Raw genomic sequence first — 72089 nt, 5'->3', positions numbered from 1 at the left:
AACATTTAGGGGACAGCAATCATTGTATCATAAGGTTTAGAATAGCTATGGAAAAGGACATGGACCACTCTAAAGTAAAAATACTTAACTGGAGGAGGGCTAGTTTCAGTGGGATCAGAACTGATCTGGCCCGGGTAAATTGGAATCAAAGATTGACAGGCAAAACTGTAATTGAACAATGGGTGACCTTTAAGGAGGAGATGGTTCGGGTACAGTCTAGGTACATTCCCACGAGGGAGAAAGGTGGGGCCATTAAAGCCAGAGCTCTCTGGATGACAAAAGAGATAAGAGTAAGATGAAGCAGAAAAAAGGGGCACATGACAGATATCAGGTTGATAACATAAGTGAGAGTCAGGTTGAATATAGAAAGTTCAGAGGGGAAGTAAAAAAGGAAATAAGAGGAGCAAAGAGAGAGTATGAGAATAGACTGGCGGCAAACATAAAAGGGAATCCAAATGTCTTCTATAGGCATATAAACAGTAAAATGGTAGTAAAAGGAGGGGTGGGGCTGATCAGGGACCAAAAAGGAGATCTACTCATGGAGGCAGAGGGCATAACTGAGGTACTAAATGAGTACTTTGCATCTGTCTTTATCATAGAAGTTGCTGCCAGAGTCTACAAAAAAATGTAGTTGAGATACTGGATGGGCTAATAATTGAGAAAGAGGAGGTACTAGAAGGGCTAGCTGTACTTAAAGTAGATAAGTCACCCAGTCTGGATGGGATGCATCCTAGGTTGCTGAGGGAAGTAAGGGTGGAAATTGCAGAGGTACTGGCCATAATCTTCCAAACATCCTTAGATATGGGGGTGGTGCCAGAGGACTGGAGAATTGCAAATGTTACAGTCTTATTCAAAAAAGGGTGTAAGGATAAACCCAGCAACTACAGGCCAGAAAGTTTAACCTCGGTGGTGGGGAAACTTCTAGAAACAATAATCCGGGACAGAATTAACAGTCACTTGGACAAGTGTGGATTGATTAGGGAAAGCCAGCACGGATTTGTTAAAGGCAAATTGCATTTAACTAACTTGATAGAGTTTTTTGATGAGGTAACAGAGAGGTTCGATGAGAACTATACAGTTGATGTGGTGTATATGGACTTTCAAAAGGCTTTTGATAAAGTGCCGCATAATAGTCTTGTCATCAAGATTGACGCCCATGGAATAAAGAGGGCAGTGGCAGCATGGATACAAAATTGGCTAAGTAACAAGAAGCAGAGAGTAGCGGTGAACGGTTGTTTTTCTGATTGGAAGGTAGTGTACAGTGGTGTTCCCCAGGGGTCAGTGCTGGGACCACTGCTTTTCTTGATATATGTTAATGACTTGGACTTGGGTGTACAGGGCACGATTTCCAAATTTGCAAATGACACAAAACTTGGAAGTGTAGTGAATAGTGAGGAGGATAGTGATAGATGTCAAGAGGCTGGTGGAATGGGCGGACACATGGCAGATGAAATTTAATGCAGAAAAATGTGAAGTGATACATCTCAGTAGGAAGAACGAGCAGAGGCAATATAAACTAGAAGGCACAATTCTAAAAGGGGTACAGGAACAGAGAGATCTGGGGGTATATGTGCACAAATCATTGAAAGTGGCAGGGCAGGTTGAGAAAGCAGTTAAAAAAGCATACGGGATCTGAGTTTTATAGAGGCACAGAGTACAAAAGCAAGGCAGTCATGATGAACCTTTATAAAACACTGGTTCGACCACAGTTGGAGTATTGTGTCCAGTTCTGGGCACCACACTTTAGGAAAGATGTAAAGGCCTTAGAGAGGGTGCAGAAAAGATTTACTAGAATGATTCCAGGGATGAGGGACTTTAGTTATGTGGATAGACAGGAGAAGCTTGGCCTGTATTCACTTGAGTTTAGAAGAATGAGAGGGGATCTCATTGAAACATATAAAATTCTGACAGGGCTAGACAGACTGGATGCAGGGAGGATGTTTCACCTGGCTGGGGGGTTCAGAACCAGGGGTCACAGTCTCAGGATATGGGGTAGGACATTTAGAACTGAGATGAGGAGAAATTTCTTCACTTCACAGTGTGGTGAACCTGTGGAATTCTCTACCACAGAAGGCTGTGGAGGCCAAGTCACTGAATATATTTAAGATAGAGATAGATAGATTTCTAGACACAAAAGGCATCACAGGGTATGGGGAGAGAGCAGGAATATGGTATTGAGATAGAGGATCAGCCATGATCATATTGAATGGCGGAGCAGGCTCAAAGGGCCAAATGGCCTACTCCTGCTCCTATTTTCTATGTTTCTAAGCTGGGATTGTTCTCCTTGGAAAAGGCAAGATTGAGAGCAGATTTGATAGAGGTATTCAAAATGATGAATGGTCTAGACAGAATAGATAGAGACAAACTGTTCCCATTGGCAGAAGGGTCAAAAATCAGGGGACATAGATTTGGCAAAACAACCAAAGGTGACATGAGGAAAAACTTTTTTATGCAGCGAGTGGTTAGGATCCGGAATGCACTGCCGAGGTGTGGGGGGGGGGGGGGGGGATGGCGGTGAAGGCTGATTTAATCCTGGCTTTCAAAAGGGAACTGGATAAGTACTTGAATGGAAAAAGATTGCAGGGCTACTGGTGGGGGAGTGGGACTAGCTGGATTGCTCTTGCACTCTGTAAAGAGAACATAGAGTGCAAAGTGGTTGAATACAATGTTTATTGCACTTGTTGCTGTCGATAGCTCGGGATTAAAAAATCTTTATACATATAGTGTGGACCAATAATGAGAATTAATTATCCGCAGCTGCACTACAGCAACACAGGGTGTCGCCTCCAGGTATTTTGGAGTTGATTCTGAATCGTCTGATTGGTATCCAGGGACTGGTACACTAATGTTAGCAACACGCACAAAGGCGGAGTCCGCTTTACGGAAATGTACAACGATGAGAGCAGGACAGCGAAACCTCTGCCGGAATCGACATCAGGCCGGCCAAAGAGAACCATAGGTCGCTGTTTGCTGGAATGGATACGCTGAATTTAAAGGTAAGGCGCTACTGGGCATTAACTCGCGTTAATGAAAACAGACTCCAGTCTGTCCATTGGGAAATCTGACACCGACTACCTTGTACCAAGTTTCGGTGATACAATTTTTTTAAGGAAACAAAAAAAAAAGGACAGCTAATGTTAGGTGAATTTTAAAGAATGTGAGGCAGCCACAAAAAGAAAAGGAGAAAAAGAAAATATTTTTTTTTCTTCCTCGCATTTTTTCTAATTCACCCAACATTTTTCAGGAGCTGTCTTTTCATATCATTGTATTTTGAAAACCATTACATAATCCCACGTAGAAATCATAACGCTCATGTCCAGAGTGTATTTAGGAATCCAAACTGTTTAGAATTATGCCAAAATATATTAAAATAGGGAAAGTCTATTTTTTGCACAGTTTCGATGGACTTTACCAAGGATTCTTTGAGAAGTGGTATTGTATGCTGTCTACTCTTAATTCAAAGTTGCTTAATTCAAATAATTCACTTCATTCTTAGCACTAAATTCCGACTTTACTGTCATTTATCTTGTTTATTTCAAATTATTGGATAACTCACAAATGACTTTGAATTATCAGGGGTAGATCGTTGTCACAGTTAATTTTTAAAAATAAATGTTAATCTTTTTGTACTCCTGCAATGTCATATTTGCAACAATGCAGCGAAAGAGATTTGTGTTTCTGCCAACTACAGCGGGAAACGAGAGTAAGTTTTCTTAGTTCAAAAAAAGTGTTTGGCTGAAACCTGTTTTCCTGGGACAGCAGATTCAACCTTTTTCATAACACTGCCACCTGCTGTCAGACCCCCCTGAACTGTGCTGTGGAGCTTCCTATGGTATGTGGCAATCCTTTCATCTTCACAGTGAAGTGTTGTTCACCCAGCGTGATGCTGTAAAGCAGCTTTTACACTTTGGATTGTAATTTTTATTATTATTTGCCACAAAGTGGAGCTGAGCAATAACTTACAGAAGCAACACCAAAATTGGCACATTGCTTTTATGCAAGGAGCCAATCAGGGTTAACTAATCAGAGATTAGTTGGAAGTGAGGGAAGAGAAGGAAAACTACAGTACTAATAAAGTCTTGATGTGGAGATGCCGGTGATGGACTGGGGTTGACAAATGTAAACAATCTTACAACACCAGGTTATATCCAACAATTTTATTTAAAAATCACAAGCTTTCAGAGATTATCTCCTTCGTCAGGTGAATGTCAGGAAATCCTTGAACGTTTCGCATTTATATTCAGAGAACAATACCTGGTGATTAATAAATACTAATAAAGTCTGTCTCACACACTTTATACCCTATTGGAGCCCTTGAGTGAGCAAGTTGTACATGCCTTGTTGGAAAGAATGGACTGGCGGAGCTGGATGATTGTTTCTTGTTCTTTTCTTATGGTCGTATAAAGACAAAAGGGTTTGCATTTATATAGCGCCTTTCATGATCTCAGGACGTCCCAAAGCTCTTTACAGCCAATGAAGTATGCTCTTATCATCTGAACATTTCACACTCTTGTTAATTCCACATATAGATTGTTGGGGTGTATTAGAATTCCTTTCGTTAAAAAAATTCCTCTGAATAGGGGAGCTCCAGAATACAAGTACTGGCCCCTGGTAACATACTAACACCACTACCTCTAACAGTTATAAAGTCCTTCTCAGTTCAGGCACAAAGCAGAGGTGACATTTGCAGTACTTTTTCTAGTTTTGTTTTCATTAATAAAATTAGTTACAGACAACTGGTAGCGCAGAATTAATAAATCACTGCTTGAATCCTAGTCTGGACTGACTTTACACTTGGACTTTTCTTGAGGGTAATTTTGCCAGTTGTGACTGGGTCTTCTGACAGGGAAGAAAGAAGTCATAGACAGATCATCTCTGACTTCCTGCAAGTGAACCTCAACAATTTGTTTGGAGGTCCCTATGGGATGGTCCAATTTACCCTATTAATTGAAAATTATAGCACAGATGTGGGGTTGAATTGAAGAGGGATAATAAAGTAGCATTTGACTTAGGACATGGTCAAAGGTAATCGAGGAGTAAAAATAAATTCTAATGTAAATTCTAGGGTGTCAGCCTTGGCTCAGTGATAGCAATCTCACCTCTGAGTTAGAAGGCTGTGGGTTCAAGCCCCACTTTTGAGACTTGAGCACATAATATAGACTGACATTTTAGTGCAGTACTGAGGGAGTGCTGCACTGTTGGAGGTGCCATCTTTTGGATGAGACGTTAAACTAAGCAGTGATCTGCCCTGTCAGATGGACATAAAAGATATCATGGAAGGGTGGGGGAGTTCTCCTGGTGTCCCCGCCAATATTTCTTCCTCAACCAACATCATTAAAACAGATTATCTGGCTATTTAGCTCATTGATGTTTGTGAGACCTTGCTGAGTGTAAATTAGTTGCTGCATTTCCCCACATTACACTTCAAAAGTACATAATTGGCTGTGATGTGCTTTGTGATGTCCTGAGGTCATGAAATGCGCTATATAAACGCAAGTTCTTTCTTTAAATTGTATGATGTTTTATGGACTGTATTTTTCACATTTTACTGCATGGTATTTCACTTAACTAGTGTCAAATTTCTCTCACTTTATAAAAACAGACCTAGCAAAATAGTATAACCTGAATAAGATGAACTGCAATTTTTTCATCTCAAAGGACAGCCTACTGTGAGCTTTGAGGAGGGAATGATAGTCTTATCATGGGATGTCATCATATGCAATGTGACACTTCTTCTGGATCTGAGAGCTCCTGAATGTTGCATGCCAGCATTGAAATGCTTGTTCCTGTTTATCACTTCACACAATCTAGGCAACAAATAGTTACTTATTTTCAAACCTGTGTCAGATGCCTGTGTGTGTACCTGTTGTCAGAGTGAAATTCTGGTGTGATAGCCCCTTGATAGTGATGTTGCTAAGGGAAGAGATTAAAAAAGCAGCAGTTATCTGATAACCTGAGAACTTGAGTAATACACTTCATGTCGTCAAATATCGTGAAACACTGTGCTGTACGTTACATTGTGTACAGCAGGATCTTCCACATTTTGCTCGATGGGGTGCACTCAAGACCTTTTTCCACTTGAGTTTTATGGTAGATACATAAATATTAATAGAGAAGGTGGAGGGAAGATTTAATAGAGGCATTCAAAATTACGTTACGGTTTTGATGGAGTAAATAAGGAGAACCTGTTTCCACAGGCAGGTGGGTTGATAACCAGAGGACACAGATTTAACGTAATTGGAAAAAGAACCAGAGGGAAGATGAGGAGAATTTTTTTATGCAGCGCGTTGAAATGCACTGCCTGAAAGGGTGGTGGAAGCAGATTCAATAGTAACTTGCAAAAGGGAATTGGATATATACTTATAGAGGTAACATTTGCAGGGCTATGGAGGAAGAGTAGGGGAGTGAGACTAATTGGATAGCTCTTTCAAACAGCCGGCATAGGCATGATGGGCTGAATGGCCTTCTTCTGTGCCGTATGATCCTATGAAATGTAGAAGTGTCAAATTTTAAAATTTATCAAACCTTTTTAGTTTGAGTATATAACGTAAGAAAGAAAAAAATACTTGAGTTCATACCAGCGGAGAATTCAACAAAGCAAATCAGTGATTCAAGTTGCTGGTGGTATTGAAAGTGTGAACACTTAGAATGCACAGAAAATAATTTTTTTCAGACATTTCATGTTTTAAAACTACAAAGGCCATGCAGAGCTCAAATGGTTAAAAACAATGCTAATAAGGTTTCCGTTTCACTGAATCAGTTTTACTGACCCTTTTCAAAAAGTCATTTGGTTTAATAAAGCCATTTTGTTAAGTTTAGTAAACAATCTAATAAATTGAGGCATGGCAGGGCAGCTCACATCCGTCGAATGCATGGCCTGTACCATGTGGGAACTCCAGGACGCTTCCCGTGTCCTCGACGGCCACAGGTGCAGGAAGTGTCGTCATTTGGAGGAGCTCGATCTCCGGATTTCGGAGCTTGAGCAGCAGCTGGCGTCACTACAGTGCATCCGTGAGGTTGAGAGCTACGTGCATAGCACGTTTCAGGAGGTGGTCACCCTGCAGCTTGAGAGAGTGTAGCCAGAGAGGGACTGGGTGACTGCCAGACAGACAAAGAGGACCAGGCAGCTAGTGCAGGAGTCCCCTGTGGGCATCTCACTCTCTAACCAGTATTCAGTTCTGAATAGTGGTGAGGGAGAGGGTTCCTCCTGTGGAGTACAGCCAGAGCCAAGTCCACAGCACCATTGGTGGCTCAGCAGTACAAGGTGGGAGGAAAAAAGTCAGGAGAGCCATAGTGACAGGGGATTCTATAGTTAGGGAAACAGACAGACGTTTCTGCGGCCGCAGACCTGATTCCAGGATGGTATGTTGCCAGGGTCAAAGATGTCATTGAGCGGCTGCAGAACATTTTGCGGGGGGGGAGGGTGAGCAGCCAGAGGTCGTGGTTCATATCGGTACCAATGACATAAGGAGAAAGAGGGATGAGGTCTTCCAGGCAGATTTTAAGGATTTAGGAAAGAGGTTAAGAAGCAGGACCTCAAAGGTGGTAATCTCCGGATTACTCCCGGTGCCACGCGCTAGTGAATATAGAAATAGGAGGATAGAGCAGATGAAAGCATGGCTGGAGAGATGGTGCAGGAGGGAGGGCTTTAGATTCCTGCGGTATTGGGACCAGTGCTGGGGAAGGTGGGACCTGTACAGACTGGAGGGATTGCACCTCATAGGAGCTGGGACCAATGTCCTTGCGGGGAGGTTCGCTAATGCTGTGGGGAGGGGTTTAAACTAATTTGACAGAAGGTGGGCACCAGGATGTGGCATTGCAAAGGAGAAACAAGGGGAGCAAAGGACTGGGAGGGAAAGATAGAACTAGAGCAAGTAATAGTACAGTATTAGGTGGGATCAGACTAAGAGAGAGTACAAGAAAGTCTAAGATTGGTTTACATTGCATGTGTGTAAACCCACAAAGCGTGGTAAACAAGGTTGGTGAGCTGCAGGTGCAAATAGCCACATGGGAATCCAATGTTGTGGCAATAACGGAGACCTGGCTCAAAAAAGGGCAGGATTGGGCACTAAATATTCCTGGATGCAAGGTGTTCAGGAAAGATAGGGAAGGAAAGAAAGGAGGGCGGGTGGCATTATTGATTAAGGAGAATATTGCAGTACCGGAGAGAGAGGATGTCTTGGAGGGGTCAACGACAGAATCTATTTGGTTAAGGTTAAGAAATAAACGAGGTACCATTACACCACTAGGTGTATTCTATAGGCTACCAACTGGTGGGAAGGATATAGAGGAGCAAATTTGCAGGGAGATTACAGAAAGGTGCAAAAGCTATAGAGTAGTGATAACTGGGGACTTCAACTATCCTAATATTGATAGGGATAGTAATAACATAGAGGGCAAAGAGGGGGAAGAATGTTTGAAATGTGTTCAGGATAACATTCTTGTCCAATACGTTTCGGGCCTAATGAGGAAGGAGGCATTGCTGGACTTGGTTCCAGGGAATGAGGTGGGCCAAGTGGAGCAAGTGTCAGTGGGGAACATTTAGGGAGCAGCGATCATAGTATCATAAGGTTTAGAATAGCTGCGGAAAAGGACATGGACCACTCTAAAGTAACAATACTCAATTGGAGCAGGGGCAATTTCAATGGGATGAGAACAGATCTGGCCCGGGTAAACTGGAATCAAAGATTGCCAGGCAAAACTGTAATTGAACAGTGGGTGACCTTTAAGGAGGAGATGGTTCGGGTACAGACTAGGCACATTCCTATGAGGCAGAAAGTTAGTGCAACTAAAGCCAGAGCTCCCTGGATGACAAAAGTGATAGAGAGTAAAATGAAACCGAAGAAAAGGACGTATGACAGATGTCAGGCTGATAACACAAGTGAGAACCAGGCAGAATATAGAAAGTTCAGAGGGGAAGTGAAAAAGGGAATAAGAGGGCCAAACAGAGAGTATGAGAATGGACTGGCGGCTAACATAAAAGGGAATCCAAAAGTCTTCGACAGGCATGTAAACAGTAAACGGGTAGTAAGAGGAGGTGTGGGGCCAATTAGGGATCATAAAGGAGATCTACTCATGAAGGCAGAGGGGATGGCTGAGGTACTAAATGAGTACTTTGCATCTGTCTTTATCAAGGAAGAAGATGCTGCCAGAGTCTCAGTAAAGGAAGGTATAGTTGAGATACTGGATGGGCTAAAAAAATTGATAAAGAGGTACTAGAAAGGCTAGCTGTACTTAAAGTAGATAAGTCACCCGGTCCGGATGGGATGCATCCTCAGTTACTGAGGGAAGTAAGGGTGGAAATAGCAGAGGTACTGGCCATAATCTTCCAAACATCCGTAGATAAGGGGGTGGTGCCAGAGACTGGTGAATTGCAAATGTTACATCCTTGTTCAAAAAATGGTGAAAGGATAAATCCAGCAACTGTAGGCTGGATATAACCTCAGTGGTGCGGAAACTTTTAGAAACGATAATCTGGGACAGAATTAACCGTCACTTGGACGAGGGTGGATTGATTAGAGAAAGCCAGCATGGATTTGTTAAAGGCAAATTGTGTTTAACTAATCTGATAGAGTTTTTTGATAAGGTAACAGAGAGGGTAGATGAGGGCAATGCAGTTGATGTGGAGCATATGGATTTTCAAAAGGCGTTTGATAAAGTGTCGCACGGTAGGCTTATCATCAATATTGCGGCCCATGGAATAAAGGAGGCAGTAGCAACACGGATACAGAATTGGCTAAGTGATAGGAAACAGACAGTAGTGGTGAACAGTTGTTTTTCAGACTGGAGGGATGTGTACAGTGGTGTTCCCCAAGGGTCGGTGCTGGGACCACTGCTTTTCTAGATTTTTGTTTATGACTTGGACTTGGGTGTACAGGGCACAATTTCAAAATTTGCAGATGACACAAAACTTGGAAGGGTAGTAAACAGTGAGGAGGATAGTGATAGACTTCAAGAGGGTATAGACTGGCTGGTGGCATGGGCGGACACATGGCAAATGAAATTTAATGCAGAAAAATGCGAAGGGCTATATCTTGGTAGGAAGAACGAGGAGAGGCAATACAAACTAGAGGGCACAACTCTAAAAGGGGTACAGGAACAGAGAGATCTGGGGGTATGTGTGCACAAATCGTTGAAGGTGGCAGGGCAGGTTGAGAAAGCGGTTATAAAAGCATACAAGATCCTGAGCTTTATAAATAGAAGCATAGAGTACAAAAGTATGGAATTCATGATGAACCTTTATAAAACACTGGTTTGACCACAACTGGAGTATTGTATCCAGTTCTGGGCACCGCACTTTAGGAAAGATGTGAAGGCCTTCGAGAGGGTGCAGAAGAGATTTACTAGAATGATTCCAGGGATGAGGGACTTTAGTTACCTGGATACACTGAAGAAGCTGGGGTTGATCTCCTTGAAACAGAGACGGTTGCGAGAAGATTTGATAGAGGTATTCAAAATCATGAAGAGTCTAGACAGATTAGATAGAGAGAACCTTTTCCCATTGGTGGAAGGGTCAAGAACCAGAGGACATAGATTTAAAGTGATTGGCAAAAGAACCAAAGATGACGTGAGGAAAAACTTTTTTACACAGCGAGTGGTTAGGATCTGGAATGCACTGCTCAAGGGGGTGGTGGAGGCAGATTCAATCATGGCCTTCAAAATGGAACTGGATAAGTACGTGAAAGGAAAAAGTTTGCAGGGCTATGGAGATGGGCAGGGGAGTGGGACTAGCTGGATTGCTCTTGCATAGAGCCGGCGCGGACTCGATGGGCCGAATGGCCTCCTTCCGTGCTATAACCTTTCTATGATTCTAAGATAGATTAATTATTGGAGCTTGGTTCAACTTGTAGCCAAATTGTCTACTGACTGGATACAAACTGCCATCCCAAAATGGGCAGCTCAAAAGCAACTTCCTTTGGTTGAACACCATGATGTATTATTGAATAGAAGAAGTAACAGAGAGAGAAATAGAGAGAGCATAACAGAGAAAGAGAGAGAGTGGAGAAACCAAGAGAAAATGGAAGAGATGTGGGAAGGGAAAGAACAATAAAGGCATGTGAAGGATCGGGGGGTGGTTAGACCCTGAAATTTCCTGTCTTTTCTGAAGAGAACATTGCTTTACACTCACATTTTTTGGCTGAGTTAGTGAACACAGGAATTTCAGTCCCACAGAGAAAAGAAAGACTGTGATGCAGATGAGCTGTGTGGTGATGCGTAACAGAGAAAAACACAGAGTAAGAGACAGAAAAAGAGAGGCACATGGATCAAGTAAATGAAGAAAGATGCTTCTGTTTACCCCAAGAATACAAGTGCCAACCTAAAAAAAACTATCAATAGTTGGCCAACAGCTTAAAAAAAAAACCCGACACAGCCCCAAAAAGCTGACGATACCGAAACAGCCCAAATATAACCTTACGATATGTGAAATCAAGGAGTTAGACTGAAAGTGCTGTGGGATGTGGGCTTTTCATAACCTACCCTGTAGGTATATGCAACATGCTATCACTTTTATTGCAGGGGAAAAACCTAAAATAACAGCACAGAGTGCAGTAGTGGTGGAAGTAGAATTTACCGAAGGGAGATTTACCGAGGGTTATGGGGAGCGGGCAGGAAATTGGACATGAATTTAGATTTGAGGTTAGGATCAGATCAGTCATGATCTTATTAAATGGCGGAGCAGGCTCGAAGGGCCGATTGGCCTACTCCTGCTCCTATTTCTTATGTTCTTATGAGATGTAAATGCTGAAAGCATGAGATTTGTCTTTGGGAGGGGAATTGGAGGGCATAAACCCCATAATAGTTTGATTGTTGATGCTTATTTGGTGTAATTTGTGGCATTTTAGAGCCTATTGTAATTCTGTCTTTCAGACCAAAAAGGGTCTGCTTGGGCTACAGATATTGTATATATGAAAATAAAATAGTTGTACAGTAGCATTGCCAACCCTCCAGGATTAATTCCTGGAGACCCCAGGACAAAGATTAATCTCCAGGACATTGCTGCGAGCAACCCGGGAGAAAAATCACAGGGGCATTAAAAAAATAGTGTGTTAGAATCATAGAATGGTTACAGTGCAGAAGGAAGCCATTCGGCCCATCGAGCCTATGCCAGCTCTTTGTAAGAGCAATCCTGTTAGTCCCAATCCCCCGTTCTTTCCTGGTAGCCCTGCAAATTTTTTCCCTTCAAGTATTTATTCAATTCCTTTTTGAAAGCCATGATCGAATCTGCTTCCGCCACCCTTTCAGGTGACTCATTCCAGACCATAACTACTTGCTGCGTAAAAAAGTTTTTCCTCATGTCATCTTTGGTTCTTTTGCCAATCACCTAAATCTGTATCCTCTGGTTTTCGACACTCGCGCCATTGGGAACAGTTTCTCTTTATTTACTTTATCTAAACCCCTCATGACGTTGAACACTTCTATCAAATCTCCTCTTAACCTTCTCTGCTTTAAGTAATACAACCCCAGCTTCACCAGTCTATCCACATAACTGAAGTCCCTCATCCCTGGAACCATTGAAGTAAATCGTTTCTGCATCCTCTCAAAGGCCTTCACATCTTTCCTAAAGTGCCGTGCCCAGAATTGGACACAATACTCCAGTTGTGGCCGAACCAGTATTTTATAAAGATTCAACATATCTTCCTTGCTTTTATAGTCTATGCCTCTATTTATAAAGCCCAGGATGCCGTATGCTTTTGTAACCACTTTCTCAACCTATCCTGCCACCTTCAAAGAGTTGTGCACATATACCCCCATGTTTCTCTGTTCCTGCACCCCCTTTACAATTGTTCCACTTGGTTTATATTGCCTCTCCTCATTCTTCCAATCAAATGTATCACTTTGCACTTCTCTGCGTTAAATTTCATTTGCCATGTCTCTGCCCATTCCACCAGCCTGTCTATGTCCTCTTGAAGTCTATCACTATCCTCTTCACTGTTTACTACACTTCCAAGTTTTGTGTCAGCTGCAAATTTTGAAATTGTGCCATGTGCACCCAAGTCCAAGTCATTAATATATATCAAAAAAGCAGTGGTCCTAGTATCGACCCCTGGGGAACACCACTGTATACCTTCATCCAGTCTGAAAAACAACCGTTCACCACTACTCTCTGTTTCCTGTCACTTAGCCAATTTCGTATCCATGCTGCCACTGCCCCTTTTTATTCCATCAGCTTCAATTTTGCTGACAAGCCTATTATGTGGCACTTTATCAAAAGCCTTTTGAAAGTCCATATGCACAACATTGCCCTCATCAACCCTCTCTGTTACCTCATCAAAAAACTCAATCAAGTTAATTAAATATGATTTGCCTTTAACAAATCTGTGCTGGCTTTCCTTTATTAATCTACAATTGTCGAAGTGACTATTAATTTTGTCCCGGATTATCATTTCTAAAAACTTCCCCACCACCAATGTTAAACTGACTGGCCTGTAGTTGCTGGGTTTATCCTTATGGCCTTTTTTGAACGAGGGTGTAACATTTGCAATTCTCCAGTCCTCTGGCACCTCCCCCATATCTAAGGAGGATTGAAAGATTATGGCCAGCACCTCTGCAATTTGCACCCTTACTTCCCTCAGCAACCTAGGATGCATCCCATCCAGACAAGGTGGCAGCAGTGGTAAAATTTAATGTCACTTTAACAAAAACTAAATATAAATGAAAAACATGACGGTCTGTCAAACACTCTTGTGCATACCCTTTGTGCTCACAAAACCTTTGCCTTTCTCTTACGACTACTTCTATGTGGTGCATCCCCTGTGGCTGCAGCAGATGTAGTGACAGGTTGCTCATGTTCATGCCCTGACTGCTTAGATGCTTTGGGCCCACGCCCTCTGGGTTCTGGAGCCCGTGAGGGCCACTCCAAAATCGGCTCCACCTGCACTTGTGCAGGGGCAGACTCGGCCACCTAAAGAGGAGGCAGCATTGCGGGTAAAGGTTGAGAGGGGGGCAACGGGTGAGACGTGAGAGCGCTTTGAGTGGCGTCCACACTTCCATGTCTCCTTTCGCCATCATCCCTCCCCTGGGCCAGGCCCACACCACTCCTACCACTCTGCTGGACAACAGTTTGGAGGACGTGTGTGAAGCCTTGTAAGGCCAGTGCAAGTGTATCTGCCTGCCTGTGTAAGGCGGCAGAATGTTGTTCAGCCTGAGTCCGAACAGCCGTTGTTAGGGCCTGAATGGACTCATTTGTGAGCCATGTTTGAAGCTCAATGGAGGCTAGCCTTCTCTCCATCGCAGACATTCCTGCATTTATCTGTGACAGTATCTCAGAGAGTTGCTCACGTCCCCGTGACAGTATGTCAGAGATTCCCTCCCATACCTGTGTCACCATTCCACTCATGCAGGATGGACTCCTCCATCCTCTGTGCGATTGTGGAGAGTGCGCGTGGCATCTGTTCCAGTACCTCGCAAATGTGCTGCTGTCCCTCGATCATTCTCCTTTTAAAGGATGGCCCCCAGGGTTCCGCATCTGCGTCCAGCTGAGCAGAGCCTGGACAGGATGGCTCCCACCGATGCGAACTCTCTGCAGCTGCCCCTGCCACCAGTGCCTGCTTGTGCTCACGTGTATGTGGTAACTCACCAGGTGCCAACCCAAACTGCAGACTGGGACCCACCGAGGTGTGAGTATCTGCGTTGGTGGATGGCTCGCTAAGATGTGATGGTGCACCCTCAGAGGCTGGCAGGTCGTCTGAGGAATCGCCGTCTGTCGTCACAGCGGTCGCTGAAGGCCGTGTAAGAGAACAGAAGGCAATATTAAGCATCATCACAGATGTGTCATGTTGCGATGAGCATACTGGGGTGCTGAAGATGGCAAGGCATGTTAACATCAATTCATATTGTGTGTGATGAATGTTAAAGTTATGTCACCAGACATTTGTGGGGTGCCAGTCTCGGCGTCCCCGACGGATAGGCACTCGAGGGTTCAGCTGAGCTTCAGCGCTCTTGCTCCGCGTCTGTGAGGACGACGATTTGTTGTGGCCTCCCTCCTCCTCGCGTGCATTTTGCGCTTTCTTCTCCTAGAAGGGGAGAAAGAACAGACGTGTGAGTGATTGATGGTGAAGTGGCCAACCAATGAATGCATTGATTTGGGTGAGGCTGACCATGAAAGAGATGCATCAGAGGGTGAGTATGAGACAGAGCCATGAAATTGTATGAGGATTGGGTTGAATGGTAGTGGTGGGGTGACTAATGGGGAGGTGAGGAAGTGCAGTTAAGTTGAAGATGAGCCTTAAGTGGGTGTGAGGAGTGATGTGATGGAGTAGTGTTGGCAGTGCAGAATGAGTTGGGGGGTGGGGGGCGGTGATGTGGAAGACAGAATGTAGGAGAATCAGTAAGTATACTCACTTTGGCTGACCTAGTTAGGTCATTGAAGTGTTTCCTGCACTGGACCCAAGTGCGCGAGATGTTGCTGCTGCTGGTGACCTCCTCTGCCACCCCAAGCCAATCCTTCTTAGTGGCAGAGACAGGCCACTTCCTCCCGTCCGCCAGGTAAAACAGATCCCTCCTCCTTCTCACCCCATCCAGTAGCACCTGGAGTGAGGCATCATTGAATCTTGGAGCAGCCTTGCCCCTGTGCTGCTCCATTGAGGTGTGTGTTTGTTTGTTTCAGGAAAAGCCATTGGAGGACTGCCCCTTTAAATAGAGCTCCTCCAGCTGACAGCCTGTGATGCGGGTGCGCAGTCCATCCGTAGCACAGCTTTCGGACGGCAAACCCGGAAGCCACGTTAAGTGGCATCAATTGAATCGCAATCGCGTGGGGCCGGACGTTTTTTATTGGGTAGGTTATCCTCTTGCCCATTCACCCCCCCCCACCCCCCGCTGCCATCCCGCCTCCACTCTAATATCGGGGCCCATGTCTTTAGCCACGCATTAACCTGCCTTATCTTCCTATTTCTGTACTTGCTGGCGTGTGGCAGTAGGAGTAATCCAGAGATTACTACCTTTTGAGGTCCAGCTTTTTAATTTCCTCCCTAGCTCCTGAAACTTTGACCACTGGACCTCATCCCTTTCCTTTACTATGTCGTTGGTACCCACATGGACCACGACTTCTGGCTGTTCCCCTTCCCCCCGCAGAATGTTCTGCACCCTCTCCTTGACGTCCTTTACCCTGTCACCAGGGAGGCAACATACCAAGTGGGACTCACGTTGGCTGTCACAGAAACACCTGTCTGCCCCCTGACTATCGAGCCCCTTATGACCACTGCATTTCTACCCCCCTGTGCCCCAGGGTGCCATGCTCAGGACTACACTCCTTCAAGGTTTCGTTACCTTCACTGGTATTCGGAGCTGAATGCCGGTTTGCGTGCCACACACCCACAAGATTCCTGCCTCTTCCTACCCTTTCGGATGGCCACCCACTTGCTATCCTGAACTCTCTGTGGCTGCGGTGTGACCACCTCCTGGAACGTACGACCCAGGAAACCTTCAGCCTCCCTTATGCTCTGCAGTGACTCCAGCCACCCCTCAATCTCAGAAACCCTCAGCTTGAGCAACTGGAGGCATTTCCTGCACATGTGGCCCTCCAGGACTTCAGTGTCCTGAAGTTTCCACATGGTGCAGGAATTGCAGGCAATGGGTCTCAGCTGCCCGTCCATTACATTTAGAAACCTTTTTTTCTAAACTCAATTTTGATATTCGATTATTAATTTACTTACTGTTTACTTACCCCAATTAACCTACCCTTTTGTTCTGGGTCTCTCGGAGCTCCTCCTCTCTGTTCACTGTCCTTCCCCTTCTACACCTAATTCCCACTCTCACCAAATTCTCAAGTTCCCACTCGGTTTACGATCCACTCTGTTCGCAATGCGCTCTATGCTTTAGCCCTTTGTGCTTCAGCCCTCTATGCTTCATTTTCTTTGCACATTTTTGTTCATTAGTTATAAAAATATTGTAGATGGGGGAGAAAAGTGCTGTTTGATTAACAGTCAAGGATCATCCAATCGGTTAACAAAGAGTGCTCTCTCTTTACGATTGGCGTTGGGAAGGTGGTGCACCGTGAGGTTGGACGTGTCGGGCAACCAATGGCAGGAGTGTGGGTGCAGAGTATTTGGAGGCGGGAGGTCATGTGATAAAACCTCCTGGAATATCTCCAACCATAGTTGGCAACCCTATTGTACTGACTTCAATATACCTTTACAAAATTAAAATGAACAGGTTAACAGCAGCCAGAGAAATGGCAACTGAACATGTTAAACATTCATCTGCCATTATCCGCAACATTACGTTCTAGTCTATGTTACTTTTTTGGCCCTGTCAAAAAGGTTTATTTTCTAGCGCTGGAAATAAAAACAATTAGACACTGAAATCATCCAGGTAAAGTGCACAAAACTGTGGATCGCACCAACAGTTACTAGGAGCTAAATTTTCCGCTCTCAGCTGCAACTGACAGACTCCATTCTCAGTTTTGCAATTTACTTTAGTCTGATTATGTTAGTCTTCCCATTTCCTCATGAACACTGACCACTCTAATGCAGATTTAGCGGGTAGTCTCCCCAGTTTCTTCCCGGTAAGAACATAAGAACATAAGAAATAGGAGCAGGAGTAGGCCATATGGCCCCTCGAGCCTGCTCTGCCATTCAATAAGATCATAGCTGATCTTTGACCTCTATTCCACTTTCCCGCCCGATCCCCATATCCCTTGATTCCCTTAGAGTCCAAAATTCTATCGATCTCAGTCCTGAGTATACTCAAAGACTAAGCATCCACAGCCCTCTGGGGTAGAGAATTCCAAAGATTCACCGTCCTCTGAGTGAAGAAATTCCTCCTCATCTCAGTCCTAAATGTTCGACTCCTTATGCGGAAACTATGTCCCCTAGTTCTAGACTCTCCAGCCAGGGGAAACAGCCTCTCAGCATCTACCCTGTCAAGCCCTCTCAGAACCTTATATGTTCCAATGAGATCACATTTCATTCTCCAGAGAATATAGGCCCATTCTACTCAATGTCGCCTCAGAGGACAACCCTCACATCCCAGGAATTAATCTAGTGAATCTTTGTTGCACTGCCTCTAAGGCAAATATATCCTTCCTTGAGTAAGGAGACCAAAACTACACATAGTACTCCAGGTGCGCTCTCACCAAAGCCCTGTACAATTGCAGCAAGACTTCCTTACTCTTGTACCCCAACCCCCTTGCAATAAAGGCCAACATACCACTTGCCTTCCTAATTGCTTGTTGTACCTGCATGTTAACTTTCTGTATTTCTTTTGTACAAGGATAGCCAAATCTCTCTGAACAACAACATTTAATAGTTTCTCACCATTTAAAAAATGTTCTGTTTTTCTATTTTTCCTACCAAAGTGAATATCCTCATGTTTTCCCACATTATATTCCATCTGCCACCTTCTTGCTCACCCACTTAATCTGTCCATATCCCCTTGCAGACTCTTTGGGCTCGATTTTAGGGTCGGGTTACCTGCGGGTTTCCAGCGGGGGGGCCCCGAAAATCCCGATATCCGGTCACGTGACCGGATTCGGACGAAATCCCGGCCACTTCCGGGTACCGCGCTGACGTGCGGGGCTGCGCACGCTAGCCCCGCTGGTGGGAATCCCGCAGGCAATTAAAGCCAGCGGGGTTCCACTTGAGAGCACTTAACTTGCTCGTTGTGGTCAGTTAATGAGCTGAAGCAGCTGTCAAAAGAGGAAGTGTGGGATTTTAGGTTCAACGCAGTCAGTTTCCCACACTGGGGGAAACAGTACCCTTCAAACCAGGCGTGTTGCAGCCAGCAGCCTGTGGCAGGTGCCAAGGTGCGCTCCACGGGGGAGAGCCCTCACCCACGCAGGAGGCCACCGCGTCACATAGGGCAACCCCTGCCCTCCACCAACCCCCGCCAAGCCAGAGGACAGACCGACACGAAACCGCAGCCCCAGTCCGAGGACCCACCCACCTACCCTGCACAACCCCTCACACCAACACCTGCCAGATGGGTGGTGCGTTGACATCGTCGGAGGACGAACAGGATGACCAGCCCCAGCAGCCTCGCAGTCCACGCCGTCCGCCTCGGAGAGGTGGGGCCCCCCCAACACGGTGCTGCGGCACACCCACCTGCACAGCAGGAGGGAGGGCAACCGCAGAGAGAGATGCGTCGCAGGAGGCACTACCCTCCGCACAGGGTGTACAGAGCAAGGCTCAGCTTCATGGACCTCTCCGAGGAGCAGTGCATACGGAGGCTCAGAGTCAATCGCCAGGTAGTCGCCGACATCTGCAGCCTCCTTAACGACGAGCTGCTCCCTGATGGACCAAGCAGCATCTTCTTACCTGTCGCCGTCAAAGTCACCACTGCCCTCAACTTCTTCGCATCCGGTTCCTTCCAGGGTGCCACCGGGGACATCACCGGGGTCTGTCAGTCCTCTGCACACAAGTGCATAAGGCAGATCACCGATGGGTTGTTCCGCAGGGCCTCCCACTACATCAACTTCGCCATGGACGAGCGCAGCCAGATGGAGAGGGCGGTTGGATTCCATGCCATGGCCGGCTTCCCACGGGTGCAGGGTGTAATCGACTGCACCCACATCGCAATACGGGCACCTCCGCATGAGCCAGGGCTGTTCATCAACAGGAAGGGGTATCACTCCATGAACGCCCAGCTCATCTGTGACCACCGCCAGAGATTCCTACACGTGTGCGCCAGATACCCCGGCAGCTGCCACGATGCCTTCGTCCTCAGGGAGTCCGCCGTCCCGCCCATCCTGCAGGCACCCAACGCCGGCAACGGCTGGCTCCTCGGCGACAAGGGGTATCCCCTCCACACGTGGCTCATGACACCTCTGAGGAACCCCATCACCGAGCCGGAGCGTCGGTACAATGACAGCCACACTGCTACCAGGTCTACAATTGAGCAGACCATAGGGCTTCTCAAGATGCGCTTCAGGTGCCTTGATCGTTCTGGGGGAGCGCTCCAATACAAACCATTCAGAGTGGGACGAATCATAGTTGTCTGCTGTGCCCTGCACAACATGGCCCAACAGAGAGGGGTGCCGCTGGAGGAGGCCCCATCCACACCCGCCACCCACATTGAGGAAGGCGAGGGCGAGGAGGAGGAGGAGGAGGAGGAGGATGCGCCAGAGGATGTTGGACGACCCATGCGCCGAGCCGCGACTCACCGGGATGGTCGCCGGGCCAGGGACGCACTCATACGTCAACGGTTCTCCTAGAGTCAGACACTGCGAGGCGCTCGCATCTCCTCACCTGCACATGCGAGCGGCCATACCAGCCCCCTCCACTGAAGAGTGCTGCCAGTAATCCTGCACCCACAGCAGTGTGCCCAATGGGTGGCAGCAGGTGTTCGCCGTCATGATGGCCTCCACGGAACGCAACTACTGCACAAGCCGCGGAAGAATGGACGAGAGGTGGCAGGAGTGGTGAGAATAGACTATTTAATATCTGGAATGTGACATTATATAAGAAACAAAGTACAAAATAATAAACACCCTGGTGTATTCCCTTTGTGATTATAAGGCCTTTGCAATTCTTCTCCGGGAACCCCTACGTGGTGCTACCCCTGTGGCTCCAGCAGAGGTAGTGGCAGGTTGCGCGTCTTCTTGCCTTGACCGGGTAGATGCTTTTGGCGGATGGCCCCTGGGTTTCGGTGCCCGTGAGGGCACCTCCACAGACTGCTCCTCCTGCACCGGGGCAGGGGCAGACTCGGCCACCTGGAGAGGAGGCACCATTGCGGGTACTGGTTGAGAGGTGGGCGACGGGTGGGACGTGGGGACGCCTTGAGAGGCGTCCCCGCTTCCATGTCCCCGGTCACCATCATCCCTCTCTTGGCCTCGGCCCACATCACCCCTTCCACCCTGCTGGACGGCAGTTTGGATGGCATGTGTGAGGCCTTGCAAGGCCACCCCTAGTGTATCCCTCAGCCTGTTGGTGGCGTCGGAATGTTGCTCACCCTGAATCCGTACAGACGTTGTCAGGGCCTGCAAGGACTCGAAGTGGAGCTGTGCGTGACGCTCGAGGGAGGCCAGCCTGTCCTCCACCGCAGACAGTCCCGCACCTACCCGCGACACTGTGTCGCCGGTACCCTCCTGTGCCTGCGCCACCAATGCCCACATGCAGGAGGTGGACTCCTCCATCGCCTGCGCTATTGTGGACAATGCGCGCGGCACCTCTGCCAGTACCTCAGCAATTAGCTGGTGGCCCTCGACGACTCTCCTTTTCACTGGTGGCCCCCTGGGTTCAGCATCTGGGTCCGGCTGAGCAGAGCCTGGAGATGAGTGCTCCCTCCGTCGCGGACCCTCCGCGGCTGCCCCTGCCACCAGGGTCTGCTCATGCTCACTCGTGCGCAGTGACTCACCAAGTGCTACCCCAACTAATTGGCGAGGGGGACCCACCGAGGTGCGTGTCTCTGCGCTGGTGGATGGTTGGCTCTGATGTGACGATGCACCCTCAGAGACCGCCATGTCCTCTGAGGAATCGCCCTCCACGCTCGCTTGACCCAAAGACGGACCTGCAAGAGAACAGAGGGCACTTTGAGGCATGTGGACCAACTTGACAGTGCGCCTGATGGCAGGTGATGAGACGGTAACTCGCGATCATGGGTGTTGAGTGTCAGCTTTCCCTTACCGGCCGTTTCGGCAGTGACACACTCGCCATCGGCCACCGACAGGCAATGTCGCGTGCGGGCGAGGTCGAGCGCCTCCACCTCGGCGTCGGTGAGCTCCACCACTTGCAGCGGCCCACCTCCGGTGCGTGCCCTTTCCCTATTGTTCTTGCTTCTCTTCTGTGAAGGCAAAACACAGATGTGTGAGTGGGTGCGTCTTGCATCGTGAGACGCATCGAGCATCGGTGTGGTTGGGTTGAGCGTGGCGCGGAACGGATGGGAGGAAGCGTGGGCCACGTGCCCATCCCATTGCATGGGGATTGGGGTGTGTGGTAGTGTTCGGGTGGGGTCAGGGACGCTGGGTACTTGCGTGCACGGCGAGGATGGTGAATGAGTGGCTGTGAGGATTGCTGATGGAGCGCAGTGGTGGCTGTGCAGGAGGGGGTTGTGATCTGCTTGGCGTGATGGTGGGGACGGGATGTGGGAGGGTGCGTTGGTGTACTCACCTTGCCAGACCTAGTCAGGTCATTGAAGCGCTTGCGGCACTGCTCCCAAGTCCTTGGGGTGTTGCCCCTGCTGCTCACCTCCGCCGCCACCTCTGCCCATGCCTTCCTGGTTGCGGCGGCAGGGAACTTGCGCCCATCTTCTGGGAAGAGTGTTTCCCTCCTCCTCCTCACGCCCTCCAGCATCAGCTGCAGTGCCAGATCTGAAAAACGGGGCGCAGCCTTTCCCCTTTGTTGAGCCATTCTCCCAGACCTCTTGCTTGCAGCAGGAGGGGCTTTGGGAGACTGCCCCTTTAACTGGAGCTCCTACATCGCGTCGACGGTACTGCGCATGCGCAGCCGGCCGGCACGCAGCTGGGGAGCGCACAACCCGGAAGCAGGGCTTAATGGGTCCAATTATCCCGCGATCGCGTGGGGGACGCACACAATTAGCCGTCCGCGTTTTCCACGCTCCCGGAGGACCACCCGCTGGGAACCCGCAGGCCTGCTAAATTCGAGCCCTTTGTGTCCTCCTCACAGCTTCCTTTCCCACCATTTTTCTATCATCAGCAAACTTGGATACATTACACTTGGTCCCTTCATCTAAGTCATTAATACAGATTGTAAATAGTGAGGCCCAAGCACTGATCCCTGCGGCACCCCACTAGTTAGAGCCTGTCAACCTGGAAATGACCCATTTATTCCTACTCTCTTTTTTGTCTGTTAACCAATTCTCAATCCTTGCTAATATATTACCCCAACCCCATGAGCCCTTATCTTTTGTGACAACCTTTTGTGTGGTATCTTATCGAATGCCTTTTGAAAATCCAAATATACTACATCCACTGGTTCCCCTTTATCTACCCTACTAATTGCATCCTCAAAAACTCCAGTAGATTTGTCAAACACAATTTCCCTTTCATAAAACCATGTCAACTCTGCCTAATCATATTATGATTGTCTAAGTGCCCTGTTACCATGTCCTTAGTAATAGATTCCAGTATTTTCCTGACCACTGATGTCAGGCTAACTGGCCTGTAGTTCCCTGTTCTCTCTCCCTCCTTTCTTGAATATCGGTGTTACATTTGCTACCTTCTAATCCACTGAGACCATTCTAGAATCTTGGGAATTTTGGAAGATCAAAACCAATGCATCCACTATCTCTGCAGCCACCTCTTTTAAAACCCTATGATGTAGGCCATCAGGTCCAGGGGATTTGTTGGCTTTTAGTCCCATTAATTTCTCCAGTACTTTTTCTTTACGAATATTAATTACTTTAAGTCTCTCACTGTCATTCCCCACTATTTCTGGTATTTTTTTGTCTTCTACTGTGAACACAGATACAAAATATTTGTTTAATGTCTGCCATTCCCTTATTCCCCATTATAATTTCTCCTGTCTCAGCCTCTAAGGGACCCATGTTTACTTTTGCTACACTCTTCCTTTGTACATGTAGAAGCTACTGCAATCTGTTTTTATATTTCTTGTTAGCTTACTCTCATATTCTATTTTTTCCCTCTTTGTCAATTTTTTGGCCATCCTTTGCTGGTTTCTAAGACTCTTCCAATCCCCAGACTTACTACTCCTTTTGGCAACATTATAAGCCTCTTTTAATCTAATATTATACTTAACTTCTTAAGTTAGCCACGGATGGATCACTTTTCCAGTGGGGTTTTTATTCCTCAATGGAATGTATATTCATTAAGAATTGTGAAATATTTCTTTAAATGTTGACCGTTACTTATCTACCATCATATCTTTTAATCTAATTTCACAATCAACCTTAGCCAACTTGTCTCTCATACCTATGTAATTGGCTTTGTTTAAGTTTAAGACTCTAGTTTCGGACTTAATTACGTCACTCTTGAACGCAATGTGAAATTCGATCATATTATGATCACTCTTCCCCAGAGGATCCCTTACTATGAGATTACTAATTAACCCTGTCTCATTACACAATACAAGATCTAAAATGGGCTGTTTCTGTTTGGTTCCCTGATATATTGTTCTAGGAAACTGTCTCGAATGCATTCCATGAACTCGTCCTCCAAACTATCTTTGCCAATTTGATTTGCCCAGACGACATGAAGATTAAAGTCCCCTATGATTATTGCATTACTTTTGTTACAAACTCCTCTTATTTCTTGATTAATACTCTGTACAACAGTATGACTACTGTTAGGGGGCCTATGGACTACTCCCACCAATGTTATTTCTTATCTCCACCCATACTGATTCTATTTCCTGACCTTCCGAGCCAGGATCCTTTTTCAGAGAGTCTGTGTCATCCTTTATTATCAGGGCTACCCTGCCCCCACCACCTCCTTTTCCACTTTGTCTTTTCGAAACATCAAGTACCCTGGAATATTTAGTTCCCAACCTTGGTCACCTTGCAACCAAATCTCAGTAATGGCTACAAGATCAAACCCATTTATCTCTAATTGTGGCATTAATTCATCCATCTTGTTACAAATGCTTCGTGCATTGAGGTGAAGCGCCTTTAATTTTAACTTTTTACTATTTTTCCCTTAATTGACCTTACTCACTGATGCGCTATTACCATTAACCTCACTGTCCCTTCACTCTGTTTATCTTTACCCAAATCTCTACAATGCTCTATGGCCTTGACTTTTCTCTTTAGATTTATAAATTTACCTTTACCTGATTTCCACCCCCCCCCCCCCCCCCACTCCACCGTTTTTTAGTTTAAACCCCAATCTACTGTTCTAGTTATTCAATTCACCAGGACACTGGTCCCAGCCCGGTTCAAGTAACAAAGGGACTTCCACAATGGATATGTAAACAAACTGAAAATAGCTTTCAAAATCACAGAATATAACCAGGCATTACAACTCACCACAATTAAGTCAATAGCCCATATCACACATATTTGTGGTACACAGTACTAAAATCTTAATTATGGCAATCTCAATATAATTTTTAAAATTAAGTTATGTTCATCACTGCAATTCCACTCTCAAATTTATTTTTAAATCCTGTCATTCCAGAAGTGCCATTTAATGCATTCACACCTTCCTTATCTCAAAAAAGAACTAGTCTTAAAAGAAAATAAATGTTTACATGAGACAAGTGTTGGACGTGCCTCAAAGTTTTTTTTTGGACATGCCTCAGAGACGAAAAGTGTTTTTAAAAGCTCCATTTTTGCAGGTTATTTGTTAAGTATAATTTTTTGAGGGGAGCAAGCAAGAAATAAACACACCTGCAACTGGAACTCTCAGAAATCATCAGCTCACCTTAAAGCTTTTTTTGCCTCAAGTCCATGTGCAATCAACAAAGAGAAAAAGAATGTCTGGTTATTGCTTAGAACAACCTTTGAGCCCACTTCCCAACCATTCCGATTCATCCAGACAGCTCCTGTCTCACCTTTCATCTGATCTAATTGGTTGAAAGTGACCTCTTCCAATCCTGATGTGTAAAAAAACAAAGTTGCTTGTTCTTGTGAAACGCTAACAAGCGGATATGTGGGCTGATAAGCTGCTGCTTGCATGTATGCCACTACATGGCGTGAGGTAGTGTCTCTTCTGCACTTTGGTAAGATCGATGAATAAGGTTGTCTCAGTCTAATTGGAAACCTCTGTCAAGTGTTATATTGTGTCCTGGAACAAAATTTTATTTTTAAATCAACAAATATAATGGAGACTGCTTCAATCCTTTGGTTGATACTTGGTGCTCTTGAGAATCCAAGGAGAAGAACTTTTAGATTCAAACTAAGATGGAAAAGTGGAAATCATAGGGTAAATGTTCGGCTTGTGGGCACCGAAAACGCAAATCAAGAAATCACGTGCACGGCCCACGATTTTACACCCATTACTGACAGAAAATCGCGGTTTCCTGTGTGTACCAGGAGTACGCAAGTGGAATATTTACCATCATTTTTGCAAGTGCATGAGATAGGAATTGTATGAACTTCAAATTTGTATATCTACGAGGAGAGCGATTTTTAACTGACAACTTTAAGGCTTTGATTAGTGGGTGGTGAATTTTAAAAGTTTTTTGTTGTTGTAGGAGGGGGAAAGTTGCACAGAAGCATTGCCGGTTTAGCACCTTCCTCATTGGCATTGAACAAGCTTCACTTCAGCTTTCTTCATCACAAAGTGGTACTTTCGTCACCATGCAGGCAGTCCTGCTGAATGTGTAATAATTGATAAAAGCACAAAATGGAGGCATGAATGTGACAACTGTAAAACAACAACTAGCATTTATGTAGCGCCTCTAACATGGTAAAACGTCCCAAGGCGTTTCACAGGAGCGTGTCCGACAAAACAAATTGACAGTGAGCCAAAGAAGTAGACATTAGAACAAGTGGCCAAAAGTTTGGTCAAAAAGGTAGTTTTTAAGAAATGTCTTAAAGGAGGATGTCTTAAGAAATGTCTTAAAGTGGTCCTGTAGGTAACACCTCTCTGTCTGAACACTTTGATTGCCTTGACAACGGGCAGTTGTAATGATTATCTGTAATCACCAGGTATTGTTCTCTGAATATAAATGCGAAAGGTTCAAGGATTTCCTGACATTCACCTGACGAAGGAGGAAGCCTCCAAAAGCTTGTGATTTTCAAATAAAATTGTTGGACTATAACTTGGTGTTGTAAGATTGTTTACACTTAAAGGAGGAGAGAGAGGTGGAGAGGTTTAGGGAGGGAATTTCAGAGTTTAGGGCCTAGACAGCTGAAGGCACGGCCGCTAATGGGGGGCGAAGGAAGTCAGGGATGCACAAGAGGCCAGAGTTGGAGGAACGTCAAGTTCTTGGAGGGTAATTAATTCTACAATAATTTGAGTTAACACTCCTGTAGTTAAAAAGCAATAGAAATAAAAATCGAATTCCATAAATGTGCACGAAAACACACCAATTTGAATCTTTTTACATGTAAATTTCTGATTTGTATTTTTTGCATGCTCTGAACTCCTTCTGTGCTTGACCACCATAGCCTGGGCATGACAGAGCAACATTTGCAAAGGGCCTTCATTGTTCCTTTGGTAGAGGCATGTGCTGGTCTCCACCTCCTGTAGCTTTGCAAAGTTAAAACTGGTTCTGTTGCTTGGCTGAGCTGCGAGGGGTAAAACCCTGTGATAATTTCTCTTGCTCATTCTGCAGGATATATGATGCTGTCTGGGAGACATGCTTCAAAGTGTCTGAGGACCTGTTGGCTGTGTGGGCCAGTGGGAGTATGGCTAAATCAGCAGTGTGGATAATAATGCTCTTACATCTTTTTTTACATGGCAAGTATAAATTATTAAAATTATTTTAGTAATGCAGTCATTATTAAACAAAAGAGACATCCTGTCATACAACCTTTTCATAATTAATTTAGAATTAAAGTCACCATTTTGAGTGACACTTGCTGTAATATTAAATATTATGTTTTTGAAGAATGTGATTTTAAAAATAAAGAAAATCTGTTAAACTCTCATAAACTAAAAATAAATGGTGTCAGCTTTCAGAAGATTTGGAGTGAGAAACCTAGTGTTTCACATTGATCAGTCAACATGCAGAATTTAAACTCAAATCGCTACTGTCCCTTTAGCCAGTCTCATCTCATTAATCCTTCCACTGCTGATGGCTCTGGGGAATGCTTTGCTCCTTGGGTCAATCAGCCTTTTAAAATTGAAGTGTAGGCATGTGATGCTGATAAATTCTATGTCATTACTCTGATAGTTACTCAGCTATCAAGGAGTTTTATTGCTGTAATATTAATCAAATTTGCATTTGTTCTTTAGTTTTAGGTCATTTTACTAAAGTAAACACTTAAAGTGTAAATAAAGAGTTTTAAAAACTGTTTGCCCTTTTCTCACTACTCATTCTTTTTATTTTATTTCTGTATTTTACCTAACTAACGTTCCATATTTTACCTTTTCTGTTACTTTTTTTTTCTGATTTGTTAATGTGTAAAACACTAAACTTACCTTTTTTCCCCATGCCTCTGGTGTCCCACTGTCCATTCTGGAGCTGGGATGCCCATCTTGAAAAATTAGTATCTGATCAGCCGAAAACAGGCTCCAAAAGTACACGTATGGTAAAAGAATCTTTTAAATTTGTAGCTAGTGTGGATCTACATTTACTTTCCATACCAGAAGCCTAAATGTGCATTTGTATTTTAGTTTTAGGTCAGCTGCCTGCACCACAGAATGTGAATTTAATTTCTGAAAACTTCAGATATATCGTGACATGGGAAGCGGGAGCTAGGTCACCTCCAGGCATACGATACACAGTTGCAGCCTGCAGTTTAAGGTAAGCACTTGTGTCCATACGTGTTGGATTTCTGAAATGCCCCTCCAATGAGTGCATTATGTTTTTTTTTATTCGCTCGGGATGTGGGCGTCGCTGGCAAGGCTGACACTTATTATGCACCCTAGTTGTTCCTTGAGAAGGTGATGGTGGGCTTTCTACTTGAACCGCGGCAGTCTATATGACAAAAGTGCCCCCACAGTGCTGTGAGGTAGGGAGTTCCAGGATTTTGACCCAGCAATGGTGAAGGAACAGCGATGTATGTCCAAGTCGGGATGGTGTGTGACTTGGTGTCCCCATGCACCTGAAGCCCTTGTCCTTCTAGGTGGTAGAGGTCGCGGGTTTGGGAAGTGTTGTTGAAGAAGCCTTGGCGAGTTGCTGTAGTGCATTCTGTAGATAGCACACACTGCAGCCACGGTATGATGGCGGGAGTGGATGTTTAAGGTGGTGGATGGGCTGCTGATCAAGCGGACTGCTTTGTCATGAATGGTGTCCAGCTTCTTGAGCGTTGTTGGAGCTGCACCCATCCAGGTGAGTGGAGATTGCGAGTTAAATTGTGCTATCGTATTTCCTGCAGAGCAGAACTCAGACTTAATGGTTTTCATGAGAAAAAGAGAGTCAGCAAGCAAATAGACTTATCTTCATAAGACTTTGCACTTGAATCTTTTCATGGTGTGAAAGTCCGCGTTTACTTCAGACATTATCATTGTTATGGAGGCTTTTGGCACCGGCTCCAAAATTGTCACCAGAAAGATGCAGGGCAACAGCTCCAAACCACAAGCCACGTGGCAGAAATTGTTTTGCATTTGTTTTTCTATTCTAAATTTATACAAAGCTAGTTTCAAGTTTGAGATGTAAAAATGAGGTTAATGTTACCCACTGAGAGCGTGCATGTTCCAAAGAAGGGACGAAAGTAAAATGAGCAAGGTTGTCAAACATTGATACTTTGTACTCCTCAAACCCAATGAGCTCCTTTTTATTGTATTAGTAATTTTCATAAATTGTCTGACGTTTTTATGTTTTATATGTGTGTAAAAGTGAGTATCCATAAAAGCAGCAGTCCCCATGAAAAAAGTGTTTGGCAAACCTTATTGACTATTTACAAATAGCCATTGAATAAATAGTGTCAAAATGCATCATTGGGTAATTTATGGCTAATATCATCTTGATGACAATGATTTGTGTCTCTTCTTCCCTTCCCTCCAACAAAAACAAGATTTTCCAAACACTTAGTAATGAGTTCCTGTAAGGATTACCATATTGGAGCTTCCCCCAAAGACTTACTGGTTCATTCCATTGATATATGTAGCTGGAGAGGACGTATGTTCATCACCTGCATGGCTTAAAAAAGTAGCTCTGATTATGCAGTTCCATGATTGGAAAGATCCTTCATTGGAAAAGTCTTCCATTTCTTACCCAGCATTGTTGGAAAAGATCATAATTCATTGGCCTGCAATGTTAGATTGGGCTTCTAACTGTTTTCCTATATAGTTGGAAAGGTCCTTCAGTCACTCCTTCCCTCTCCCCCTCCCCCCACATGCTCTTAAAGGAGCTCCACTCATCCTACAGATTGGGTGTAGATTTGCCCCACTTGTTTATCAATACATTTCTGAACCAATGTCTCAGAAAATGTGATTAAATAATAAGGGTGGTCTTTACCACTAATGTGGCTGAGAAGCCCATTGATTTGTCTCCTTGCTGTGGTTTGAAAGATTCTCCCAGTTTCCAGTCCTCCGTTGCAGAAACTCAATCTTAAATCTAGAATAAGGCTCAATAAAAAGAAAGGACCATGCAGGATATGGACTTTGGTAGCTCAGAAGTAGCACAGTACAGAAGACAACAATACAGAAATTGTAACGTGAAGCTGAAGAACTGCACCACACAGCAATAAACTAAGCACAGGTATAGGAGACACAGTGTAAAATGTAACTGCTACATGTATCACTGACCAGGCCTGAATGCTAGGCAGCATATCTAATTTCTATGAGAAATATCCATCAGATCTATGATAACAGATCATGGTTTATAGAGCTGCTTTTCCGCTGCTGTGCCAGTAGATCATGTGTGGTCGGGGGGGGGGGGCACGACCAGGGCAGAGTCTTAACGTCCGAATTGCACTGAGAACACCAGGCGTCACTAAGGAGGCTGAAGGCTCTTGCAGTTCCAGGGCGAGAGCCTCATTTAATTTTCAAACCGGTGGAAATGGAGGTCGGGCTTCACCTTCCCACATTTCCTGTTGGCTTGCTCCAGTTGTGCAAAGGCATTGCTGTGCACCTGTACCAACCAGCGTTTACTGGCCACATAACAGCAATTTTGTGTTTTGTTTTTCTATCCTACATTTATGTAAAGCTAGTTTCAAGTTTCAGATGTGGAAATAAGGGGACAGTTTGAATGTTCCAAACAAGGGAGGAAAGCAAAACGAGTGAGGTCCACAAATATTAATTTTTTTTGATTATTTACAAACAGCCATCAAATAAATCAAAATGCATCATCAGGTAATTTATAGCTGATATCATTTTGATGACAATGAATTGTGTCTCTTCTTCCCTTCCCTCCAACAAAAACAAGCTTTTCCAAACAAGCTCCTCCAGTCTTGTATCCTTCCCCACACCCATTGGTTCTTTTCTTCATCATCCCCTTCTTCGTTGCACCATTGGTGGCAGAGTTTCCAGCTGCCCTGGTCCTGATCCCTCTAACCTCTCCACTTCTTGGTCCTCATTTAAAAAGCTTTTTTTTTACCAGACTTTCGGCCGCTCCTATTAATCTATCCCTTCAAAGCTCAGCTTTCATTTCCCTATTTGTTTCGATTTGTGAAGCTTCTTGGGCCATTTTATTTACTTTAAAAGTGCTGGATAAATGCAAATTATTGTTTTTTAAAATCCTGATTTTGAGAATTTTCTTCATGTGCACCTACTGCTCTTCTTTCTTTTTCAGTACCTCTCCCAGTTTTCCTTTCAGTCTTGATGTTTACCTTTTCCTCCTACATTTGGAGTTTCTATTTTCCAGTCCAAAATTACTATGCTGTACCCATTTCATGTCAGTTTTTCCGAAGTCCACATTTACAATGGGAACTGCTTATGTAAATTTCTCATGCTGTAATTACACCCTCCCATCAATGGTGGCACTGTAGCACCTCAGTTTTGCAACTTCCAGTTACTCAGCCTGTACGGCAGAGAAACTCTTTTGCTCCAACCAACTCTACTTCTCTGCTTCCCAAATTGCCATAAGTTTTGTTATTTAACAATAAACAATTAGATAAAATCAATTTATTATATAAATAAGGACAGAATGTATTACTTTAAAATGGGGACTGAAAAGCAACTGCATGCCCTGGTCCAATGAGACCTATTGTCTAATCCCGTTTACCTGAAGACTACTTGTGGTCTTGACTCCCCATGAGTGACACCACAGGAGATCAATAGGTTTTTGTTAAGTGTCTCAAACAGAACTTTCTAGGTCTATGCTGAGTTTCTAATGATATTTGTAAGGTTGGCTGTTATATTAAACCAGTCTGACAACCTTACATCAACCTAATCTTTTCCTGATTTTATTTTAAATGATAATTGTTCCATTATGTGCGAAGTGCCACTAAGTTCTGTTAAGCCTTGGTTGATGCAGGCCATGAAAGCCACAAGTGTGTTTATTATGATACAAAGTGTCACTGTGGTTGATTTTGTTTTGTTTCATTTTGTTTAAAGCAGTACTAAAGGGACATTCAGTGCAGTAAAAACATGCATCAATATTACGACCCTGTCGTGTGACCTATCACAGAGGTTTAAGGTTCCTTCCTCCCTTTACTGGGTACGGGTTAAAAGTGTCACCAGCACATCCGAATCCAAATGGGTGGAATCGAAGGAGCTTCAGCCAAACCGTGACAGTAAGTGCCGTACTCTTCTTTTTGTTTTAAACTCTGTGGTAATTTAGCACTAGCAAAGACTAATACAATCACTTCTTGTTTGCACGTAAATCTAACCAATCAGCCGTGACTCAGTGGTAGTGAGTCAGAAGGTTGTGAGACCATTCCAGAGACTAGGCTGACACTTCACTGCAGTACTGAGGGAGCGCTGCATTGTCGGATGAGACATTAAACCGAGGCCCCTCTTTCCTCTCAGGTGCATGCAAAAGATCCCACGACATTATTCGAAGAAGAGTAGGGGAGTTCAATGGAGGCAGGGTGTAAAACCAACGTTGCACCTAATCCCGTCATTTCCCGACAGGCGGATTAGGTCAAAATTATCTCCTTAGTTTTTGATGATCAGAACTACTAAGCAAACCACTAGAGTTTCAGTTTTTGAATGTTATGACCTCATTAATAATCTGTGATGGTGTCACTGCCTGGTAACACACTCCAATTGCATTGTAATCCAAATGTACCATCCTCCTTCTCCGCCAGAGACTGCATCCTGAGTTCATTATTTTTGTGGCTGCACCTCTTAATAAGACTTCCTTCTGCTTTGGAAGCTTGTGGTTTGGGCAGACATGTACTGGCAGACATGTGATTCAGCACCAGATCAACAACGTGAGAAACTTACTGTCCTCTTTTCTAGTAAGCAGACACACGGCTGTGATAGTTCTGTACTCATTGAGCAACACACGAGCAAGTTTGGTCACCTAAAAGTGAATCGAATTCTGCTAATTCTGACTCTGGAAACAATCAGTATCAAGGGGAAAAATGTAATCATTATAATTGATTACTGGTGCTGGAGGTGTACCAGATAAAACCGCCTAGAAGTGCTCTCCTACTTTCGTGTGGCCTGAATCTACAGCTAGTTAGCACTAGCTGTAGATTTATACATTAATCCCTGTAATGACTTGTACACAGGAAGCTGACTATCATTAGAACTTACTTTCGATGGACCGTAGAGGCACAGACGAACTTTAGTACAGCTGGAATTTTATTGTTGTTGGGGCTGACGCTAGATGGCCATAGCAGTGCGGTACTGATTACAACCACTTGCAGTTATATAGCGTCTTTATCGTCCCAAAGCGCTTCACAGGATCGTAATCAGACAAAAACTGGCACCGAGCTAAAGAAGGAGACATTAGGACAGGTGACCAAACGCTTGGTCAAGGGGATAAGCCAAGTCTTAAAGGTGGAGAGAGCAGTGGAGAGGTTTGGGGAAGAAATTCCAGAGCTTAGCGCATTTTTAAGGGAGGTTAAAAAAGAAATTCGATGAATGGTGTAAATAAAATAAAAACAGAAAATGTTAGAAATGCTCAGCAGGTCCATTAGGCCCTGAAAGAGAACGATCGATTATCATCGCAGTGCAACCCTTATGTTGTGTATCAAATTCATTAGAAGACAACTTACTAGGGTAGTTAATGGAGTAGAGCATGGTGATGAATTTGTGACACAATTACATCATTGCATCAACTATCACACCTGTCGCTAACTATTCTTTCAAAATTAGAACCTCAAAATGAACACTAAAAGATGCTGGGGTGGCACTATATGGAGTATCAGAGATAGGAACCTTAGAGTGGAGGGGGCATTTGTTTAATTCTCCAGTATGCTGAGTCCTGCATCCAAATTGTGTAATGACATTCTGACTGGAGGCTTGGTGGCTCCCAGCAGGAGGAGACAAGTTTGAAGTGGAATTCTCCTTTCGACGGCTGCCATGCATCTCCCAGTAGCCGGCCAAGAGCAGCATTAGAAACAGTGAGCCACCGAAAAGCGAAATACATGTCAGGAAAGTTCCTGATGCAGCAGTAGAGCCCTGCAAGGACAGGAACATTCCTCAGAAGTTGATAACATTTGATATGAAAGGATAGGTGCCCCTTTAGGGCTGGAATTAATTTAATAGTTATTTTTAATCAGTGACTTTGAGATGAAATGGTAAACACATACAAATGTGCTTATGGGTTGGTGCTCGCTTATCAAGGTGAAAGATTATTATGGTAGTAAAATTTGTTAAAAAAACTTGTTACAATTTTTATCTCTTAGTAAGGAAGCAAGCTTCCTGAAATTCTGGTTTGGCTACTTTTTACTGCTTTGATTCTATAACTGTTTCTCATTCGTTATTACAACATATTAATGCTACCAAATGAATTTTCAAACTTTGTAGAATTGATTTCTTATGAATTTTTTTTAATGTGTTATGGCACATTTTGTGTCTTATTACTTTACAGGTTATTGGTGTCATTTGACAGTATCCCAGGATTTCACTGTCCACTTCTGCATTTTATGCTGTAATCTGGGAATAAACTGCACTGTGGATACACTGAACATAAGGTTAATGTAATAACCAATAAGTTTACTTAGTCCAAAAGTCAATGAGACAGTGGTGACTTTTTGACCTCCATGGGTCCTGAACTAGGGAGAACTGAAAGCAGCCAACAAAATAAGCCGAATAATAATGCAACTTTTAAGACTGGCCATGACTAGGCCTGCGGTTTATGCTGCCTAAATAAACATTGGTCTGAACACCAGGGAGAATTCCCCTGCCCTTGTTCAAATAGCGCTATGGAATTTTTAACTTTCACCTGGGAGGGCAGACTCTTGGTTTGGTATAAGGAATGCAAAATCATACAGTTCCAATTTAACAGACAAGCAGGATCCTGTTTGTTTCCTGGCATTTGAGCACAAACATAGATACAGTGTTTATGTTTGATACCAGTATGCAACAAGGTTTATGCTCATTTCCCTAATTTTGTTGCCAACTCCCCACCCCCCCCCCCCCCCCCCCAAACAGCGTGCCTGGACTCGAGAGTAACATAAATTGGCTGGTAGGTAGATGTTTTGCCCAAAAACTATGTGGTATTATCCTTTGTTGTATGCACAAAGCGGGTGAAGTAAGGTGAAGCAGTCAATGTCTGCATTGTCTTGTTCCAAAAAAATTATGTCTCATTCTCCTACTGGGCAAATGTAAGGAGTCTTACAACACCAGGTTATAGTCCAACAGTTTTATTTGAAATCACAAGCTTTCGGAGGCTTCCTCCTTCGTCACCTGACGAAGGAGGAAGTCTCCGAAAGCTTGTGATTTCAAATAAAACTGTTGGACTATAACCTGGTGTTGTAAGACTCCTTACATTTGTCCACCCCAGTCCATCACCGGCATCTCCACATCACATCTCCTACTGGGAAACAGGGATGAGTGGAGGCTGACCGATTCACCCATTCCTTCTATGCACAGTGTTGAACACCGCTGCTGGAAGAGTAATCTGCTTGTCCCTTACTAACGGGGCAAATTCAAATCCCTCCAGAATTTTTGGCATCCTCCTCTTTGGAAGCCCAGGCTCCGACCTGGTCTCCCAGCTGGGCTTCACTTACACCAGGTTCAGCTTTGTACGGCGAGTGTACCTGTGCCAATGCAACACTGGGTGTAGAGTGAGGGCTGGGGCCCGGGAACCACCTACTTAGGGAGTCCCTACCTTTGGCCCCTCGCTCCCCTCATGTCGATGGCTTTGTAGCAGCAGGTGGATGCTCCGTCCCCACAAGGCTGTACTGGGAAATGTGGCTGAAAGCTGTGACGTGGTGAAGCGCTCCCAGCCGGGTTTGCAGTGATTCCAAACTGCTGGAAGGAATGTAGTTTTTGGGGCCCATATGTTTAAATGTTACTCTACAGGGGCTTTGATAGAGTAACTAAGGAGGAACTGTTTCCTCTGGCAAGTGCGTCGGTAACCAGAGGTCATAGATTTAAAATAATTCACAGAAGAGCTAAAGGGGAAGTGGGGAGACATTTTTTCACACAGAGGGTTGTTAAGATCTGGAACCCACTACCTGAAAGGGTGGTAGAATCAGATTCCATAGGAACTTTCAAAAGGCAATTGGCCATGTACTTGAAGTGGACTAATTTTCAGGGTTATGGGGACAAAGATGGGGTGTGGGACTAAATTGGACAGTTCTTTCAAAGAGGGATGAGAAAATTCCTGTACTTTTAGCACAGTTTTTGGAATTAACACATAAACAAGGAATATTGGTCCCATAAATTGCAAAGGGAAGTTGTTTCTTCTGGTTTAGAAAAGATGATTTATTTGTAATTTCTGAGAGATTACTAATACCTAGTAATGAAAAATAATCTTTAAATGTCTGATTTTAAACTTGGAAATTAAATCTCAGCTTCTGAAATTAACCTGAAACATCGGGAGATAAACACCTGTACGCTCAAGCACTTTAATGAACTTTTAAGATCCCTAATACAAACTGTATTAGCATTTTGCACTTAGACAGTTTGCCTTTACACCACTGATTTGAGTGCTTTGTGTTTGTATGTGTTTAATATTTTTGACTTTTTTGTGTCCGGATTGAAAGACCTCATTATATTCTTACTGTAGTACAGTATGCTTCCTGCTCGGAGATGATAACATGCTGACCTTTTCACTGTTCCTCTCATTCAGGCTTCGCTGTTTGAAAGAAGTGTATGTATGCAGGGAGGGTTAGTCATCATAAAGGTGTGCCACAGACACTGCAGGATGAAAGTATTCTATGGGTGTGTTCTATGTGTGTGTCCTACTGGCCATTAATAATGACATTAAGAAACAAGGGAAAAATGTCACTAGGTTGGAGCACTAGATTTTACTGAACAAGCTGAGTGGAAAAACTCTGGCCACAATACCTATTTTAATACAGTAGATAGTGACATTCATCAAATGGGATAAATGGATAAATAGTTACCAAACACAGCAGTGTGATAATGTACAAAATAACATTGACACTGGAATTATATTACTTGTTACCCACTTCAGAAAAATGCTAGTACTGGCTGGTTTAGTGGATAACCTGATGTGCACTATAAACCGATGGAAACCTACACCAGCTGCCCTATGCGCTATCAGTAAAACTGAGACTGGAGTGACTTCTTGATATTCCTTTAGCTGATCATATTTGATGCAATAATTATAACTTTATGGTGGTAGCAGAGAGCTGGCAGGGCCAATTTGCAGGCGGGTGCCTGACCCTAAAGTTCACTTGAATATTGGGCCGGTTGCCCTGCGGTTTCTGCCCTCTGATGTGGTGTTTATATCAAGTCAGCGCAGAAACTGCGGATAACCCTAGTCTGAATTTGCCGACTCAAGCATGACCTTGAGGAGGCCATCTCTCAATCTTTGGACTTCACACCAGCTGAAGCGTAACTGCAATCAGTGCAAATCTATCTTTTCAACCTTATTTTGTAAAAAGCTCACTGGACTGCCTTAGCATTTATATTGCTGGTAAAGAGGGCTGTCGGTGCCTAAAGACTAACGGCTTGAAATTGCTGTTAGTGATCTTAACCAAATAGGTTAAGGATTCTTTGCTAACACCTCCATAGAATTATACTTTACAACAAAGAAGGAGACCATATGACCCTTCGGATCGTTGATAGATTAATTCAAAACTAATCCCGCTGCCCTGCTCTCCCCACATATCCCTGTCTCTTCCTCTATTTCAAATATATCAAATATGTCAGCCATGACTCAGTGGTAACACTCCCACCTCTGAGTCAGAAAATTTTGGGTTCAAGTCCCACTCCAGAGACTTGAGCATATAATCTAGGTTGACACTTCACTGTGGTGCTGAGGGAGTGCTGCGCTGTCAGAGGTGCTGTCTTTCGGATGAGACGTTAAATCGAGGCCCGTCTGCCCTCTCAGGTGGACTTAAAAGATCGCATGGCACTATTACGAAGAAGAGCAGGAGAGTTCTCCCTGTGTCCTGGCCAATATATATCCCTCAACCAACATCACTAAAACAAATTATCTGGTCATTATCTCATTTCTGTTTGTGGGACCTTGCTGTGCACAAATTGGCTGCCCTGTTTCCTACCTTACAACAGTGACTACAGTTCATAAGTTTTTAATTGACTGTAAAGTGCTTTGGGACATCCTGAGCTCATGAAAGATGCTATATAAATGCAAGTCTATCTTTTTTTTGTATATTTAGCTGCGTTTCCTTGGAAATATACATCATTTTCTGCCTCAACCACTCCCTCTAACAAAACTTCTGTTAAATTAGCAGATGAAGCAATGTCATCTGAATACATTATATGTTTTTCCACAAATACCATCAATATTAATTGATAAACAAAATCCGCTAATCTGAGGTTATAGCAAGTAAACATATGGTTAGAGATTATATTTAGAAAGAAGGTGAGTTGGTTTACATATGATGGAGTATAGGGAAAATATACCTGTGAAAACTGTGTAACCTTCGTTCATTTATCTTATGGAAATAAATTACTTTTTGGTTCAAAGCCTGTGTTTAACTCGGTAGACTTAAGGGGGGTAGAATTCACATGGTAGTACGCGATATATTATGGTAGCCTGTGTATTCAGTAAGTCTCTCTGTTATGGTTCCTGGATCATGCTATTGTTAAGCTAGATTTTGGGCCCAAAAAGGTGCACTCCTGATTGTAAGGGATGCAAGGTCCGCTTATGGGAGTGACTAATGACACCGAACCCGAGAAAATATCTAGCTTAAAAAACCAAAAACTGTGATACTGCACTTTACTAAAAGGTTCCGCATCCCTTCAGATACTTTCAGCTCTCTGATACTTTATTAATGCTTTTTAAAAATTTCATGCAGCCATCTTGGGTCCCCCGATTGTCAATGTGAACAGCAGAAAGCAGACCATTGAAGTTACTCTTGACATGCCTCTGACTCCACACAAGCAAGGGGATAATCACTCACCAAAGACAGTGAACGATATTGATCCGTCATTAATTTATATCATTACTTTACTCGACAAAGACAACAAACAATATGCGGTAATTATGAACAATTATTTATGCCATTTTGGCAAGATTCATTTTACTTTTTATAACATTTCTATTGAGACTCAAGATATACACACAGTGTAAAAGATGATATTGTTTCGGGGATATATATAATATATGATAGATATACCATATGCACATATACTCTAACCAACTAAGGTGTCACAAAGAAGAATAGGAGCTTGGCCATCCTTAAAACAGTTTGTTCTGCTCTTGTATTCAGAACCATATTGGCACCAAGTCCACTTAAAATGCCAACTCCTTTGCTGTGGTAGGAATTAAGCTTACCCCATTGACAAATGCTATCCCAACATCTGAACTGTACTACACATGTATGAAGTCACCTTTTACCAACTGTGCATTGCCCACATATAGATGGAATTAAGATACAGATCAGCCATGATCTAATTGAATGGCAGAACATGCTCGAGGGTCTGAATGGCCTACTCCTGTTCCTAAATTATATTTAGCAAAATAACACATTTAGTAACAATATTCACGGCACTTACAAGACATTGCTGGATTAGTGGTAGCAATTTGGAAGTTCAGGATTATGCACTGACAATTTTTTCAAATATTCAGTACGCTTTCCAACACATGATGTTGATCTGAGGGATGGAAAATGTGTATTGTTCAACTTGGCTCTGGGGCTTTCACAGTCAGATCAAATATGTTAATGAACTGCCTGCTGGCCTCAATACATATGAATCATCACTCTATTTAGGAAACATGGACACACATTGGCCTCGTACAAACTCAATTACGGCGTTCCTGCATCCTGATCAGACTTTTTGTTCTCCACTGTAATTTCAGTGTGATTTCTATGTATAAGTACAAGTGTGGATGCACCAAGGAAAATGTACAAAACAATTGTCTTCATATTTTTTTTCAACTAGATTATCAAATAAACATTTATAACTTATTCTTGCTTTACGTCTCATCTCAGTCTCTGCTTTTCCCAGATGTTACTTTCATTGCTGACTGCGGTTTTCTTCTGAGGATTTCTATGTTTCTTTTCTTTCTCTGTGTTGATGTGTTGTTTTTCTTCTTTTGCTGTTTCTTGTGTTTATTCTTCCCTATTTATGGCATTTCTTGCCCTGACTCATCTCCCCTCCATTCTTTACTCTCACTTTTCAGGCCCTGCCATCCAGTCTGCCATAGTTGCTGGAACAAAATGGCTGCCCAGATAATCTGAGAAAATACATTGTCTTGAATAGTTGGTCTTGGTGGGCATTTCCACAGTTTCCATTGTGACTGAAAATTGGGCGATCTTACAAATTCCTTTCCCGTGTTTGTATTCTGACATTTCCTGTGAGGGAGCAAAGGCTCCATAGTGTGGGAACCATGTGATTAGAATTTCCCTTTTGTCAAAGTATTATTGAAGCATTTCAAACTCTCAGCAAATTTTCAGAAGGCCTTTGATAAAGTCCCACATAAGAGGTTAGTGTGCAAAATTAAAGTACATGGGAATGGGGGTAATATACTGGCATGGATTGAAAATTGGCTAACAGACTGGAAACAGAGAGTAGGAATAAATGGGTCTTTTTCAGGGTGGCAGGCAGTGACGAGTGGGGTATCACAGGGATCAGTGCTTGGGCCCCAGCTATTCACAATATATATCAATGATTTGGATGAGGGAACCAAATGTAATATTTCCAAGTTTGCTGACGACACAAAACTAGGTGGGATCGTGAATTGTGAGGAGGATGCAAAGAGGCTTCAAGGCGATTTAGACAAGTTGAGTGAGTGGTCAAATATATGGCAGATGCAGTATAATGTCGATAAATGTGAAATTATCCACTTTGGAAGGAAAAACAGAAAGGTAGAGAATTATTTAAATGGTGATAGATTGGGAAATGTTGATGTGCAAAGGGACCTGGGTGTCCTTGTTCACCAGTCACGGAAAGCAAACGTGCAGGTCTAGCAAGCATTTAGGAAGGCAAATGGTATGTTGGCCTTCATTGCAAGAAGATTTGAGTACAGGAGCAAGGATGTCTTACTCAGTTATACAGGGCCTTGGTGAGACCACACCTGGAGTATTGTGTGCAGTTTTGGTCCCCTTACCTAAGAAAGAATATACTTGCCATGGAGGGAGTGCAGCGAAGGTTCACCAGACTGTTTCCTGGGATGGCAGGACTGTTGTATGAGGAGAGACTCGGCCTGTATACACTTGAGTTTAGAAGAATGAGAGGGATCTCATTGAAACATATAAAATTCTGACAGGGCTACACAAACTGGATGCAGGGAGGATGTTTCCCCTGGCTGGGGGGGGGTCCAGAATGAGGGGTCACAGTCTCAGGATATGAGGTAGGACATTTAAGACTGAGATGAGGAGAAATTTCTTCACCCAGACGGTGGTGAACCTGTGGAATTCTCTACCACAGAAGGCTGTGGAGGTCAAGTCACTGAATATATTTAAGAAGGAGCTAAATAGATTTCTAGACACAAAAGGCATCAAGGGGTATGGGGAGAGAGCGGGAATATGGTATTGAGATAGAGGATCAGCCATGATCATATTGAACGGTGGAGCAGGCTCGAAGGGCCGAATGGCCAACTCCTACTCCTATGTTTCTATGTTTCAAATTACAGGCCTCCATCCCATTTGTAATGTTTCAGGGTCCAAAGCATCATGTACCTCAGGATGACTTCTTAGAGTCTTTACTATATTTCAGTATCTGCCTGCTCTGCTATAGAGCAGCTTTAACTGTCTTGTGAGATGCCAGTTTGCACTGGTTGTGTACACCGCAATAATGTGCCCTTTTCACTCAGTCAATTATTATAAATCCAGTGTCTCTCTGACAGATATTGCTAATTCCAAAATGGGTAATGATGCAAGGCAACATACTAACCCTTTGAGACTTCATGCACATGTCACAAAATAAGGATTTTCTCTGTCTTTATGAATCCTAGGACATCCCTACTCCAAAAGTGTTCTTTTGTTTTCTCTTCACGTTCAACAAGAAAAGTGCTGGGAATTGCTGACCTAGTGCAAACTTGTAAGATGTTGTGATCCTGAGGTGGAAGATTGTTTCCTCTTTGCTTCTTTGTTCAGAAGTCTCTCTATTCCACTCCCCTTCCAAGGAGACCCTCTAGTGCATGTTGGAGCATTAGTGAATCAAAAATCATGGGCAGTACATCTGGGATTCTCCAACGTGTGCAGCTGATTGATGAGGCTTCCAGTGGTAGCACAAACTAAGAAGATCATCGCTCCCACCACCCCACCCCCCCCACCTGTCTGCTCACAATCCATTCTCCTCCCAAAGAATCCCTCTTCTACCTCATGCAGTGCTCACCTCCTGAGGACTCTCTCTCTGGCTTCCCCTGTTCATTTCAATTCTCCCCTGCTTAACCTAGTGGCACCGAGATCAACTGTAGTACTCTCACTGCCACCTCATCTGAGATCAACTAACAGCACAAGTCAGAAATTATAGGTGGAACTTTCCACATCTGTATGGCTCAGCTATTTGCTGAATAATTTCATTGATCTATCAGGAGAGGAGAGAGAGAATATTTGACGAGAATGGGGCATTACTGTCTTCATCACATGACTGAGGTTGGGTTCATAAGTGAAGAGCCACAAAAGCAGTAGCACATTTGTTGCTATGAAATATTAATGTTTGTACAATTGATTTTTAGATTTGTTTGTGGAATTTTTCCTTGTTTTGCATGGGAGACAGAGACATAGACATTTAGTAGTGTCAGTGTAGCTCAGCGTCACCTGTGAATGTGGGAAGGTTTCTGTGACCTAACTCTTTGTTTTAAAAAAAAACAGTAATTGAGGATTTACTTTTATTTCAGAGATTTCAAAATTTCTCTTGTTAGAGTGCGATTGCATGCTTGAGAGAGATTTGTTTTGTATTTTAGATGTAAAAAGTAAAGTGGCAAATATCAATTTGTATTTAGGAATATAATCAGTAAATTAAACTCTTTAAGCCTTGCTGCTGAATTGCAGATGCATTTGCTTCTTCAGGCATAATGTTCTCAGGGATTTGATTCTATTTTACCATCAAAGATTGACCTAGTTACAGCCATGACCACATCGGTGCTCAAAAGTTGGACTTGCGATTAGTTACAAAGCTGGCCATATAAGTCAGCTTTCAGCCAATCAAAACCCAATTTCTTTGGCAAATTCTCTTACCAAGCGATGAGCAACATATATCAGTGAAATATTTTCAATTTATTTTAGAGAAAAAGTGCTTGAATAAATAGTGGGAGTACCTTCACCACACGGACTGCTGCAGTTCAGGAAGAAGGCTAACCACCACCTTCTCAAAGGTCAACTAGTCTGGACCATAAATGCTGGCCTTGCTAGCGATGCCCATATCCTGAGAATGAATAAAAAAAAGATTAGGTTATATTAGATGGAAAACAGTAATATTGAAGTTAAAATAATGAAATGATGTAATAAGAGCAAAGGTAAGCAGATGTCCAGTTTAATTTCTATTAGCTGTAATTATTTTGTAGCATCGAGAGATGTTTTAAAATTCTCATCCTTGTTTTCAATTCCCTCCATGGCCTTGCCCCTCCCTATCTCTGTAACCTCCTCCAGCCCTACAGCCCTCCGAGATCTCTGCACTCCTCCATATTCTTACCGCTTGCACATCCCTGATTTTAATCACTCCACCATTGGCGGTCGTGCCTTCAGCTGCCTAGGCCCTAAGCTCTGAAATTCCCTCCCTAAACCTCTTCACCTATCTACCTCTCCTCCTTTAAGACGCTCCTCAAAGCCTACCTCTTTGACCAAGCTTTTGGTCACCTGTCCTAACATCTACTTATGTGGCTTGGTGTCAAATTTTGTTTGAAAATCGCTCCTGCAAAGCACATTGGGACATTTTACTACGTTAAAGGCACTAAATAAATGAAAGTTGTTGTATTACTGTAAGGAAGTTAGTCCTGCCTTTAATTACCATAATAGTGTCTTTTGTATCGGAGTGTATGAGGTGAACATTTAAAATACGGAAGAGCCAGGGAAATAGTCATTTCCCGGAGCCTTTCAGTAGTCTGATAGCTGAAGTGCTAGTGTGCTAAAATTAAGAAATTTGCAACTTGTAGATGTTTATCCCTTTGAGTACCTTGGACGAATTTACTCATCCAGGTGTTATTGGTACGGCTGGTCTGCCAAGGAATGACCCTCTTACTGGTTTTGATGCTGAAAATGCATCAAAAATTGTTAGGCCCACTTCAGTTACATGAGCCTGTCAATCATCATTTTTTTGTCATTTGACTGGCTGAAAAAAAACTTTGGAATTGCATCAAATGGGAATTTTTGCAAAGTTGCTTTCACCTCCAAAAATTGACAGTGGTTGCAGGGCAGCAGGAGAGACAGGTTTTAAAGTTAGGAAGTGCAGAGAAAAATGAAAGTTAGAATAGGAAGTGTACGTTAGGAAAACAGTAATATCAAAATAAAACAGGACAGAGAGTGAATAGGTGGAAAAACAAATGTAATGTTCAAAATGTTTTATTTTTATCTAAACCTGTGTCTTGGTATTTCTTTTAGTGGCTTAGATTTAAAATGACACTAATAAAGCTATTCTCGATGTTTGAGTAATTTTGTTACTGTAATGTTAGTTTGCTCAGGAATTCAAGAGTTTCCCTGAACTTGCTGGCAGTCTAAAGGTTAAATAAATAATATCCTTGAATATTGTATGAATTTGATTGTGAAACTTATATTTAGCATTAGTCATTGATGGCTGGTAGTTTGGTATTAGTTTTAGTCACTGAGGTTTCTTTCTGTCTCAATCATGTTTCAAAGAGTCTATTCTGATTTATTTTACTTTCTGAGTTATTTGTTTTGTAATGATGAGCAATAAAGAGAGTGTTATGGTGGGTTTAAATTGTTAGTATGTTTGGTGAAATTAATTGGACTGCATGTTATTGTGAGATATCTGACATTTTAAGGTGCAATTTTATATTTACTGTTTGTTACTGTGTTCTAGTGTAACATGTACCTATATAATGTATATCGGAGTAAGGACTAGCTATAAGATATATATATATATTAGTGTAAGGTCTGTTAATGTAATATATATCAGTTTATGGACTAGCTATATAATATCTTAGTGTAAGATCTATATAGGTAATATTTGTGTGTGTAAGGACTAGCTATGTAATTTATATATTAGTGTAAGGTCTGTATATAATATATGTGAGTGTAAGGATTATATATGTAATAGACCATACACTATTATAAACCTATGTAATATATATCCAAGTATGCTTTTAATCTGTCAGTGTAATGATTTGTTTTGAACACAGTGTAAACTGCTTATAATGAAGTTGCAGCAGTTACATATTATAGGGTAACTTTTGTGACTACCGTTGCAGCGTTGCTTGACTGGAATGTGAATTGGAGAATTCACAGTGCTCCTGATTTTTGAGTAATTATTGAAAATAGGGAGTGCTGAGGATCTGACGCTTTGCTTTGTATGCCCAGCTCTCTGATCCACGCTCCCATGCTGTGAGATTCCGTGCCAAGAGTGCAGCCTCACAAAATTCATTTGACATTCAATTTTTTTTAGTCAGGTATACTATCCCACTGATAATGCCTTCATTCACCTGTATCCCTATACTTTGGAGGAAGTTATCAATCAGCTGATGTATATTAAACACATGCTCCACTCACCAGATCTTTAAAAATGCAGCCTCACATTTCCAAGTGTCTGAGAGCAGCTGAAGGTCATTATATTGGGCGTAAAATGCCTCTTGGTTCTGTCAGTTGACCATTGTGAGCAAAACTTCATCATGATTGAAATTTATTTTAAAGGTTTAATTTTTACTGCTAATATAGGGGAAAAATGTCATGACAATAACTTTACTATAAAGATTTTTTGTGTTATAAATGATTTGTACTGTTTTACTGTCTAAAACTGTGAGCATCTAATGTATCAGTTAAAGGACTACTTGTTTGATGTCTCTCAGTTTCATGACTTGCTGTGTAATATGCATTAGATTAATGGCTCTGCTTTTTCCACCAGAAACATAAAGTAAAGCCTGATAAGTCGGGGAATGGATTTTATAAATTTGAAAATCTAAAACCTAAGTTTACATACTGTGTTATAGCAAAATTTGAGTCAACACACAATTACCACATTAAGGATTCTAAAAAAATCTGCAAAACTACCTCACCCCAAAATACAGGTAAAGAATGTTTACTTCCCTATTGAATTGTACTGAATACTGTATTTTTATTATATCTTTCTGACTTTAGAATAATCCTGCTACCTAAAAAAGTGTCAACAAATTGCTAGTGGTGAAGTATAAATAATTCTTCACCCCAGAGACCTTGGTTTAAGGTTTTGCAGAACTAGAGAGAAACAAACATCATCACAAGGCCTACTTGGTGGCAATTTTGATGGTTGTTTGAGAAAGGCCAGTATTTGGAGCTTAGATTGGCAACAGCAGAAGCGTGACTACCTCATTGGCAGCCTGGAGCTCCTGGTCTGAAGCTTTTTTTCAACAAGGTTTGAATCTGGCTTCTCTGATATACAAAGAAAGAACTTGAATTTATATGGCACCTTTCATGACCTCTGGATGTCCCAAACCCTTCACAGCCAATGAAGTACTTTTTCTGAAATGTAATCACTATTGAAATGTAAACAATTTTACAACACCAAGTTATAGTCCAGCAATTTTATTTTAAATTCACAAGCTTTCGGAGATTTTCTCCTTCCTCAGGCAAATGTTTCAAGATCTCCTTGAAGCCTACGCATTTATACATATTGAACAATAATACATGGTGTTTACAGACTGCCCCTGCAACTGCCCGTTGCCAAGGCAATCACCGTGTTCAGACAGAGAGGTGTTACCTGCAGAACCTCCGAACATAACATATTGAAATGTAGGGAAACAAGGCAGCCAATTTGCTCATAGCATGATCCCACAAACAATAATAAGTTAATTAATTGAAGGGTAAATGTTGGCCAGGACACAGGAAGAACTCCCATGTTCTTCATCAAATAGTGTCATGGGATCTTTTATGTCCACCTGAGAGGGTAGATGGGGCCTCATCCAAAAGACGTAATCTCCGACAGTGTAGCACTCCCTCCGTACTTCGCTGAAATACCGGCCTGTGCTGAAGTCTCGAGTGGGGATTTGATTAACTTAAATATATTTGCTTGTTGAAAGTTTCCAATAGGGCTGTCAGTAACCATTAGACAATTTCCCCTGACAAATCACCCAAAACAATTTTGTTGCCATCTTAAATTGCCACTAACTGAGAAACTTAATATGATTTTTAATATAATAAAGACACTCAGTCACAAAATTTACAAGAAATTATTAAATGTTAGAATACAACAATACAATGGGACTTTCTGTATTTGAAATGGCTGTAATGCTTTCTATTGGAGGTCTCTGTCTGTCCTCTGTCTGCCCTTAACTAATTGGAATTTCTACTTTCACAACTGTGATCCATACTCCAGACTAACTATGAGCAATTCAAATCTATTTGTATTAGCATTTAAGCAGAAGGTAGCAGTGGAACTTAAATCAGAAATAACTACTTTGTTATGTTGTGGCATTTTCTGTATTTCTTCTATGTGTATGTACCTGAGCAGAGGTCGTAAATTTATTGTCTTTGTTTTCTCTTCACTGACAGATATGCTGTGGATTGCACCTTTGATAGCAGTGCTAGTTTTCGTTGTAGGTACAATTATTGTTAGTACTGTGGCTTGGATCGTGAAAGAATTTACCTGCTTGCATCGGGCCCAGTCGCAACTTCCAAAATCCTTGGTATGTAAATCACATTGCACTTTAGCTACCTCTATTGGGACATTTGTAACTGCTATAATATCTCATAAAATTGAACTTTGGGAAACTCAGCTCTCCCGATCATTCTGTGAGTTTATACAGTGAGTTAATTAGGCCTTAAAAATGAGGAAGTTTCCATGTTCGATCCCTGGTCTGAGCTAAATTAGCTGACGTCAGCTGAGGCAGCAGTATGATTACCTCAATGTACTCCGCTGCTGATTGCGATTGAGTGGCCCCTGCTGGAAATGTGTGTTCTTGGATGTCAGAAAAGGGCAGGATTGGACTCAGCTCCTGCAGTCGAATGGTTTACTTGCTGCCACTCACTGTTGAGGCTCACAGGTGAATAATGGCGTCTCCGACCAGATACCTGTGGTGCCTATGGGACTATACCTGAGCAAGAAGTGAATACCTTCAGGAGAAGGAAATTGGTGGAATAAAGAGAAGTTTGATGAACTATTACATTAATGAAAAATGTATTTGAAGTACAGATTTTGACTGAGAAAGATAAAAGTAACAAACACTTTGAAATCATAAAATTCAAAACGGCACCCAGGCCATTTGGATATTATTGGATGTAACGGCCGCAGGCGATTATATATTTTTTAAAAAGTCCCCATGATTTAAGGAACAAGAGAATAAAATCTTCTGAGTTCATAGGGACAATGTTATGAGTCTGTACTGTTGTACTTCTGTAATGATTGGAAAAACGTTAGCAGCAGGCACCCAGATTTCCACTACCTTCTGTCGGCAGGCTAGGATCCTAACCACCAGCACAGACTTGGAATATTAGCTCTAATTGCTTTAAATGGAAATGACTTATTATGATATCATTAGCTTAGTAACAGGGAATAACCTAGCAGAGTAGCAAATGTAAGGAATGGACTTACATTAAAGCAGTTAAAGCTATGTTGCTTCACTACTCCAAAAAAGAGTCAAATGAATGTCTGGATTGAAGGTTATAAGAAATAAAACTGAACATACTTGACAATACACAGCAGATCAGTCGGCACCTGAAAGAGAAATACACGTGTTTTTTGGGTGGGGCCCTTCATCAGAAGGCTAAGCAGAGACATAGGTGATCAAACACTGTAAGAAAGATTTTAATTGTTGGTGGCTATTTTGTGATGGGTCACCAGTTAATGTGTTTTTGGATCCAGAATTAAGTAGTTGAAAGGCAATGTTCAGAGAACATTTTTTGGCTACTTGTTGTACTGCTGTGACTGGACTGTAATATACACCTGTTTCCTTGCACAACAAGTAAAACAGGTTTCATGTGGATTTATTGTCAACAGAAATGCATCAACAACTTGCATTTATATAGCACCTTTAACATAGAAAAATGTCCCAAGGCATTTCATAGCGGCATGAAGAAGATGGAAACCGAGCCAAACAATGCTGTTAGGTGGGAAGTACCGGGATTTTAACCCAGTGACGATGAAGGAACAGCAATATATGATTTGGGAGAGAATTTCAGATCATGGTGACTAGGCAGCTGAATGCACGGCCACCAATGATAGGGTGCAGGAAGAGGGGATGCACAAGAGGCTGGAGTCAGTGGAATGGAAACGTTGAGGTGGGTGAGTGTTAGGACTGGATAGGTTACAGAGATAGGGATTTAAAGACAAGGAAAAGAATTTTAAATCTGAGGCATTGGACAATCATCAAAGAGTTTATGGAGGCTGGCCAGGAGAGCATAGGAGAAATCGAGTCTGGAAGTGATCAAAGCATGGATGAGGAATTTAGCAGTGAATGGACTGAGGTAGGGGAAATAGGTGATCTTTATAATAGAGAGGATATGGGTTTGGAAATGCAGGTTAGGGTTGAACAGAAATACCAACGTTTTGAACAGTCTGATTTAGCCTCCGACTTTAGCTGGGAAAAGGATGGAATCAGTGGTGAGGGAGCAGAGTTTGTGGTGGGGGCTGAAGATAATGGCTTCAGACTTCCCAATGTTTTGCGGAAGTTAGGACTCATCCAAGTCTAGATGTCAGAAAAGCATCCTGACAGCATTGGCAATGGAGGGGTCGAGAAAAGGGGTGGAAAGGTACAGCTGGTGTCATCGGTGCACATGTGGAAGTTGACCCCATGTCTGTGGATAATGACATTGGGCAGCATGTAGATGAAGACGAGGAAGGGCCAGGAAGGGATTCTTGGCGAGCTCCAGAGGTGACAATGTAAGAGTGAGAAGAGAAGCCATTGCTGGAGATGCTCTGGCTACAACCAAATAGGTAAGAGTGGAACAAAGCAAGGGCAGTCCCACTGAACTGGTCAAAGGAGGAGAGGTGTAGGAGGAGGATGATGTGGTCGACCATGTCAAAGGTTCAGAGAGGTGGACGAGGATAAAGAGGGATAATGCACCATGGCCACAGTCTCTAGTATCTGCTGTGTTGATGAAAATCAGATCACTAATCCAGATAAACATTTGTTCACATTGGAGGATTAAACCTTTAACTAAATAGATATATTCCTTTTATAGCAAAAGTTCAGACAAATAACCATTGAAACTAAAGAAATGTCTTTCTTATCTGAGCAGATCATTATTTATAAGGATTTACATGTGAATCTGCAAAGCCAAGAGCTAGATGAGAATCCAGAAGGCGACCACATCTCATTCATTACACACGATGATCGCTCAAATGATTATCAGCAGAAATGTCAGAGCACAGTACTTGCTACCAAAGTACAGCTCACCCCACTTAACTGTATTATCGACACTGATGAAAGCATTTGCTACCAAAGTAATGGCTTGAGTAGTGATGGCTATGAGCATAACAGCCTAATGAAAGAAATGGACGTCTGCACGTATAGGGATGTCGGGGGCCTTCCATCTTACATACAAGCATCTATTGAAAATAGAGACAGTACAAGTTCAACACAGCAGATCACCCCTGGAGTCCCAGTATCCTATAATTTACAACAGTATCAACAGTTTTCAAGTTTAAAAAACACTGAACAAACGAGAAGCAACATTGCTGAAAGTGTCCCAACACAAAAGACTGTGCATCACGATTTCAGTGCATCCTGCCAATTCCAGGAAATTAAAATAGAGACCACGAAAATAGAGCTTTGGAACTGTTCAGATATTCCTCTGAGTTCAGTAAAACTTTCCTTTAATGATGACACCGAAAAAGACAATTCTGAAGTAAGTACATATGGGGAAGGAACATCCGATCTGCTGAGCACTGACGACTTGTGTTCCCAATTTACTTATGACTTGAAAGCAGCTACTGATCTTCCTCCAAATGGCAGACAGGAATATCAAGCACAGTCTATAAAACTGCCTCAATGTATAAATGACTGTAAGTTTCAGAAACTGGGCCAAAAGCCTTCCTTTCATATCTCTAAGCCTGAATGTATGCAATTCTTTGAATATGAGTCCCACTGAAAATTTGTATAAAGACGGGCCAGTGAACTAAAGTTTGGGATCATCGAGAAAGCAGAAAAGTTTATTATATTCTTCCTTGGCTCTTGAAATTGGAAGAAATCTTCAACTATTTTTTCTCGTTTCTGGTTAAAAAGCATATTTGTTTCCTAAATTGATACTAGTTTAGCCTTATTATCAAGAATGTCAAAGGTCTATGTCACTTTGTTTTTTATGCAGTTTTCCAACACCTTGGTGCCAGAATTTGTAACAATGCAGCTTGTTTTAAATCTATTCTTACCGATTCTCTCCCCTCCCTTCCTCTCCTGAAAGCATCTACTCTTTGCAGAGGTGCGGTTGCCCAGCCAACCAAGTGACCATTATTCATGTGTGAGTCTTGACAGAAGGTGTCAGCTATTTGACAATGGGTATCACAGCCGAGCTTGACACTGTCCTCACCCAACTTCCACATATGCGTACTTCCATTAGGGGTCACTAGATAGGAGGGGAAACCATGTTCAATTGTTCTCTACCTAAACCATGAGAACTGAGAGCAATTGTAGTGATCCTATCCATACTAACCCGCACTGAGATCAGTTACACTCAGCATAAACCAAGGATGAAACCTGGTCTGTATGGTTCAGTTACCCACTGGATAAACTCATCAAGTCTTCAAGGCAAGGCAGCTTGCTGTCTGAAAACTATGATGGTCTTTTTTCTTCAGGAGTTAAATATTAATGTAATTGTACAACAAAGCATTTGGAAAAAAAAGGTGGTGGATTTTATGCCAAGTGATGAAAGTTAATGCCCTCTAAGGCATTTATGGAATGGGTTATATGCAGTGCTGAGCTCCTTACATTTCCAGTCATACACCTTAACCAAAACCTTTGAAGGGCATCCTCTACTCCAACAAGTTAGCAATAGGATAAATTTTGCAAGACTGCACTTCTGCAATGGAGTCTCGTTTGGTGGATTGGAAATCTATATCTGTGCTCAAAATTGAGCATGCCTCCAGGCTAGGAATTCAGCCGTGCAAAATTAATCCTATTGCCCCAGAATTTGCTCCGAGCAACGAATGAACGGTGCTTGCCACTCCATAGATTTATTCTCGCCCATAAATTTACCGCTGTCTTTACTGCATGAAGTTACTCTAATTCAAAGCTGAAAAGAGCCCAGCGTTAACTGCAGCGGAGCTAGGACCATGCTCTCTCTCGAGAGGATCGCTCTCTCCCCTCGACCAATCAGATTGCAGTATTTTTGACAAGCCGCAAAGAGTCAGTGGGTCAGAACCAGGAAGTGAAAGGTAAAAAATTAAAAACCATTGTAAAAAAACAGTTAGAGAGAGCGAAGTAAAGAGATGGTAAGAAATATCAAAATAAGTGACAGGGAAAAAAAGTGAAAAAATTAGAAGTAAATTTTAAAAAATTTTTTTAAAAATGTCCAACAAATCTTAAAATCACAATTAATGAGACACCACATTTTTAAAATGTAATTTTCAGTGCCAGAGAGGCTAGCAGTCATTAAGACTTTCCACGCCATTTAATCTTAGTTTAGAGCTAATATTTTTGAGCGTATCTGTGCCAGCTCTTTGAAAGAGCTATCCAATTAGTCCCATTCCCCTGCTCTTTCCCCATAACCCTGTAAATTTTACTTTAAATCTGTGTCCTTTGGTTAACCACTGGAAACAGTTTCTCCTTTTTTACTCTATTAAAACCGTTCATGATTTTGACACCTCTATCAAATCTTCTCTTAACTTTCTCTGTTCTAAGGAGAACAATCTCAGCTTCTCCAGTCTCTCCACATAACTGAAGTCCCTCATCCCTGGTAACATTCTAGTAAATCTCTTCTGCACCTTCTGTTGACATCCTTCCTAAAGTGCGATGCCCAGAATTGAACACGATACTCCAGCAGAGGCCTAATCAGTGTTTAATAAAGGTTTGATGTAACTTCCTTGCTTTCGTAATCTATGCCTCTATTAGTAAAGCCCAGGATCCCATATGCTTTTTTAACAGCCTTCTCAACTTGTCCTGTCACCGTCAAAGATTTGTGTATGTGCACCCCCTGGTCTCTCTGTTCCTGCACCCCCTTTTAAAATTGTACCATTTGTTTATATTACCTCTCATTATTCCTACCAAAATTTATCACTTCACACTTCTCTGCGTTAAATTTCATCTGCCATGTGTCTGCCCATTTCACCAGTCTATCTATGTCTTCCTGCAATCTGTTACTATCCTCCACATTGTTAACTACATTTCTGAGTTTCATGTCATCTGCAAACTTTGAAATGATACCCTCTATACCCAAGTCCAGGTCATTAATATATATCAAAAAGAGCAGTGATCCTAATACTGACCCTGGGGAACACCACTATATACTTCCCTCCAGTCTGAAAAACAACTAGAAAGATTTTGTCTGTCTTTGACCCCTCAACTACATCATCCCTTTCCAGTCGTATAATAGTTTCTTTGATCAATACTGCCACATCCCTCCTTTCTTTCCTTCCCTATCTTTCCTGAATACCTGGTAGCCAGGAATAGCTTCTTTGAGCTAGGTCTTGGTTATGTGGTTTGTGGTGACAATATTTAGTTTCCAGCTGGGCAGGAGAGTAAGTTGGTGCTGGTCCGTTGATTTCAGCCGGTGAGGTCCCTTTAACTCGAGTCTGTCATATCACTGGTGAACCAGGAAGAGCAAGTTCCGGATTTCCGCATTTAACTCCACATGTGCAGATGTTGGAACATGCTCTTCGATTTCGCCACTAATAACAGCTCATCATTATTTTAGAAGCAATTTCTGGGCCGTTATCTTTTCTCAGAGCTTAGCTGCATGTGCCCTCTACGTTTGCACATCAATTGCTCATTAATGCTGAGTCCACACCATTTTTATGATGTGAAGTCACGTTCATTGCAAACTGAACTCATTTAGTTTGAGGTTGCCAGCGTTCTTTTGGGATAAGAACCCAACTAATTAGGGGGTAGAGGTATAAATATCCCTTAGCGATTTCGAAGTGTCAGTCTAGATCTGAAATAATTTACCATTGTTATATGTGAATTTGGGATTTAGGTCCTCCAAATCAAGGCTAAAAGTGCTGGAAATCTAAACGGGTAAAATAACTACTCAACAGTAAAATGAAAGCTTAAGCACTGAAAAATGTGCAATCTCACCTGAGCTCAAACATAAGAAGGTGTGCCTTTTAAGTAAGATCTGAATTTTGGGGACAGGGATTCCAAGTATTGCTGCTTCCTGATTCCCTCTAGATATTGGTAAATCTGAGTCAAAGGTAGGCAGGAGGCTGTCAGCATGGTGTCTCTTATTGGATGCTCATACAAGTTAGAACCCAAGCTCCGAACTCAGTCGCTGTCTGAACAGATCAGGACTTGCTAACCAGAAGTAAAGTGAAGGCGGGTTGTACGGCACTTCTGTTTGAGTAAAATAATTTTCATTTCTTGAGCTGACAGTTTCATGGTACCTTCCAATATTCAGAAGTAGTTTACTGGTTCATTGCCACGAGATGCGTGTATTAGAGGTCGGATTGCCAACCCTCCAGGATTGTCCTGGAGTTTCCAGGAATTAAAGATTCAAGCAACCCGGGAGAAAAATCTTTTGTTTATTAGTTTTAAAAATGTCAGATGGGGAGAACTGATGGTTAAGAATTATCCAATCAGGTAACAGTCTGTTTGTTTTCCAATTGGCGTGGGAAGGCGGTGCTCCCCGAGGATGGACCTGTCAGGCAGCCAATTTCAGGAGTGTGGGGTGGGATGGTTGGAGGCAGGAGGTCATGTGATGAAACCTCCTAGAATGTGTCCTACTAGAGTTGGCAACCCTAATTCAAGTTGAATAGTTTGATTCGTTGATCTGTTCCAAGTGCCTTGAATGACCTGTTAGACAACTCCCCACCTGTGCACAATGACAGTGATCGATCCATGTAATGTCCAACTATGTAAAATTGGGTATTGCCAGAACACATTGTACCAGTGATGCCCTTATAGTCATCAGTGAATGATGACCCCTTATTTAAAAAAAACCTGCATTCAATGCGATATGGATATATAAAAATATGACAATCAATGTAATCAGGTAACTTTGCTGAGAATTCGCTGGTTCGAATCAAGTTATTTTTACATTAATATTATGCAGAGCTATAAAATATTGTTCCTTTTTTCAAAAAAAATTGTACTGCTTCATAAAATGTGAAATAAAAAGTAACATGTGAGACAAAGGATAAATTGTGACTACAATTATGCACTTCACACCAGATAAATTCATACCTGATCTGAATATAATTCTGTTTCCAGAATAAAATTCCAAAATGTCAGACCACATCCCACTCATTCTCATTGAGGGTAGAAATTCCTTTTTATGCCATTATATAAAGTTGTTAACTTTTTATTGAACAACTTTGTTCCATAGTGCACAGAGCAAAATCACTCAAACATGCCAACCATCTTGTTAAGAATAGTACACAGGGATTTCGGCCTCATTGTGTAGAATTCCTGAAAAAGCTCACTCACAGGTTTTATTTCCCTTGTGTTGTGCATTCATTAATTGTGCAATAAATCAACGCATTTGTTTAATGGAGTCTTTGCTACAATAGCCCTCGGTCCGCAATTGGGTCTTGGGAGTAAGAATCGGCAATGTGCCATAAAACATAGACTGTAATTAAGGGTATTTTTACCAATATGCAAATTTGCACCTTTGTAGCTTCATTCATGCATCACACATTTGAATCAGGAGGTCAACCAGCAGAGGCAGTTGGAAGAGTCCAGGGGGTAAGTACAGTGTTCAGCTCAATTCACAACTCCTTTGACGATGAAGCAGCCCATAGCACGTATTTTAGAGCGGGTGTAATTATGGTGCCTACAGCAAAACTACACCACCTTTGCACCAAAAAAAGTATTGGAATTTCAGCCCCCTTTGTTTGCATTGTCACAACAAAATCCTATATATCAAGATCAACATTTCCTCAGCCAAATATGATTGATGTTAAAAAGGATTCAGTACACTTGTTTGGTTACTAAATATAAAAAAGTATGATAATTGCATTTGGCTATAGCATAAGAACCTTTTTAGCTCAGACCATCTAAAATAGGTTCTTCGAAACTACCAACCACCAGTTTTTACTGACCCTTAAAATAATGCACGTTGACTGTAAAATATGTATGAGGAAACAGAGTGATACAAAATACCAGAGCCACTGATACTGGATTTTCTTCTGTTATGCTTGGGTATAAATAATCGCCTGGGTGGAGCACATAGAGGAAATTTGGGTGCTATTTGGAGCTTCTCTGAGCAACTTAGACAAGGCAGAAAGGCTGATGTATGGCGAATCACTGATGACGCATGCTATGGTTCTGACTGGCTTTTCTGGAAAGGATGAAAATGAAGGTGACTTTTGAAAAGTGGAGAGTGGAAAATTCATGGGGAGAGGAAAGTGGAACAAAGGTTACCTGGTTTTATCAGATGATTGGTTCAATAGGTATAAATAATCGCCTGGGTGGAGCACATAGAGGAAATTTGGGTGGGGGGGATGGAGGATCGTATGCTTGTGATGGAGCGCTCCTGATTTTCCATCCATCTAAATTAATGGATGAAAAATTGAGGTTTGGGGGAGAAGGGGTGCAATGCTCCCTACATGGTTCTCTCCAAGAGCTCCATCCAAGCCTTTATTTATTCCCATGCACAACAGAGGAAAATTTGCCCACAGATCTTCATTTAAATGTGATGATACCAGAGCTGAGAGGTTATACCTATCAGGAAAGATTTAACAGGCTGGGGCCCTTTTTTCTAGAAGAGAGAAGACTGAGGGGTGACCTGATAGTGGTCTTTAAGATTATGAAAGGGTTTGATAGGGTACACGTAGAGAAGATGTTTCCACTTGCGGGGGAGACCAGAACTAGAGACATAAATGTGACATAGTCACTAATAAACATAGCCGCGTCAAAGAGGCCATCCCCTATGGACAGGCCCTGCGAATACACAGGGTCTGCTCAGACGAGGAGGAACGCGATGGACACCGAAAGACGCCCTAGTAAGAACGGGATATGATGCTCGACTCATCGATCGACAGTTCCGACGGGCCACAGCGAAAAATCGCGTAGACCTCCTCAGAAGATTAACACGGGACGCAACCAACAGAGTACCCTTCGTCATCCAGTACTTCCCCGGAGCGGAGAAACTACGCCATGTTCTCCGCAGCCTTCAACATGTTATCAATGATGACGAACACCTCGCTATGGCCATCCCCACACCTCCACTACTCGCCTTTAAACAGCCACCCAACCTCAAACAAACCATCGTTCGCAGCAAATTACCCAGCCTTCAGGAGAACAACGTCCACAACACCACACAACCCTGCCACGGTAACCTCTGCAAGACATGCCAGATCATCGACACAGATACCACCATCACACGAGAGGACACCACCCACCAGGTGCACGGTTCATACTCCTGTGACTCGGCCAACGTTGTCTACCTCATACGTTGCAGGAAAGGATGCCCCAGAGCATGGTACATTGGCGAGACCATGCAGACGCTGCGACAACGGATGAACGGACACCGCGCAACAACCGCCAAACAGGAGGGTTCTCTCCCTGTCGGGGAACACTTCAGCAGTCATGGACATTCAGCCACCGACCTTCGGGTAAGCATACTCCAAGGCGGCCTTCGAGACACACGACAACGCAAAATCGTCGAGCAGAAATTGATAGCCAAGTTCCGCACCCATGAGGACGGCCTCAACCGGGATCTTGGGTTCATGTCACACTACACGTAACCCCACCAGCGAACAAATGTTATCTGTTTTTAATATAACGGGCATTGACTGTCTTCCTTCTCTCTCTCTCTCTTTTTTTTGGGGGGTTTGTATATTCGGTGGCCTTTTTAGGTGACACCTTTCTGTCTGCTCACTGTGATTGCCTTGGCAACGGGCAGTAATCACCAGGCATTGTTCTGTGATTTTAAAATGCGAAGGATTCGAAAATGTCATTTCCATACCGTTCACCTGACGAAGGAGGAAGCCTCCGAAAGCTTGTGGAATTAAAAATAAATTTGTTGGACTATAACTTGGTGTTGTAAAATTGTTTACAATTGTCAACCCCAGTCCATCACCGGCATCTCCACATCACTAATAAATCCAATAGGGAATTCAGGAAAAACTTCTTTACCCAGAGAGTGGTTAGAATGTGGAGCTTACTACCATAAGGAATAGTTGAGGTGACTAGCATAGATGCATTTAAGGGGAAGCTACATAAACATATGAGGGAGAAAGGGATAGAAGGATATGCTGAAAGAGTTAGGTGAAGGAGGGAGGACGATCGTGTGGAGCATAAACACCGGCATAGATTGATGGGCCGAATGGCCCGTTTCTGTGCTGTACATTTTATGTAATTCTATATAAAATGTAATTTATCCAGTTTCTGCACTGTTCCCAATGGTAATTAGCTATGAGATAACTCTCCCGTTATGCTTTTTGGAGTTTTACATCAGGTATTTCTTTGGGTTTAGCATCACTGGACATTGGACTTTGCTTCCTCTGCGAGTCAGATATGCACCGATGTAGCGAGACTCGAGAGGTGAACAGAGAACCCTCGTCACTGTACGGCTTACTGGAATATATCGTGTGCAGTCACATAATCGCGTGTCTTTGGTGGGTGGAACAATAAAGCTCTATCAGATTGAGATTCCAACTACAAACACTAGAAAAAAAATTGAACATTGAGCAGAGAAATGAACAGCACTCAGTACAAACAGTATATTTACAGTAATTAAAAACTTTGCTAATCTTCTCTAAATAATCTCCTCAAAAACAACAAAGGCACTTTTCCTGCGCAGGGACTCAACATTCAACTGACCCTTGAAATGCGGTTGCTTATTTTTTACATGTCTACCCGCTACCATGGAATCCTCTGACTCGCTCTTTCGATGCTGGCTTCTGACCAATTACTATCTTCATACAATACCACCCAAGATACACAGTAGTTCCAAATTCCTTTAACGATATCTCAGAACTATAATAGGTGGTCAGCCATTTACATGATTCAAAATGGCAAGTGCCCAAAGAAATACAGCTGCCAAACAAACCTGTACTGGGCATGGTCCCTCGAGATATATTAGAGTTAAATAGCTTGGCTCAGTGGTCTTTTCAAAGGACTTTGATTGACCTGTTACACTGATCCCCATCCATGGACAACGGCAGCGATTGATCCTTACATTTTAAGGCCTTCCTGAACTAAGCAACGTCTCTACCCTGACCCGAGTGTTATGTATAACACTCTGTCTTGGATGTGTATTCTCTGTAGCCTGCAGAAAGAGCTAGCAGTAACAAGCAAGAAAGAATTCAATAAGTAATCCATCATAGACAAAAATGCTTCAAAAAAAAAGTATAATAGGACTTTTCCATTACAAATGAATGTACAGCACATCAAGCAACAATGACACGTGAAGTGTCTAACACATGTAGAAACCCATCACCATTCTTGAGTCTCAAAACCAAGCTACCGAGGGAGAGTTTCTATTTGTCCGATATGAATGTACCCTGTCACAGAGACAGAGCCCATGTACAGAGAACTTATGCATAGGTTGAAAACTGCCAAGTGTTAGGGGCCCCAGGGGCATGCAGGAATACTGAGAGTTTAACCAGTTCAAACTGCAGCTGACCAACACACAGCAGTGGTTTGTCCAGCTGGACCACCCTACCCATTAGGGCAATAATGTGCAGGGTTATTCTGAAGCCGAGTGAGAAGAATTCCAGCAACCAGTAAGCTATTTACCTCTCTAGGTCCCATTAATGGGGCAGAATGCCTGCTTAATCATTAATAGTGCCCTGGAGTACTTAGGATCTTCATGGCTCAAGTATCAGATTATAGAATTTGCCACAGAGGGGCAATTTTCTATTGCTAGAGCTGCCTTCATGAAGCCAATTCAATTCCAAAGAGACACTGCTTCCACACACCACCCCCACCACCACCACCCAGCCCCCCCCCAAGAGGATAGTTACTAGTTAGCCATTAGATAACTGACAAGCATGGGTTTGACAGCAGATACCAAGAACATCTCACATTTAACATGTTGAGCAGCACAAGCCTCTGTGATATGTGTGAATGCATTGCCGCTATCTGACCACAGCATGGACCACACAAAATGCTCCACTGAATGCTGGTTCCACCTGTTGTAGGTACAGAGCTTCAGTACTTGCCTTTCTGCCACCCTGATCCAAAGCAGAAAGTGCACGAACGACTGGCATATTGGAAAAGGTGAAAAGAAAATAAGGAATTAATTAAATCTACACCAACACATTTTTAAAAAGTGGGTAAACATGTCCCTCAAGCTTAACTTCAGTTATTTTGAGAGAATCCTCTGGCATAACAATTATAACCGTCAACAGAATGTTTTGATAATTTGACTTTTGTTTTTGAAACTGTTTTGACTCTTACTCTGTGATGTCATGAATTCATAATAGGAAAATGAGAGCCATTGGGGAGATGTTAGGTGTAGACTAGTTACGTCCCCAATGGAACAAAGGTACGATCACAGAGCTATTCACACCGGGGACTTCTCCCTCACTTTCATATAACTAGCTCAAAAGCCGCTTTGGCAGAGCTTCAAGATCATTTTGGCAGGAAGAATGAGAAGAGGCAATATAAGCTAAATGGCATAATTTTAAAGGGGGTGCAGAAACAGAGAGACCTGGGGGTGCACAAACAGAAATCTTTGATTGTAGCAGGACAAGTTGAGAAGGCTGTTAAAAAAGCATGTGGGATCCTTGGCTTTTTAAATAGAGGCACAAAGTATAAAAGCAAGGAAGTTATGCTAAACTTTTATAAATCACTGGTTAGGCCCCAGCTGGAGTATTGTGGCTAATTCTGGGCACCACACCTTAGGAAGGATGTCAAGGCCTTGGAGAGGTCGCAGAAGAGATTTACTAGAATGGTGTCAGGGATGCAATACTTCAGTTATGTAGAGTGATTGGAGAAGCTGGGGCTGTTCTCCTTAGAGCAAAGAAGATTTAGGTGAGATTTGATAGAGGTGTTCAAAATTACGAAGGGTTTTACATAGAATTGCATAGAATATACAACACAGAAACAGGCCATTTGGCCCAACTGGTTTATGCTCCACGCGAGCTTTCTCCCTCCCTACTTCATCTTACACTATCAGCATCTCCTATTCTTTTCTCCCTCATTACTCATCTTGCTTTCCCTTAAATGCTTCTATGCTATTTGCCTCAACCACTCCTTATTGTAGCGAGTTCTACATTCTAACCACTCTTTGGGTAAAGAAATTAGGTAGGGAGTTTCAGGATTTTGACCCAACGATGATAAAGGAACAGGGATATATGTCCAAGTCAGGATGGTGTGAGTGAAAATGGAGTGGGAGGCACGGTGAGTGTAAAGAGAGCTGTGAAACTGACCCGGGAGAGAACGGAGCGGGAGACGTGGTGAGTGATAGAGTAAATAAGGAGAAACTGTTTCCAGTGGCAGAAGGAGTGGTAATCAGAGGACACCCAATTAAGGTAATCGGTAAAAGAACCAGAGAAGACATGAGGGAAACCGTTTTTATACAGCGAGTTGTTATGATCTGGAATGCACTGCCTGAAAGGGTGGTGGAAGCAGGTTCAATAGTAACTTTCAAAAGGGAATTGGTTAAATATTTGAAGGGGAAAAATTTGCAGTGCTACGGTGAAAGAGCAGGGGAGTGGGACTAATTGGATAGCTCTTTCAAAGAACCGGCACAGGCATGATAGGCAGAATGGCCTCCTGTGCTGTATGATTCGATGATTCTATGATCATATGATCATGTCAGCTGCTACCTGTTGGAGAATAGTGTATGAAGTTTAGGAACAAAAAAAGGGAATTGATTTCACAGGATCTTTAACCTGAGGCCAGGTCCCTCTGGGAGAATGAGGTGGAATTGGATTGTGGGTTGATGATGCTGCAGGTATAGATATGGCTCCTGGGCTGGCAGCTCCCTAGGGAGCTCCTTGCTGTGCAATTCTATCCTTGACCATCCGTTACCATCCTCTGCCCTTTCTTTCCCAATCTCCTCTCTTCCACTGCTTAAGTCCCCCTGGCTCTAATAGTGGGTGCATTTTAGCCCTAACTACAAGTTCAAGCTGCAAGTTGAAAGTTACCTTGGCCCACTGCCCATCCCCCGACCATGCCTGTTCTTTGTTTTCATCAGTGAGTGCTGGATCTTTGCTCAAATTTGGCTTCCAAATTCCTGGACTTCTTTGTCGTCAAGACTACGCTACTCCACTGGACTACACTGTAAGACTCAGCGGCTGTGGCTCTGATTTGCTATTCAATTGCTTAAGATTTAAGGTAACTTTGTCTAGCCTACAGCCCATCCCCTACTGCTGCTGTTACCTGCTGAGTTTATGATGTCCGACTGGTCCTACTGGTTTTTCAGATTTATTTTGCTACAGTGTGGTTCATGCTCAGAAATTCACTCTCCTGGGCCGTAGTCCATTTCTCCGCCACTTCTGGATCTTATAGTGACCTCCAACTTTGCCACCATTTTTCTGTCCCGCGATTGATTCTGCACACCTCCTGGCACTTCATTCCCACGGAAATACCTCCAGCAGTGCGTCCTCCAATACTCTACCCTTCAAATAGCTTCTGGACTCACTCGTTCTCCACCCTGTCTCCGAACCTCGACATCAGTTCGTTGATGCTCCTAGCTGACCCTATCCTAGCCACATCAACTTTATCTCATCACGGGACCTCTGACTTTAACTATGGAATCCTTCTTATTGTTTCCTCTCCATTCCATGTTTATTACCAGAACATACCTATTCTAATCTTGCTATGTAACCACGCCTATGTAACTTGAGCTTCCCTGTGTCCATTTGCGTGCGTGTTTTGGCTACCTCTCTAGACCCGAGCCCATCACTTCTGTTCCTCCTTTTTTCCCCTTTTCTCTTTACCTCTCCTAGGCCCCTCTCTCCTGTCAACATGCCTCCTTTTATTTCTCCCCTCTCAGATACTCTGCCCCCCCAAATCCATACCCCAACCCTTCAGCACTCCTCGACCTTCCTACTCTCCTGCCGCCTTCCCAGGCTTGACTAACTCTTAGATAAGCCTACAGCTTCCCTCTGTGCCCCTCTTTGCAACCTCTGAATGGCCCACTGAGGCACTTGTTGCTGCCTCCTTACGAGCAGCAACCTCAACTGCCCCATCCTACTCTCTCGCCGACCTTCCCGCCCAGTGCGCCCGCTGGGGGCTAATCTTGCCAACCTCCTTCCCGTCCCACTCACCTCTCCCAGCGCTGACCCTGTGGACTCTGCCAGCGGATGAACTATCACTGCCCATCACCACATCTCCCTCCAGAATGTCCATTCACTTGTGAACAAGCCCCTGGCCATCCATGAGCTTATTGCCTCGATATCATGGTCTTGATGGAAATTAAGCTTCCTTGCCTGGCTATAAATTCCACCACTTGTTCCGTCCAGACCGCTCCAGTGGTGGTGTGGCCCTTATCACTAAATCACTCCTGGTCTGTCCCCTACTCCTCTGGCACCTTCTCCTCCTTTGAGCATCTCACCTTATTCTGCCCCTCTCGCCTCTCCTTTAAAATCCTCGCTCTCTAGCACCCACCCAAGTACCACGCCAAATTTCTGACCGAAATATCTTCACTGCTTTCCTCCCTCAGCCTCTGGACCGAGCGACTTCTCATCCTCGGTGATTTCAAACTCCATCTCAACTCATCATTCCCTCTCTTCTTTGAGTTCACCGTCCTCCTCTCTTCCCTTAATCTCTCCCTCCATTTAAACTCCCCTACCCACATTCACGGCCACCCCCTCGACCTTGCCATCTCATGTGGCCATCTCTGATCACTTCCTTGTATTCCTCTTCACACACACCCCCCTACCCCCTCCCAACCCCTTCCTTCTGAGTCCACCCCTAGAAAAGAACTTTCCCCCAAGTCACTTACAACGACACTTTCAAATTCCCAAATGTCTAGCCTTTGGCCTTCTATTCACCATGACATTTCTGCAGACACCGATCTGCTCAATCACACCCTCACCTCCACCTTTGATGCCCTTGTCCCCATTAAAATCATTACTTGGTCTCACCCGGGTCGTTTCCCCTGGTACGGCCCTCATCTCCGCTCCATGAAGTCTAAGGGACGCACACTTGAAGTGAACAACTGGTTTCGCCATTCATCACCAGATCTGGCTGGACCACATAAAGCATTATCGGGTCCTACTCTCCTCTGCCAAAACTGTTCACTATTCCAGGATCATCCTGGAATGCAAAGATAAACTCCGGCTTCTCTTCTCCACTACAAACCGTCTTCTTAAACCCCTCTCCCCTGCCTCCTCTACCCTCACCTCCAACAACAAGTGCATGGAGCTCGTGGACTTCTTTGTCACTAAGATTGAGACCATCCATTCAGCTGCCTCTGCTCCTTCCCTCCCTTCCCCTAGCACATCAAGCCAAACTTCCGCTATGGTCCCTCCCCTGCCCTAGCCCTGAACTCACATCTTTCTCTAGTTTCTCTCCTATGGTGAGAAATGTGCTGACTTGGCAACATTTCTTGGCAACCACATGAACAGAACATTATGATCCAAATAAACAAAGTATTTGAAACTTTGAGACTGGGCACAAAGCAACAATGGAGACACAATGTCTGGCCTGGGTGGACAGGTGCTTGCCAATGTAGCAAAAGGACGTTGCACACGTTGCAAAAGGACTTTGCAACCAGACATGTCAATCAATTGACGCCTGCCTGTATCAGAAAGATATAAAAAGACCCTTAGCTGGACTTCTGGCATTGTAGTCGGTGGGGAAGACAGAAGACCAAAACCAATCTCGGAGGACGTCCAAGAAAAGAATGACCTCAAGCACAGCGGAACTAATCACTCCACTGCCTTTATGCGGAACTCTCAAAGGAACAGGTTGTACATGTTGTTGTCTATGAATATAAACAGTAGTTTAGTTTACTGGACTGTTGTAATGTATTAGTTGGCTCTCAATCGCTTGAGTCCATAAAACCTGATGGAATAATATTCCTACATCTATCTCCCCTCATGCCCTCTCTGAGCCCATCTTGTCCATGAGATCTACCTCCTGCTCCCTCGACCCTATTCCCACCAAACTGCTGACCACCCAAATTCCCTTCTTGGTCCCCATGTTAGCTGATATTGTTAACAGTTCCCTCTCCTCAGGTACTGCCCCCTCACCTTCAAATCTGCCGTCATCAACCCCCCTCCTCAAGAAACCCACCCTAGACCCCTCGGTCCTTACAAACTACCACCCCATCTCCAGCCTTCCTTTCCTCTCCAAAGTCCTTGAACGTGTTGTTGCTTTCTAAATCCATGCCCGTTTTTCCCGCAACTCCATGTTTAAATCCTTCCAATCAGTTTTCCACCCTTGCCACAGTGCTGACAAGGCCCTTATCAAAGTCACAAATGACATCCTATGTGACTGTGACCATAGTAAACCATCCCGCCTCATTGTTCTTGAACCACCTGCAGCCTTTGACACGACTGACTACACCATCCTCCTCCAACGCCTCTCCTCCGTCGTCCAGCTGTGCTCGCCTGGTTCCATTCTTATCTATCCAGTCGTAGCCAGAGAATCACCTGCAATGGCTTCTCTTCCCGCTCCCACACTGTTACCTCTGGAGTCCCCCAAGGATCTAACCTTGGCCCCCTCCTATTTCCCTATTTCTCATCTACACGCTGCTCCTCGGCGACATCATCGGAAAACACGACATCAGGTTCCACATGTACGCTGACGACACCCAGCTCGACCTCACCACCATCTCTCTTGACCCCTCCACTGGGGCTGATTTTCAGATTGGCGGAGCGGGTTTGTTGGGGGCGGGGGGCTCTGAAAAACGCTAAAATTCGGAGCGGGTTCGGAGCCCGTCTCCAACCCGCTGACTTCCGGGTTCCCCAGTGACGCGTTCGGGTGCGCGCGCACCTCCCGAATGTAGGAGTCCCACCGACGATTAAAACCGGCGGGGTGATCATTTACATACGTTGACCAATAGTTACGGTACTTGAAATACCTGATTGAGTAGACATTTTGGCAGAGGTGCAATTTTGAAGGATCCTCAACGTGTTTCCCGTGCTGTGGGAAACACTCCCTGTTTCAACAGACGTGTTTCAGCCAGCAGCCAGTGGGAGATGCAAATGATTATTTGACAGGTGGGGAGAAAACCTCATTTATTGCAGCAGGGCACTCTGTCACTTCAGACAAAGTTTTGGTTGCAAGACCTTTGTGTTTTCACTCAAAATTCTTACTTTCCACCCAAAACTCTGCTATGCAAACATATTTACCTACTTTATGGTCCCTCTCAAACTCACACTATCAGGATGGGTGGGGGGGGGGCGGGGGGCGCCATGGCTGCATTCATCACTTCATCCGAAGACGAGCAACGTCACCAGCCTCGCCAGGCACGGCGTCCATCTCTGCCACGTGGAGCTCCACAACACAGTGCTGTGCCACAGGGACCTGCACAAGAGCACAGAGGGCAACAACAGAGAAAGCAACGTTGCAGGAGACACTACCCTCACAACAGGGTCAACAGACCAAGACTCAGTTTCCTGCACCTCTCCGAGAAGCACTGCATACGGAGGCTCAGAGTCAGTCGCCAGGTAGTCGCAGACATATGCAGCCTCCTTCATGCCGAGCTGCTCCCAGCTGGGCCAAGCAGCATCTCCTTGCCTGTCACTGTCAAAGTCACCACTTCCCTCAACTTCTTCATCTCCGGATCATTCCAGGGTGCCACTGGGGAGATCGCCGGGGTCTCTCAGTTGTCTACACACAAGTGCATAAGGCAGGTCACCCACGGCTTGTTTCGCAGGGCCTCACACTACGTCAACTTCCCCATGGATGACCTCAGTCAGACGGAGACAGCAATGGGATTCCACTCTGTGGCTGGCTTCCCACTGGTGCAGGGTGTAATCAATTGCACCCATATAGCAATACGAGCACTCCACAGGAGACAAGACTATTCATCAACAGGAAGGGTTATCACTCCATCAACACTCAGCTCGTTTGTGACCACCGCAAGAGATTCCTGCATGTGTGCGCCAGATACTCTGGCAGCTGCCATAATTCCTTCATCCTCCAGGAGTCCAACATCCTGCCCCTCTTCCACGCACCGAACACTCGCAAGGGCTGGCTCCTCGGGGACATGGGATGCCCCCTGTAAACGTGGCTCATGACACCTCTGAGGAACCCCACCACCGAGCAACAGCGTCAATATAACGACAGCCACATCGCTACTAGGTCTACAATTGAGCATGGTATAGGACTGCTCAAGATGTGCTTCAGGTGCCTTGATCGTTCTGGGGGAGCGCTTAAATACGCACCAGACAGAGTGGGACGCAATATAGTCGTGTGCTGTGCCCACATGGCACAACAGAGAGGGGTGCCGCTTGAGGAGGCCCCAACACATCTGTCACCTGCATTGAGGAGGAGGAGGAGGAGACAGAGGAGGAGGAGGAGGAGGATGAGAAAGAGGAACCCATGCAGAACAGCGGATCACCTGGCTGCTTGTGAGGCCAGGGAGTCACTGAAATGTGAACGGTTCTCCTAACATCAGACAGTGTGAAGGGTCCAGTCCTCACCACCTGGATAGAGCAGCAATCCCCTCCCTGCACAAAACAGTCCAGCAATTACACATACACCCACTGTAGAATGACCCAATGGGTGGCATCAAGTATGGGCATTCATGGTGAGCCTCATGAAAGGGCCTTATTACAGAAGCCAGTCAAGAATGGCCAAGACATGGCAGTAGTGGTGACAATATAATATTTAATGTGCGTTTAACAAAAAGCAAATATAAATATAAAACATGACCAATCGTCAAACACCCTTGTGCATCCCCTTTGTGCTCACAAAACCTTTGCCTTTCACTTCCGACTGCTTCTACATGGTGCATACCCTGTGGCTGCAGCAGAGGTAGTGGCAGGTTGCTCTTGTTCATGCCCTGACTGATTAGATGCTTTGGGCCTATGCCCTCTGGGTTTCGGTGCCCATGAGGGCCCCGCCAAAGACAGCTCCACCTGCACCTGTGCGGGGGCAGACTCGGCCATCTGGAGAGGAGGCAGCATTGGGGGTACTGGTTGAGAGGGGGGCAATGGGTTAGACGTGGGGGCGCTTTGAGTGGCGTCCCCACTTCCATGTCCCCTTTCGCCATCATCCCTCCCCTGGGCCAGGCCCACATCACTCCAAACGCTCTGCTGGACGACAGTTTGGAGGACATGTGTGAAGCCTTGTAACGCCAGTCCCAGAGTATCTGCCTGCCTGTTTAAGGCGGCAGAATGTTGCTCACCCTGAGTCCGAACGGCTGTAGTCAGGGCCTGAATGGACTCATTTGTGAGCCGTGCTTGAAACTCCATGGAGGTTAGCCTTCCCTCCATCGCAGACATTCCCGCACTTACCCACAACACTATCTCGGAGATGCTATCACATCCCTGTGACAATATCTCAGAGATTCCCTCCCTTACCTGTGCCACCATTCTACTCATGCAAGTGTTGGACTCCTCCATCCTCTGCGCGATTGTGGAGAGTGTGTGTGGCACCTGTTCCAGCACCTCACAAATGTGCTGCTGCCCCTCGATCATTCTCCTTTTAAAGGATGGTCCCCAGGGTTCAGCATCTGTGTCCAACTGAGCAGAGCCTGGAAAGGAAAGTTCCCACTGACGTGGACTCTCCACAGCTGTCCCTGCCACCGGTTTCTACTCGTGCTCACACTGTGTGTGGTAACTCACCATGTGTGACCCCAACTAACTGCGGACTGGGACCCACCGAGGTGTGAGTATCTGCGCTGGTGGATTGCTCGCTCAGATGTGACATTGCACCCTCAGAGTCCGGCAGGTCTTCTGAGGAATTGCCCTGAAGGCCCTGTAAGAGAACAGAAGGCAATATTAAGCATCATCACAGATGTTGAGGTGCTGAAGATGGCAAGGCATGTTAACATCAATTCATATTGTGTGTGCTGAATGTTAAAGTTCTGTCACCAAACATTTGTCGGGTGCCAATCTCGGCGTCCCCGACAGACAGGCACTCGAGGGTGCGGCTCAGCTCCAGCGCCTCCTGCTCCTCCTCTGTGAGGACGACTATCTGTTACGGACCCCCTCCGGTCCTCACCCTCTCCCGTGCATTCTGGGCTCTCTTCTCCTATAAGGGGAGAAAGTACAGACACGTGACTGAGTGATGGTGACGTGGCCAACCGATGAATGCATTGGTCTGAGTGCGGCTGACCGTGAAAGAGATGCATCAGAGGGTGAGTATGAGACAGAGTCATGACAATGTATGAGGATTGGGTTGAGTGGTAGTGATGGGGTGACTAATGGGGAGGTGAGGAAGTGCTGAGGAAGTGCAGGTAAGTTGAGGATGAGGTTTGAGTGGATGTGAGGAGTGATGTGATAGGGTAGTGTTGGCAGTGCAAAATGAGTTGGGGGTTGGGGGTGGTGATGTGGAAGACAGAATGTAGGAGAATGAGTAAGTGTACTCACTTTGACTGACCTAGTTAGCTCATTGTAGCGCTTCCTGCACTGGATCCACATGCGGGAGATGTTGCTGCTGCTGGTGACCTCCTCTGCCACCTCGAGCCAGGCCTCCTTGGTGGCAGCGGCAGGCCACTTCCTCCCGTCCGCCGGGTAGAACACATCCCCCCCCTCCTCCTCACCCCATCCAGTAGCCCCGGAGTGAGGCATCACTAAAACTAGGAGCAGACTTTCCCCTGTGCTGCTCTATTGTGCTATTTTGGTTTTTGCTCCAGGAGCAGCCATTGGAGGACTGCCCCTTTAAATAGATCTCCTCCAGCTGACAACCTGAGATGCGGGTGCGCAGTCCGCCCGCTGCGCAGCTTTCCAACGGCAAACTCGGAAGCCACGTTAAGTGGCACCAATTGTATCGCGATCGTGGGGAATGGACAGATTTTACTGGGCGGGTTACCCATCCGCCCAATCGCCCCCTGCTGTCATGCCGCCTCCCCGCTAATATCAGAGCCACTGTCTCTGATTTGTCGCACTGCTTGTCCGACATCCAGTACTGGATGAGCAGAAATTTCCTCCAACTAAATATTGGGAATCTCTGTGCTCCTCCATATTCTTGCCTCTTGCACATCCCCAATTTTCATCGCTCCACCATTGGCGGCCGTGCCTTCAGCAGCCTAGGCCCTAAGCTCTGGAATTCCTCCCTAAACCTCTCCGCCTCTCTACCTCTCTCTCCTCCTTTAAGGCACTCCTTAGAATCTACCTATTTGACCAAGCTTTTGGTCACCTGTCCTAATATCTCCTTATGTGGCTCAGTGTCAAATTTTGTTTGATGACGCTCCTGTGAAGTGCCTTGCGATATTTTACTACGTTAAAGACTCTATATAAATGCAAGTTGTTGTGGTTTATCTCTCCCACTATGTTTTGTTGTGTCGGTGTACATTATGGTGAGGTTACTGCTGGCTGTGTTATCCTTCTCCTAACTTAAGCTGTGGTTGCTGAGCTGAAATATGTGAGTACAAAACTGGCATGTGTTAGGTAAAACTAGAGATCCGATGAACTTGCTTTTGGTGATTTTTTTTGATGCTCAACAAAGCACAGGAAAATGGAACATTTTACCATTCCCTGCACACAGTGTCATCAACCACTCCCACTTCACACATAGCATCAGCTACATGCAGAGTAAATTTCCCTCTACTCTGTCCTAACATTAGGATACATTTTTGCCTTTAGTGCTCTGGGCACCCAATTCACTGCCCCCATGGTTTTTCCACCCATTTATTTTCAATGGATGGACGATTGTGGAGCATCCAAATTCCAATTATGTGCTATGAAACTTTGCACCGGGAGCTTTAAAGATGATTATTTGCCCCCGCGTATCGTAATCCCAACCTCAGAAAGCACCAACACAGGGTGGGGGACATCGAGCCCTTGAAGTAGGTACAGAAGAGGAAGACCAAAATAATATAGATTTTTAAGAGGAGCAAAGACTTTGATGGGATATAATTGAGCTTTTTAAAATGGTGACGGGATCCAGTTGCATATTTTATTTGCGATGGATAAGGATGGTAGGAATAGGGGGTATACATATAAAACCCTTAATCAAAGAGTTAGGTTAGATGTTAGGAAGCACTTCTTTTCACAGAGAGTCATCATCTTCTGGAACAGAATACCAAAGCAAGTGATGAGTATAGATTCCCTACAATCTTTCAGAGGGGTGCTGGACAAGTTTCAGAAAGAAGAAGGCATTTCTAGTTATAGAAGGTAAGCTAAAGCTCTGTTGGCATCAGAAGCTTTATGGTTTACCTCCTGGAGTTTAGCCTGATTGCGTTAGGGAGTCGGAAAGGAATGTTCTGGAGTATTTCCTAAATTGATCTTAGTTTTTTTTAATATAATCTTTTGCCTGTCTCATTTTTCCCATTTTTATCCAAATTAAACTTTCACCCTAATCACATGATTCTATTATTCATGAGAGTGAGAGCTAAGCTATGGAAGTAACCACTTGAAAGACAGGTGGTCACAAAAGCAGCTAGTATCTCTACAAAGCACTACCTAAGCAGATAAATCAAACAAACATATTCTCTGGTTTTCACTGCGGTGTTCCATAAGAACAAAGATAGAGCTAATACCACTTCCTGTTCAACTTAAGAAGAATTAACTCTTGGAGTACAAAATGTCCGTGGCAGTTTTTCAAATGTCAATGATCTCTCTTTTTTGTATCATCTGCAAAAATGATTTTGTGTAAATTACTGTTACGTATAGAATTTTAAACAGTGAAAGGATCCTCAGATAAATGGCTTGGAGGGTTTCGAAGTGTGGATGGGCTGTAAGATCATTTACTAGTTTTTTTATAATGAATTTTTACATTTTCCTGTCGGAACATTTTAGCTCTTTGCTGAGGCTGAGGAAATGACATTGTTTTATGTTACTTCCTCTTTTGCAAGTGACCAAAGTAATTGACATTTCATTTAAAGCTGTGAACTTGTTTGCACTTTTTTTGATTGCAAAGTAGTTATTGGTCTCAATCGCTGAGTGCTGGATGTTGCCCTGGTGCTTTGTGCAGGTAGTTTGAGAACAG

The 72089-nt window shown here is 43.8% G+C and overlaps 1 protein-coding gene across 1 annotated transcript; it reads left to right on the top strand.

Annotated features, from left to right (window-relative positions):
* Positions 1-28116: 28116 nt before the first annotated feature.
* Positions 28117-55278, top strand: LOC137333197 (interleukin-10 receptor subunit beta-like). The gene is made up of 6 exons (XM_067997379.1): positions 28117-28265; positions 31961-32139; positions 38761-38942; positions 45926-46088; positions 47548-47681; positions 50233-55278. Exons 1-6 carry the CDS (start codon positions 28117-28119, stop codon positions 51082-51084), a joined length of 1659 nt encoding a protein of 552 aa, XP_067853480.1. The 3' UTR covers positions 51085-55278.
* Positions 55279-72089: the final 16811 nt, after the last annotated feature.

This window comes from Heptranchias perlo, chromosome 15 (genome assembly GCF_035084215.1).
Source record: "Heptranchias perlo isolate sHepPer1 chromosome 15, sHepPer1.hap1, whole genome shotgun sequence".
NCBI classification, from domain to species: domain Eukaryota; kingdom Metazoa; phylum Chordata; class Chondrichthyes; order Hexanchiformes; family Hexanchidae; genus Heptranchias; species Heptranchias perlo.
The sequence above is the reverse complement of the archived record's forward strand: the minus strand, read 5'-3'. Positions and strand labels throughout refer to the sequence as shown.

What these genes read in the sequence shown, in the direction of transcription:
- LOC137333197 (XM_067997379.1), top strand. Translation starts at nt 28,117, where the DNA reads ATGTGCATTTGTATTTTAGTTTTAGGTCAGCTGCCTGCACCACAGAAT. An exon ending in TACCTCACCCCAAAATACAG is followed by an intron (nt 46,089 to 47,547) that starts GTAAAGAATGTT and finishes CTTCACTGACAG; the next exon opens with ATATGCTGTGGATTGCACCT. An exon ending in CGCAACTTCCAAAATCCTTG is followed by an intron (nt 47,682 to 50,232) that starts GTATGTAAATCA and finishes TTATCTGAGCAG; the next exon opens with ATCATTATTTATAAGGATTT.